General features: G+C 34.3%; 3 protein-coding genes, 2 non-coding genes and 2 pseudogenes across 7 annotated transcripts; 4 read left to right on the top strand and 3 right to left on the bottom strand.

The window, feature by feature from the left end:
* Nucleotides 1-11,661: 11,661 nt before the first annotated feature.
* TRNAV-CAC (transfer RNA valine (anticodon CAC)) lies at nt 11,662-11,735 on the top strand. Its single transcript has one exon. It is a non-coding gene; the product is annotated as a tRNA-Val (tRNA).
* A 1,007-nt stretch (nt 11,736-12,742) lies between these two features.
* Nucleotides 12,743-35,033, bottom strand: LOC140791727 (DNA replication complex GINS protein PSF3-like). Of its 3 annotated transcripts, none has more exons than XM_073142366.1 (7): nt 34,658-35,033; nt 31,842-31,988; nt 31,684-31,755; nt 31,515-31,615; nt 30,252-30,344; nt 13,397-13,536; nt 12,743-13,306 (listed from the first exon to the last, which is right to left on the bottom strand). In XM_073142366.1, exons 2-7 carry the CDS (start codon nt 31,884-31,886, stop codon nt 13,176-13,178), a joined length of 582 nt encoding a protein of 193 aa, XP_072998467.1. In that variant the 5' UTR covers nt 31,887-31,988; nt 34,658-35,033; the 3' UTR covers nt 12,743-13,175. The 3 variants fall into 3 exon arrangements, with proteins under 3 accessions (XP_072998467.1, XP_072998466.1, XP_072998468.1); XM_073142365.1 differs by having other exon boundaries at nt 31,842-31,952; XM_073142367.1 differs by having other exon boundaries at nt 31,842-31,941; nt 34,658-35,002.
* Nucleotides 20,018-21,878, bottom strand: LOC140792090 (uncharacterized; annotated as a pseudogene).
* On the top strand, nt 25,368-27,379 carry LOC140792089 (uncharacterized; annotated as a pseudogene).
* LOC140793118 (U4 spliceosomal RNA) lies at nt 34,469-34,631 on the bottom strand. The gene has a single exon (XR_012109884.1). It is a non-coding gene; the product is annotated as a U4 spliceosomal RNA (small nuclear RNA).
* A 1,370-nt stretch (nt 35,034-36,403) lies between the features above and the next one.
* Nucleotides 36,404-39,451, top strand: LOC140792830 (sugar transport protein MST4-like). Its single transcript, XM_073144049.1, has 4 exons — nt 36,404-36,542; nt 37,653-37,972; nt 38,179-38,805; nt 38,942-39,451. The coding sequence occupies exons 1-4, from the start codon at nt 36,404-36,406 to the stop codon at nt 39,449-39,451; spliced, it is 1,596 nt and encodes a 531-aa protein (XP_073000150.1).
* A 16,372-nt stretch (nt 39,452-55,823) lies between these two features.
* Nucleotides 55,824-61,890, top strand: LOC140792284 (peptidyl-prolyl cis-trans isomerase FKBP15-1). Its single transcript, XM_073143175.1, has 6 exons — nt 55,824-55,949; nt 56,036-56,085; nt 58,466-58,528; nt 61,027-61,117; nt 61,271-61,375; nt 61,596-61,890. The coding sequence occupies exons 1-6, from the start codon at nt 55,898-55,900 to the stop codon at nt 61,688-61,690; spliced, it is 456 nt and encodes a 151-aa protein (XP_072999276.1). The 5' UTR covers nt 55,824-55,897; the 3' UTR covers nt 61,691-61,890.
* Nucleotides 61,891-70,425: the final 8,535 nt, after the last annotated feature.

Below are 70,425 nucleotides of genomic sequence, written 5' to 3'. Positions count from 1 at the left end.
AAGTTAAAATCCTAACAAACCAACAACTAAATTAAAACCCTAACAAACCAACAAATAAATTAAAACCCTAACATATTAATAATTTTCGCCGCGGTGCGGTTGAACGCGCCTGATCGCATTCGAACGCGCAAATATTGTTCTCTGTCGTTGTGAATGTGTGCAGGCATTCGAATGCGGATCCCTGGCGTTCATACGCCCCCTTGGCAAAAGGCCTTATTCTCTCAAGCAAATATAAACTAGATAAATAGGCTCATCCCAATGAACTTAATGACATAAGTGGATCCAATTTGACCGAGTCATATCATTCCACCACGTTTTCGACCACCTTGTCCTCAAGGTGTCCATGGTGGTTTCCAAGCCTTATATAGTTGCTTCATTGATTGTGTATCTTTTTCGGTTTGTCCATGCTCTTCCTGCAATTGGTCCTCCATGTCGCCCTCTAGATCATCCTTGATCAGCTCCTCTATGAGCATAATGGCATAGGCCCTTCTAGCGCCGATCTTCAATGTCCGCTGGTAGGAGGCATCGATTTATCAACCTCGGCTAGTCCTTAGGGTCTGGCCCAGTTCGTGGTGGGGCTAGCCCACTTGGATTTGGCCGAGTCTGTCCTGAATGTGGCACACCCGAGGCTGGAGGTCTCGGGTTGCTCAATGGTGTTTGCTCCATGGTTGTCAACTCCAATGTGGTCCACTTTGGTTGGTGTATTGCCTTCAACTCTCATATCTTTTCCTCCATCATTTGTGCCATTGAGAAGGCCTCTAGCAAGGTGGTAGGACGAGTAGCTTTAACTTTTGCTTGGATATCATGACGAAGCCCGAAGATGAAAGTGCTTTTGAGAGTTGAGTTCGACTACCCGTAGACTCGATTGCTAATTCTTTTAAGCTCCTCTTAATAGGCTCTTATAGAGGTCATTTGGGTTAGCTTCATCAAGATGGCTTAGAAGTCCTCATAGTCGGAGGGTCCAAAACACACACAAAGAGTGTCGGCGAACTCCTTCCAAGTGGCAAAAGGACGCGCGATGTGCTGCTTGAAACCATCTCACTGCCACGTCTTCAAGGTGGAATGAGGCCGGAAGCACCTTTGGGTGATCAGGTGTCCCTTGATATGTGAAGAATTGCTCCACCCTATAAATCCAATCCAACGGGTCACCACCGCTGAATTTAGGAAAATCAACTCGAACGGTACGGGGTTGTAACATTTGATCGCGTCCGTTCTCGCATCCTCGGTGAAGCGGCTCTTGCTGGTGGACTCTTGGTTGATGTGGGGGGCTCCTCCCACTCATCCCAAGGCTCCTCCTTTGGATGTGGGGCTATAGGTGCCCTCGAATGCAAGGGTGGTAAGTCGGTGCGGCACCTGTGCGATTCATTGCGCTGTTGCCATGGAGCCTCCAAGATCGGTCCTCGTTGGTTCCCCTCTTTGGGTAAGGGGCTATCTTCGTGTCTTTGATGACGCTCAGGGGTACGTGTTGGAGGATAATGGTTCCTGTCAGCAAGGGTGGCATTGATTTCCAACAACATTTGCGCCATGAGCTCTAGGGTTTGCGCCATGAGCTCTATTGTCAATCGCTGCCACTCCAAGCCTTGATCGCTTGTTTGTTTTTCCGCCTTTGATCTTGTGGTAGCCATGATGGTCTGAGGAATGTTGGCTCTAATACCAGTTATTATGAACCGGCCTGATCTGATCCGAAATAGCTTTGGACTTGATTAGGCTCATAACTTTCGAAGAGATTTGCGAGCAATCTAACTGATGGATCTTCCTAAATTTTGTATAGTTGTCGCTCTTGGGAAGAGCTTTCTAACAAATTTAAGATCACAGGATTTGGACGCTTAGATCTCGAGATATCGACCAAATAGTGGTCGAAGGTCAAGTAAGCCCTAGCTTGTTCGCCCTCCAATGGCTAGATAAGTGCTAAGTTATCTCCTTGGTGTGAAAAAGGAGAAGTTGTTGTAGAAAAGGAGAATTAGGAGTTAGAGGAAGCCGACCAAAGACTTGGGCGGTGGAAGAAGAGGTGGGAGAGGGCGCCAATAGCTAGAGATAGTTGAGAAGGAGATAAAGGCTAAAGCCAATTTTAATTATCAAAGATCATACACAATTAGAGTTTCCTCCACATATTTATAGAAGCTCACTGTAGGGACCCAAACAACTAAGTTAAAACTCTAACAAACCAACAACTAAATTAAAACCCTAACAAACCAATAATTTTTGCCGCGGTGCGTTCGAACGCACCCAATCACATTCAAATGCGCAAATACTATTGTCTATCATTGCGAACGTGTGTAGGCGTTCGAACGATCTCATTCAAACACGGGTCCCTAGCGTTCGAACGCGCTCTTGGCAAAAGGTCGTTGTGATTAAGTACCGGGTGTTGACTATGCATAGTGATCTAGTATGATGATATACAAAGATAATATTGATGACTGAGATATTAAGAAATGCATATGATTTCATTTTCACCTGATTATCAAGTGGTCAATATACATCATATATGGTTGCATTTGATATCATATTATGGTCATAATTGGCATGCATCATGTGTCATATTTGAGAGAGAGATAATGATAATATGACATGGAGATGTATTTATTCATTGTCGAGGATTATATATTTTTATCAATTATGACATATTATTTACCTTTCATTTATGTATTATTAAGGACACATTTATATATTCATTCATGACATGATGCTCTTTCTGATTCATATTATCTAGTACATGATTTACTCTCTGTTTGACATCACTGATTTGGGGTAAGGTCTATTCACTGAGCCTTTTGCTCATGAATCTCCTTATTTCTTTTCTAACTCTCTCAGATATGTGGTACGTGATAGCGACTTGAGATATTCCGAGAAGATATTTTAGATTGATGAGGTGCGCTATACGTGCAAGACGGTATAAATAATTGTTTATATAGAAATTGAGTTGTACCAGTATTTGATATTTATACTTTTGTATTAGACGATGATTTGTATAATATAGGTCGAATCATAGTGTACTCTTGTATTAGTTGTTTTAGTTGTATCTTGATAATTTGTCGTGGCCTGTGTAGGTACTACTAGATTATATAGTGGTCTAGTGTATATTATTGTGGACTTAGATATTCATATGTTAACAGGTTTATTTGGTTAATAGTATGATTTATTTGGTGATGGATTATGTGATCATAGATACGTTAGCAGGTTTTATTTGATGATGTCATGATTATATATGCACAAGAGTGTATCTGTGCGTGACGGGCCCCACCCGACCTATCGCGTGCGTCGCACGTGCCGTGTGGGCGCATAGGCGTGCACGTGTCCGTGCCAGGCGAGGGCATTACATGATTAGTCTAAACCCAAACTTGTTTAAAAAGCAAGTTATCGTATAGGGTTAGCGGGTTGGGTTACCTATATCCTCAACAATATATATATATATATATATATATATATATATATATATATACAACCATACTATAATTTCCTCAAATAGATCAACATAATGCATGCTGACTATGAACATGCTATGATAATTTTAAATACAACCACATATGATACATGACGACTACTCGATAATCATGTATATCAACATATGATAGAATCAATGCATTTCTTAATATTTTAATTATTAATGTCGACTCTGAATGACACATCATACTAGACCACTATGCATAGCTAATACCCGATATTTGATTTCATAATCCTATATGAAAGCTTAGAGCATACCCTGTCATATGCTAAGGTATCTCAGTCATAATCAAACATAGTCATATGTTAAAGATATATCAACATTCATCCAAATTGAGTACCCAGTAGCTGATAGAAATCTCATAAGGATAACTCACTGCATATTAGCTAGCAAATAGTATGTATTAGATTGTCTATGCGCATCAAACTTTACTGACCTCGGACATCGCTATGAGATATTGTATATTAGCGACCATAGCCATCTCATCAAGCACCCCTAAGTTTGGCACCTACTCAAGTATCCTCATTCTTTTACTATCAACTTCCTACTAATATGACTTCATAAATTTCTTATAGATGATATTAATCATATATATATAATATGCATACTCATACTATATATCAAATCGATAAATAAAATATGAATAATATATCCATCTCTAATCATTTCTATATCATATGCATACTCATGTCCTAAATTAATCTGATAAAAGTATGCTCATCTTTAATCATCTTTATATAGGATCAGCATGCTGAAAGTCAAAGCAGACTATATATATATATGTGTGTGTAGATAATATCCTAATTTGGAAAGTTATCTATGAGGTAAAACTACTTACATTCATGATCAGAAGGCACAAGATACATATTTCTCCCATCTATCAATAAAATGTCAACTCATTGCTATCATGGTGCACTCATCTCAAATAAAGGGCTTAGGATTTGAAACTATTTAAACAATTCGAAGTTAGTTTTCTTATCCAATTAGAACTCATTTGTATCGATCAAATAAAACTTTATATAAGTTATTGATATAATTAAGTGCAAATATTTATAATTACTATTAATAGTTATACTAATTGCACATAGCTAATAATCGCATGAGTGAGTATATATTATTTAAATAATTAAATGTTCAAATAAACTAATGTACCTTAAATAAAGAAAATAAAATACATAACTAAAAGAAACAAAAAAGATGGGAAATTCCCTTACTCACCTACCATTAGACATGATCAAATGGCCCAGCCCGCCCGTGCCCGGCCCGACCCGGCCCGGCCCGGTTTGGACCGGGCTAAGCCCGGCCCGGACCCGGTTTAGGCCCAGCCCGGCCCGAGCCCGAACTACCCATGGGAAGCACGGGCCAACTCTTTGCCCGCCCGACCCGGCCCGAAAGCCCACCCGTTTGGCCCGCAACTAAGCCCACCCGTCTGCTACAGTACTTTGCCCTTCTGCTACAGTAATTTACCGCTGCTACAGTAAAAATATTTTGATATTATACCATTTTGCATTATTTTAAGCACACATTTAAACAATTTTAATTTATTTTAATTTTTTTAAAATGGAGGAATATAAATATATATTTTTTAAAATAAGCTAATAGTTAAAAAATTCTAAAAATAGCTAAAATATGGGTTGGGCCAAGTGATTGGTGGGTCAGGTCGGCTCGGCCCGACCGGTTAGCCCGATCTCTCACGGGCCAACGGGCGGTAACGGGCTAGACTATTCTAGCCCGGCCCGAGTGATTGGTGGGTCGGGCCATGGACAAATACTTAAGCCCGGTTGGCCCGAAGAGCCCGGCCCGAACCCGGCCCGGCTCGCCCGATGATCATGTCTACCTACCATTTGGCGGCCAACAAATTACTAATATCTTATTTGTATCTATAACCCTCTTTGATTAATATTTGTCTAGATGCTCGTTAAATATAATTATTTATTGACATGAGGCAGGCCACAATGGGCCATTGCGTCGTGCCTTGAATTTTTTTTAGGGCTGGGTTGTTTAATTTTAAATTATATAAGATATATGGATATTTGTTCGAATACTATTCTTTAACCCATATCTATATAAACTATTCGGATAGACGTATGGGTTTAGATTTCAAGACCGATAGAAAAATCTCAACTCGTATTAGGCAAAACTCTGATACATAATTAGGCCAAGTCGGATTTTATCCTACCAGTTTCCACTCTTAGGTCTCCTTGAATGTTGGGTGTTATAAGAAAATTCCTCACCAAGAAAATTATTTTAGGAGCAATCTCCCAAATTAGGTATTCATATAAAATTGATTGCACTAGTCTTATATAAGACTATGAACTATCGTCATTTTTACATACACCCTTTTATTTATTTTTAATTGCACTTTCACCCCTCAATTGCCTAAAATAATTATCTAAATATCAAATAAGCATATTTCCCTCGACTTATCTATTCTTTTTCTGTCTAAAAAAAAATTAAAACAATTCTCATAATACCTAAAATTGGTTATGTGACAACTATATAGGATTTTTTATGGCAAAATAATTGGGACAACTATGTGAGATTTTAGATAGTTAAGGAGGTCAAACTATAAAACCAAAATTAAATGAGATGGTTTATTTGAAAATGAATAATAATTTAGGAAGTCTTGTTGTAAGTAACCCTAATTGAAACTATAACACCCGCCACCAAAGACATGCCCCTCACGTGGGTTCTACCCACGTGATTACCATGTGACCTGCTGGTCAATGTTTCAATACAATATATAAGCGAAAAGTCCACATTTTCACAAAGATTACGGACAAGAAGCCCATAACACCAAAGCCACAATAAGCCCAAAATACTGATGCACCTTGCTGGAATCTTTTCTTATTGCATTAGTTGTCCATTTTTAAAAAAATAAAGTTTCTATAGGTCGCATTCGAACTCAGGAGGGGGCGCATTCGAATGCCCTTGCGAACGCCTGCATTAGTTCGCATCGATAGAGAACACAAAATGTGCGTCCAAATGTGGTCAGCCACGTTCAAACTCCCGCGTGTGAATGCCTGCATCAGTTCACATCCATAGAGAACTTATTTTGTGCATTCAAACGTGGGTACATATCCATAACAAAATAAAACAAAGCCCACGTAGGAGCTACAAGCTATGTAGCTTAATTTATATGAGTAAACTAAGAATAAGAATTAGAATTAGAATAAGAAGACTTAGGCCAGTCTTCGTTAGATCCGCCACACCCCAACCAAAGGGTGAGCCTCTATAATTACGTGGCGAAAACCCTAATTTGATGTTTATCTAATAATTAGATCGGCCTTGTTGCCCTTATCTCTCTCATTCTTGCTCTAGCCATTGGCGCCCTCTCCCACATCCTTTCTTCCACTGCCCAAGTCCTTGGTCAGCTCTCCTAATTCCTAATCCCCATCTTCTATAGTAACTTCTCCCTCTTCACTCCAAAAGAGTTCTCCTAGCACATATCTAGCCATTAAAGGGCTAACAAGCTAAGGTTCATCCGACCTTCAGCTACTGTTTGGTCGATATCTCAAGATCTAGCCATCCAAATTTGAGATCTTAGATTCATTGGAAAGCTCTCTTCAAAGGCAATAACATATCCAAATTTTAGTAAGATCCAACAGCTAGATCCTCTGAAATTCTCTTTAATAGTCACGTCCTCAAATATATCCAAAATTATTACGGATCAGATCAAGCTGGTTAATAACAATAATTATCATAATGAGGAATTAAATTGCTATAAATATAAAATAAACTAAACATCTTTGAGTAAGTTTTTTAAGATTACGACAAAAGTAAAAAGAGGAAACCATATTTTAATATCAAATTAAGGGTTGTGTAAGTATTTTATTTTATATTTAAAATTAATAAAATATTTATTATTTTATTAGTTGATACTATGTTAAAGTTAATTCGAATGGTTTCTAATGCATTAAAAGAAAATATAGCGGTCGAATTGTAAATATCCACATGACATGATAAATGAAAATAAAAGCAAAATTTTTAATCTTTTCTCTCAAAATTGCAGCTTGTTTAGTCCCACCCAAATTAATTTACATATAGTGAAAATTCATTTCTCACTTTTATAGTGTATTAGTCAAGCCCTATTTTGAATTTCTTTTTTCACAATTTCCTTATGCACCACTTTGAAGGTTATAGTCTATGCTTAGTCTATCTATTTAGGCTTAGCCTAGTCAGGTCAGTGGATATGATTAGCGAGTTACATTATTATTTCATTCCTCCTTTCTCTCCCTCTCTCTCTCTCTAGAGACCTTGGCACCAACAAATGGCCCAATCGAGTCCTCTTTGAGATGTACCACCGAGAAGGCTTACCACCCACACTACCTCCACCACCCTCCTACATCCTCATGTTCTTCAAACTACAATACCCGAGTTAGGTAGCTATCCTCCACATTCCCCACTTTTGCCCACTTTTGAACCAAGGGTTGCTAGTTTGGTGGTCGAAGAATGATTACGCCTTGGTGACCGACTTACAGATCTGCAAGACCCTTCCTTGTAGGAGTTATGAGCAATTGCCAGCGACACGGCAATTGCTCATAACTCCTGCTAACCCTACAATAGCACTGCGAGTGATCCTTACGGTCGTGAGAATCACATTCAATAATCTAGATAGAAATGCACACCATAGGCAAACAAAATGAGTAGATTTTTTGAAGTTCAGTGGTGGAGATCCATTGTGCTAGATTTTTTATTGGCAATTCGTGTATAAAAAAATATTTTGATGTATTTAGGATACTTTGTAATAACATGACTATCAAATACTTCAATTTTTACGTATCATACACTTTGCAAGAGTTGAAATGAGTAACAAATCTTTTGAATGATTGGAAGGGTACTCAAACAATTTCATGATGTTTCAGGCAGTATGAAGATTGATGTTACAATCTGACCATATGGGTTAAGTCAAGTTAAGTCGAGTGGAGTCAAGTTAGTTAGTTAACTTTATCTTATTATTTTGAATTTCAAATATATTGGATTATCCACATGTGGATCATATCCGCTAGATCTCTACTCCTATAAATAGGAATAGTCATGTGTTGATTAGGGGAATCATAGAATGAAGATTAAGTTAAGTTATTTTATTATCTCATCTTTATCTTTACCATAACCATTAGATTATCCTTATCTTTCTATGAGTAGATCATAGCTATAGAAATATTCCAACATTCCAAACCTTAGCCATCTTCCTCCACTAGAAGGCACCCTACCTTACAGCCGTCCACTACCACCCTTGGATGTCTGTCACACTTCGACGACCGCCGCAACGTCAGTTATCTACTATTTTATCCTATTTGACCTTGCTCCATTATTGTATTAATATATTTTCGTCCAAACGTTGGATTCTCGTGAAACAAGAACCATTGGAACTTTAACTCATGAGGCTACCACCACATAAAATATCATAATTTTCTTACGTACAGATCGATTAAAATCTGATTCATAACATTTAGATAAATACGAGAAAAAAAAAACCCTCAAGCATTTAAATGGACACTCTACTAATGCTCGAGCTAGGAAGGTTGAATTTTGGTTTGATTTAAATTAGTTTTTTTTTCTCTATAAACCGACAACCCTAGTTTGAGGGTTAATACTAATATAAGATATTTGGAGCCCTAGAAAGTTTTCCTTGGAACATTCTTGGCTATCAAAAGATTTTAAAAACAAAATTCATCGGAGATTTTTTTATTTTATCTATTGTTGCTACTATATTCTTTGTTAGAGCTAGTTATTATTTCGAGGGCCACTAAGATAGGTTGTCTAATCTCAAGGGTCATTAAAATTGGTTCATCAACCATGAGAAATAATTCATTATGGGTTCTAGTGAGCAAGAAAACTTCAGATAAAGTTGTGAAATTCAGCGGAAGGTTAGTAAGTGATTCTTATATTTGTACATTATTATTGATTGATTTGATTCTAATGAAAGGATCTATGGTTTTTATCTATGGCTTTTATAGGTTTTTCACATAAAAACCTTTATGTATTTACATTTCTTTTAAATATTGGTTATTTATATATATATGTATCTCTATGGTAAATTGTTATATCCTAGATTAAAGTTAGCGTTAAATTTTCACATTGGATTAAATTTATTGTGTTGAATAGTTCTATGATCTTCTCCTTCGTTACCCAAGCTATAGAGAAAGCGTTAGCTAGTGGCTATGGCCTATAGCCTTGACTTCAGCCTAAATGTCCTCGTGTAGTCTGTTGATGATGGTACTTCTCAAAGCGAACTCCGGCCATCTAAGAGCACAATTAGAGATTCGGTCGAATTCTTTTTGATATGCACGGGCGGTGGAGAAGTGAGAAAGCTTTGAGATATTACTTCAAAATCTTCATAACCTAAAGGCCTATGATCAAATACCATGGCAACTTTCAGACTTGCGGGAACTACCATAGTCACTCGAGGCTTGTCCTCCATTTATGACACTTGCTACCAGTAGTGGACCCATCTAATTGCAGCGTAGGCTATCAATAGGGGGCACCCAATTTAATTCGTCCTCCATCCAATGGCACATTTACTTCTATTGTAATAAGAAGTTTGTCCTCGAATACGAATGTATCAAAGTAATCACTTTTATGTTAACAGAGGACTTGGAGATCATCGAGGACATAGAAGATAATACAATAGAATTGAAATAGGAGTTCTTAGCCAAAATCTCAATCCATTCTTATTTGGGGGTCATCGGCTCCGCACTATGCGTGTCAATTGTCTCCTAATGCGCCAACCAATTTACATTCTTATTGACCGCAGGAGTACTAGCATTCAAAAATCCTTTATTTATGTGTATATTTTTCTAAAATTTATATTTATATGTATATTCCTCAAAACACTTAGTTTTTGCATCAATATTTCTTACAATCTTTAATTTTTGCATGAAGATCTCTAAAATGCAACTAACTGTTAAAATGTCATCAACTTAACTATAAACTGTAAAAGGATTAAAAATTTTATTTCTTATTTAGATAAATTCCTTTTAGCTAAAGAATATCTATGTCTTTTCATCTATTAAATGAATAAATTTTAACTTATAATTATTAGGAGGTGACCTAAAGATTAGCCATATAAACACAATGCATTTTTAAGGGTTTACATGCAAATATAAAATTTCCAAGACAAATAAGAAACTTTGGAGGGGTATTCATGTCAAAACTATTTTTCAATATTTTCTTCATAAGTATTTTTAAAATTAGAGAAATTGCAATTTACCCTTTGTAATTATGCCTAATTTTAGGATACCCCATATTCTTTTAACTTAAGAATTAAACCCCCTGAGATCATAACCAAAGTGTAATTGTTACTCTATCGTTAATGAAAGCTAAAATGACCAAATTACCCTTATATTTTAAGTCATGGGTCAAGAAAATTTTCCCCTTCCATTTAATTTTTTGCCCCTCTCTTTTGCTCATCTCTATCATCCTCTCACAGGCTAGGTGGGGGTGATTCCAATTTAGAGAAATCAGGTGGAAGTTTTTTTTTCCTCTCTCTTTTCTCAATATTCATCATTCAATGTTATGGCTTGGTAAGGTGCTATCGATCTTGATCCTAATCTCATTCAAACTCCCTAAAGAAAGAAATCAAGTACACATTATTATTATTATTAGCCTTATAATTTTATTAGTTTACTATCTAATTTTGATGATAACAAACAAATTAATTAATTAAATTATTTTAATTAATCAAACAAGTTAAAATAATAATTATCAACTAATAAGCTTTTCTCTTTAACATAAAAATTGAATTAATTATGATCATGTGTAATTCTTTGGAGCATAAATTTTAATTGTTATATGATATTGATGTAATTCATTTTTATTTTGAAAGAATGCTCATTTATCTACATCTTTGTTATAATATATAATTACCAATTCTTAGGTTTTGATTTTCAAACTTATATCACAATTCAAAGACTAGAAAATTATATTGTTTTGGTGGGATAGCTACCTCCCGGTATAATAGAAAAAGTAATGGTTAGTGCTTAAGTTGAAAGAATATGGAAACATGGTGAAATTAGGCCTAACTACATGATGATAAATTATAATTTCTCCTTTAAATGCTCAAATAATAAAGAGGTTTATGTTGTATAAGTTTATTCGAATTCAATCATAGCACAATCGTTTTAATTGGGACACTATTAAATTAGAATTATTAGAAAGAATAATTTTAAGGATAGAGAAAATAATTTAATAATAATTTATTTATTTATATTTCAACAGTCTGGGTGGTGTAGTTGGTTATCACGCTAGTCTCACACACTAGAGGTCCCCGGTTCGAACCCGGGCTCAGACAATTTAAATTTAATGTTTTATTTTTCCTGAAACTTTTTATCTCTATTATAGAAACAATAGATAAAGACGCATGATATTAAGTTAATCTATTTAATAATCCATTACGATCCTTTAAGGCTGAGATATATAATTTATGTTAGTTATCATTTGAATATTATCAAAAATCTCTGCTTCGTTTCATACGTTATCTTCAAGGGGTGACCTTTATAGCTCTACATGAGACAGTTTGCAACTGGTTTAATTCATTTTTAGCATGAAGTTTATCCACTGCTTTATTCATTTTAGCATGGATGAAATAGAAATAGTTCTAATTTATCAATCGAAAGGTGTACAAGAATTAATACTGTTTTGGAGAACTAGAAAGATATGATGAATTTGTTCATGAGGTTACAAGATGGTCCTTTCATCCTGAAGGATAGAAATATTGCTCATGAGTAATCTATCCAAGTTCTTGTATCAAGAATAAAAAAGAAGAACAAAATCTATAAAGTGGAGCAATCTGAAGTTTTTAAGAAAAAGATATAGATAAAAAAACACAAAATGTTTTTGAAGTTTCATTATATTTCGGAGTTTGATTCGGAAGTACTGAAATGAGCAGAAATATCAGATTTAATTAAGTTTCCTGTCATTAATTAGCAATTAAGAGAGAATGTTACTAAATTTATTACGACTAATTAGAGTTATTAGTATTACCGTAATTTGAAATAAACTGAGCCTTTTTGCTCAAGTGACTAATTTTTCATGCGATGCTAGGAGAAATAAATGCTATGCTAATGCAACACAATGCTGATATCACCGAGAATGGGAAAGAAAGCATCCTGCTGATTTCAAATCTATAGTCGTCCATTCAATTTGAATTTATGGTTGCGATTAGGCCTCACATTTTACAAAACTCCAGGCATAAACAACCTCCATTCACTGTAGTAGCTTCTTTATCAGATCTCATCAGCTCAGATCATCAGAGATGCAAAGATCATTTTCCCCATTCCTGGAGCACGCATAGGAAAAAAAACAAGAGAAACTGCAACACATTATTTTCTTCATGGCTACAAAACTCGATACATTGTTCCATTGGCAACATTCTTCTCAATATTTCAGCAATCATTAATATGTTAACAATTATGCTATTTCTCAGCCTGTAATGTATGGAGCGTTACAAGACATTGTACATGACCTTGGCAGATACTGTAGTTTGTTATTGCCTTGTCGGCGTAATAGTGTGATGTACTAAGTGGATAACTGAGAGCCTAACTAGACAACTATAGTAACAGAATGAAAAAAATAAAGAGACCAACCGAGTAAGATCAACATTAACATTAGCTTTTTCTTTGCTTTGCTTCAAATCTATGTTGCGACCAGAAAAGCATATCGCATTCCTGTTATGATGGCAGCAACTCTTGAAGCAATCACCATGAAATCTCCTTTTTTAAGAAGTGTTTACTTAGGGACTTGATGGACAAATGGGTATGCCCGTCTTCCTCTTCCTCCCTAGAATGGATGCCCTTTCTAATCTTGAACCACCCTCGCGCCATTTCTTAAATGCTTGCATTGAAGACCTAGCAGCATCGAATACTTCAAAGAGAAAAAACAAATAGCATATATCATTGTCATGAAGCAGCTGTAAAATAAAGGTGGAACAGAAGTTTATCAAGAAAGTCTCACACTGAGATTCCTCTTTTGTAAGGCGTGCCACAAATTTGGGAACTGTTGCCACAGGAGCACTATGGGACTTGCTTAGTATCTCCTTGTACCTACTCGAGAATGCATCACGAAGAAAATCTCGAATTGTTTTGTCGCCAACCCTACCGATCGTCAGAATGTTGAGAGATTAGAACTGAAAGCCTGCTACTCATTAATGATCTCCAATTAAAAAATTGTAAACCTCAAAATGCACGTCTGAGCACTTTGATCTAAGCAACAACCGCACAGAGGAAAACAAGTTGGAGTAGCAATCATAAATATCTGTGAAGAATATGAATAAAGAATATGGATACACAATAGACATATATATTCAAAGGGAAATCTGCAAAAACATGCTACATTTTAGCAATTTTATGGCTCAAACCCTATATTGTCACTATTTGCAAATCACTCCCTATGTTTTCTCAAAAAAATGCTCAAACTAAACGCAACAATTACCTACTCCAACAGAAATTAGCTACCTCTCGAATTAAACTGATTGAAGTACGAAAAAATTCCTAGTCTTTTGCCTGAAGGAAATCTTCACCCATGTCTCCCAGCTCATATTGCCACCAAGCCCACCAGTTGCTGCCGCATTGAACCAATGCTCTATCATCCATGAGTGTGCATTCAGTCTCCCTAAACCCCACTTCTCTCCTTCCCAATCACGAAAACCCAAATCTTTGCACAATCAACATAATCCTTGTCTCACCCTTCACAATCCAAGAAGTCAAGAGAACTATGTATAAATAGTCATGGATTGCAATATCGGTCAATCCCGAGACATACGTTGGACTAAATGTTGTTTGGATTAAACATATTTTCATGAATTGATCAAGTTTATTTCTCTTCCCCATTCTCAACCTAGGCTCCCCCCCCCCCCCCCCGCGTCAGACCTCTCCTACTCCTTAGGCACCGACCACCCTTTCCCCCCTCTTCCTTCACCCTTTATCATGTGCAAACCTTACCTGAAAGCCCCACGTCCAAGCCTCCATCTCCACTATCATCACCATGTCGAATGCTACCACCGTTGCCTCCATCTTTATCCACGATCTCTCCTCTTCATTCCACCACCCCTCACTCACCCTAGAACACTAAACACCTTAGCCACCCTCCATAACCTCACCACATTATGGACTCCATTAGAGACCTGCAACTCCACTTTTAGCCCTCTAATTCGATATCACCTCCACTCTCCTCCAACACTACCACCAAAACTTTGCCAATATTTGACCTAGCTATGATTCAAATCTGAAAAGGGCGTGAATATTAAAATTGTAGATCAAAATGTTATGGAATGAACCCATCTGATTTTATAATTTTCCAGCATCAAACGAATATTTTCCTCTGACTACGCAAACCGCCTTCCTGCACCCAATCTTGACTTAGTAGCTGAGATTAGGTCATAAGAACAGTAGTACCCTCATGTACGGTTTCTAGGGTAACCCAATCATCTTTAGCAACTTCATATGTAGATGTTCTTTGGAATTCATTTGATAAAACATAACTGAAAATAACATTTATGACCTTACTATTCCAACTAACTTTCTTATAGTCTAATTTCTCCCAAGACTTAACAAGTTTATCAACAAGCTCATTGTCTATAAGTGCATAGGTACACTCCAACCGTTTACTACGACAAACCAAATGCATTCATCTATTGACTTCATGAAGGCTCTCATCTTAACCTTACAGTAGCCATAATTCGCTCCATCAAGAATTAGAGACCTGATCAAGGATTGCCTATCTCTATGGAAATCCATGCCTAGTAGATCTATCTCTAAATTAAAAGTCTACTCTGATACTAATTAAAAAACTAAATATGTATATATATCTAAACCCTAGGCATGATTCCCAACCATTTGCTTAAATAACAACACGAAATAATAATCAACGAATAAAGCGAGGATGAAAATGTTGCGGTTCTTGATTTAGGTACATAGTGGACATGATTAAACCGTTTCAAATTGTATCAATTTTTGTTTATGTTTTACGAAAATAAGATGATTTATGACGGGTGCATTCGAATGCAAATGGATGGCATTCGAACGCAGCGTTTCGAACGCCTAATTTGCATTCACACATCTAGAGAATGATTTTTGACCATTCGAATGCTTGATTTCGCATTCACACATTCAAAACCCTATTTTGGAGCGTTCGAACGCGATCGGAGGATGTTCGAATGCGCAACGGATAAGTTGAGTCATAATAAAATTTATTTAGGATTTTTGGCTAGCCTCAATATATGTGGAAAAGTAACCAACTTGGAATAATTGATTATTAGAACTTGTTTTGCATCTAGACTTGAACCAACTTCTCCTTCCTCCCCTCGGTATCCAACCCAAGATCTAGACTTGAAAAATGATATTTCTTCAAAAACTTCTTCTCAAAGCAATGACCCACGTCCTCTAGGGTTAGGGCATCCTAACCCTTAAATGCCTTACGAAAATAAAGTTAAATTCAAGTCAAATTAGATCTCACAGAATCCCAGATTTCACAAAATTTCATAACCATGTTCGAACGCAAGTCGATCGCGTTCAAATAACCTAACTTGAACTCCAAGTGTGTTCGAACGGTCGAAAACCTGCTTCTATATCTTCAAATGACTTCGAACATTTTCCAAGGCACATTTGAATGGCCAAAAACATGCTTCTATATCTTCGAACGATCCACAAGATGCATTCGAACGCATTTCAAACGCTTCGACTTATTTGCTTTAAATTTAGAAAATCTTTACCATATATTATCAAAACTTATAAATATGTTCATATACATATATAAAACCATTTAAAATATTTTATACACATTTGCCAACACTAAAAACCTAATACAGCTTTTAAATTGGTTAGGATTTTCAGTGCTTATATGGGTCTCAAAAGTAACAAGATGCCTTTCAATTCCTTTATATTCTAAAAAGGAAAGGAAAAAATAATATGCTTCTATATCCAATAAACCCAATAAACATCTGAATATTATTGCACCTGATACGAATCCAAAATGGAGACTATTATATTCTTTTTTATTTACCAGCCGATTATTAGCATGCATAAAGCCTTTAGGAGAATAATAACTATGGCAATTCAGAATTATAATAGACTGTCTTTTCATTGAGTATCTTAAACAAAACCATGCAACAAAAGCAAGTCATATACTACCATTTTAGTTTCACTTTTTTCATCTTTTAGTCTCATCACAAGAAATATAAACAACATTGTTCCTCATAATCCTAATTTCTTTCAGATTGCATCAGACACAGCTCCAAGCCTCCAAATAACTACACTTCATCCTCCAACTCTTGTACGTCATACATTACTAGTGCATCTTGCTATGATCCCCAACTTGGTGATATAAGAATGACATTAGAAGTCAAATCACCTTGTTGAGATTTCTTTTGAGGTATTAATAGCTACAAAATCAAGAAAGTATTAGTTTATTTCAAGGTTCTGAAACTTGTTATCGGAATTGGAATCTGCTGCTAGAGAAAAAAGGTACGTATTGACTACATCAATCGTATTGACCGCCCATATCTAGGGCTGTCCAATTTTATAAAAATCGGTCAATGCGGCCGCCCCACAAACAGCCCAGGTGGCCTAGGCTTGGCGGCCAGGCTACTTAGGCCTTCTTAGCGAGTCACGAAATAGCGTGGCAGACTGCCAAAGCGCGTAGCGGGCTAAGTGGCCTGCTAAATTTTTTTGCGAGCCAATGGCAATGGATCTGATTCAATATCAGGTTAGATCTTCAGGCTAACTTGTTAATCGTTTAAAAAAACTAACCCTATCATTCTCTATCCTCACTCTCGATCTCTTCGAGCCCTAAAAATCGCCTCCCTCCCTCAACCTCCATCAGCCTCCTCATCTCTAGTTTTCTCCATCTCTCCGAGGCTTCGAGCAACAGTGAGAAATTGATGCTGGCAAGCAAGCAGCCGAGCACAGTCTTCCATTTCACCGAGCATAGCCTTTCCTTTCACAGCTCTGAGCGGCAACTGAGATATTTTTTTTCTCTTTCCCTTGCACTCTCAATGGTCGCCGAGGGTGAAAGGCTGCCAAGGCTTCTTTTTTCCTTCTTCCCTTTCTCCTCTTTCTCCTTTTCACCGCCGGCTTTCTTCGCTTTCTATTTTCTTCACTGCTACAGTAATTAACACAGAAAAAGGGGTTGATTAAGTAACTAAAGAAACAAGGAACGCATTGCTTCTCTGCTTCTTTAGCTTTCTTTAATTTTTTCACAATTTCACTAATTCACTGTCTCATGATTCCTTACTCCTTTGTGATAGACTGATAGTTGATTAATGAATAATGATTATTAAGCTAATTAATTTGCTAAATGCTAATTGTAGATAAGAAAGCTGACAGCGTTAGTTTTTTAATTAGTAACTAGAAAACTAACACTATCAAACACTGACTATCATTGTAATTACTAATTACTATAATTAGTAATTTAAATGTAGATTTCTTTGAATTCTTTCAAAGTTGGACACTCTAACTATCACCGTTAGCTAATTGCTTAATTTGTTATACTAGAGGAATCAATTACTAATTAGAAAGCTAGAGATAATAATTATTTTATATTGTCTTGAAATTTTTTGAATCTTGATTCAAAAAAAGATACTTCTTCTGCCCTTAGTAATTTATTTTTGACTATTAATCTGATATGCTAGTTAGTTTGTAACTTTGTTAATCCGATATGTTAGACTGCTAGTTAGTGTATTAATCTCATATGCTAGTTAGTTTGTGAATTAATCAATTATTCAATTACTTATTATTTTGCTATTTAATTTGTGAATTACCCAATGGCCTCAATTTTATATACAAAGTAAAAGTAATCAGAAATGGCAATTAATTTCTCTCAAAAAGCATTTGTGGCTAGGTCTACATCATCTAAATATTTTGTGCCTGTTGGCTCTAATAATCTAGGGTGAAAATATGGATACATTTCTAATAAAAATAACGCCAACACAATGAAATATTAATTTTGTGAGAAGGTCACTAAGGGAGGAAGTAGTAGATTTAAAAAACATATTGCAGCCATTAGAGGTCATGTTGCACCTTGTCCAAAAGCTAGTGATGAGGCAAAAAAAAATTATCAAGGATCATCTACAAGAGAATCAAAAGAAAAAGAAAGAGAAATCAAGAGAGGCAGCAGAATTAGAGGTAGAAGTAAACATATGTAGAGAGAATGAAAATTTAGATATTTCAGATAGTGACAGGAAAAGACCAAGTACATATGAACATAAAATATTCCTTTGCAAAAAAAGAAAGAGATAAAGTGAACTACTTAGCTCATTGAGTTTATAAATGTTGGCATCTTTCTTAATGCTATCAATGATAAAGCATTTCATATATTAATGGAAGCAAATAGTCAATATAGCCCAGGGTATAAGCTAGCATCTATCCATGAATTGTGTGAGCCACTTTTAAAGAAGCAAGTGGCTAAAACAAATGATGATTTAGAGAATCATAGGATTGCATGGAAAAAAATGGTTGCTCAATTTTGACTAATGCTTGGACAGATCGAAAAGGAAGAAGCATTATGAATTTATGAGCGAGTTATGAGTTGGGAGTTAGTTTTCTACGTTATATTGATTGCTCTAAAGACTCGCATACAAGTGAATACATCTATAATATTATTATTGATGGTATCAAAAAAGTGGGAGAGGAGAATGTTCTCGAAATTATGACTGATAATACTACTGCTAATTTAGCAAATGTACAGTTACTAAAAAATAAATATCCCCACAAATGAAGCACGGCCACGGACACAGGACAGAGACACAACACGATACGGACACGGCGACACGGCAAATTTTGAAAATATAGGACACGGACACGGCAAAATAAATAAATAAAAAAATAAAAATATATATATTATTGATACATCTAAAGTAAAAGTTTGCAATCTAATAGTGTTAAATACACATACATCAAGCTATAAGAACTAAGAAGTATCATTCAAAAAACTAAGAAGTATACATCAAGCTGTAAGAACTAATTTAAAGATAAGAACAAAATTGAAAGATAATCAAAAGTGTACAAAATTCTAAAAAAGTATCAGATTATTATTACAAGCTCCAAAAGTGCAAAACATCTCCAACTGTCCAAGTAACTGAGTTCCACATAGCAACATAAGGTAGATCATTCATCTTCAACTGCCTCATTGCCTTCATTAGCAAACATTATAGTCTCCAAATCCGGTTCATCAAATTAAGAGATCAGCAAACTCCAACATTCCTACACCATTAAAGGAATCATAAAAATATCCTCCGACATCCCACATTTTGGTCTCCTCTCTCAAATAATCTAGAGACCTCCTTAATAGAAGGCAAAGATTAGTATGCACATATACTAAATCTTTAGCTCTTTGTGGAGTTATCTTGTTCCATTTCAATGAATGGATGAAAGAATAGGTGCTCCAGTTCCTCTCACAACCTGAAGAAGAGCAAGGTTGCCCAAGTAACCTAAGTGCTAAATTCTGAAGAATAAGAGCAGAAGCACCATGAGCAACCCACTACATGTTTGGATCAAACTCATTTCTATTTGCTATCGAATCATACTCAGCAAAACTTTTAATTGATGTACAGAAACTAGTATACTCTTGGTATGCTATTTTTCATTCTTCTGCATTTGGAAATAACCTTTTTAAGCATTTATTTCTCATATTAGAAATTTCCAAATCCTTATGCGGTGGTACACGATTTGGATCCTCTTGAATCCATGATAAGCTATAATACATATTAACATAATCATCTAATTAGTAAACAATAGCAATAAAAGAACAATAAAAATTGTAATCATAAAAAAGAGGACTATAGAAATTAAAATAACCTTGGATTCAAAGAATGTGCCAAACAATGTAATGGTGTATTGCTTTTGTCCCATCCATCCACTAGGATCTTGTGCACCATTGAATAAAAAATAGATTCCTCACCTTCTTTCTTGTGTTCATGCATAAATATGATTGTTTTCACCTTTTCAATCATTGTAACCCACATTTCATATATCAAATGTAAGCATGGTTTATCTATGTCTGCAACCTGTAGCATACTGTATATAGGCTCTGTGATAGCAAGTATATATTCAATTTTATCCCACCAAATATCATTGAGGACTTTATCTTTGACAAATTGTGCTTTGCCAATATCATCTTCCCTATAAGAACTCTATTTATCACTTATTATCATTGATTGAAGACCTTTTTTGATCTTTCTAAATCTTTTCAACATTATAATCACCGAAGCAAAGTGAGTCTCCACAATAGCAATCAATTTTAAGTTAACAAATTCATTAAAAATAGCCAACCTCATTGAATGTTGCATGATGAAATTTTTTATGCACATTACATCCCCTGCAATTACTGAAATCCAACTACACTCATCAAACACAATCTCATTTGTCTCAGTGTTTTTTGCTGCACATACGTTCTTCAAAGCTAAGTTGAGAGTGTGAACTACACATGGAGTCCAAAAAATGTGAGAAAATCTTGTTTCAACAAGCATCCTTGCTGCCTTACAAACAGGTGCATTATCCGTAACCACTCGAACTATATTATGAGGTCCAACTTCTTCAATGATTTTAATGATCAAATTAGAGATAAAAAATTTGTCTTTATATTCTCCTTCACAATTCACGGCTCTCAAGAACATAGGCCCACTCTCAGTCACCGCTAAAAAATTTATAAGTGATTTCCTCTGTGCATCAGTCCAACCATCACATAAAATACTTAACCCTTTCTCCCCCCATGTGCTTCTAATAGGGTTTAGCAACATCTTAATATTTGCTCTCTTTTGTTGGAGTAGTGTAGTTCTCAACATATTATAGCCAAGAGGCACAAATCCAGAAATATTATTATTTACTGTAAATTGAAAGGCTCTAACATAGTGAGGGTTTCTTGCCAGATGAAAAGGCAACCCAACTGAATAAAACATTCTTGCAATCTCACAATATAATTGATTGTGAACACCAAAATTAAATAACTTCTCAATAGGTGTCATTCATGTTACTCTTTTTTTTCTTGATGTTCCTCCCATATCAAAACCTAAACTTCCAACTGAGCTACTAGAAGATACCGCTTGTCCAAATTTTAGCAAAGGAATTTGTTTAGACATCGAATTTTTAATTCTCAACTCGGCCATATCAACAACCCTTTTCATTTCCATAACATGTTCACTACTCACTTTTGGACAACATCTAATTCCATGCCCACTAATTTTCAGCAAATGAGCCTTTACTCTATAATATGATTCCTTGTAGACTTGTTGACAATAATTACATCTAAAGTTATGATTTTCTCCACCTTCTCCCAATTTCTCCATCTTAGTAACATATCTCTAGAAATGAGCATTATCATCCACATAAGATACTGTATTTTGACTAGAATCAGCACTATTTTCAGTATTCATTTTTCTTCAAACGCAATAAAACTACATTAATAAAGAGATATGTATTAGTAGATTAACAATTTAACAGATAGAGAAGCTTTAACACTATTTAACAATTTAATAACAGAGATTAAAATACTAACATAAATTAAAATAATTTAATAGAGAGAGAGTGAGACAGCGAGAGAATGAGAGAGAGACAGCGACAGAGAGAGACAGAGAGAGAATAAGAGAAAGGGAGGGAGGAAGAGACAGAGACATAGACAGAGAGAGAGACAGAGGGAGGGAGAGAGGAAGAGATAGAAACAAAGACAGAGAGAGATAATGAGAGAGAGGGAGGGAGTTAGGAAGAGACAGACAGAGAGAAAGACAGAGAGAATGAGAGAAAGGGAGGGAGGGAGGAAGAGACAGAGAATGAGAAAGGGAGGGAGAGAGGAAGGGAGGAACATAGAGAGAGAGACAGACAGGGAGAGAGAAGAACATGCATCCTAACCATGCTTAGCTCGTCACGCTCGCTCAACAGCCCGTCGCGCCTTGAATAGTCCCTCGGCAGCTGCTCGAGGGTTTTAGGGCTTCAATCAGACGATTCGTCGCTCAACAGTGAAGGTGAGAACGACGATTTGGGTTTTAGATTTTATTATCAGGTTTGGATCCGAGTTAACAACATTTGACCAAACCTTACCCGACCCGTTAAACATTATCTAAAATACCGCCTGTGTCCCCACCCATGTCCCAACAGTGTTCGATATTTATTTTTTTTGGAAACTCCAGACACGTGTCCGACACGTGTTGGACACGGACACCTCCTGGGAGAGGTGTTCGTGCTTCATTGATCCCCACATATACTGAATATCTTATGCCACCTATTGTATATATTTAATATTGGAGAGGATATCTAAGGAACGAATGATTAAAGGAGCAATTGAACATAGGAGATAAATCACGGTATTCATTTATGGATGTCATAAGACATTAAGTAATGATGCGTCAATTCACACAATAAAAAGGAGATCATGAGACCTAGAATTACAAGATTTGCTACTTCTTTTCTTACATTACAAAGTCTTTTAGAGAAGAAAGAAAAATTAAGACTTATGTTTACTTCTGATGAATATTTAACATAAAAATGATCAAAAACTGCTTAGGGAAAGATAGCTTACTCTACTATTCTCAATAATCAATTTTAGAGGTAAGTGTCATTAGCAGTTAAAATTTTCACTCTTGGTTAAGTTACTTCGAGTTGTTGATAATAAAATAAGGCCACTAATAGAATTTATATATGGTGGGTTGAAGGATGTTAAAAAGGAAATTAAGAATATTTTCAGTAATAATGAGACTTCTTGCAAGTTGTTCCTCAATGCAATTGATCACTGCATAAATGGAAAGCTTAATATGCATGTCTATGCTACTGCATATTATTTAAATCCATACTACTTTTATAGAGATTGTCATAAAATGAAGAGTGATGTAAACGTAATGAATGGTGTTCTTAATTGTATTGATAACTTCTACCAAAATATGTCCATTCAAGTGCACATTATAAATGTGGAGATGAGAGCATATAAAGATGCTACTAAAAATTTTGGCAGACCACTAACAAGATTAGCAAGAAAAGTTAATAACGATGAAATCAACCCAGATATATTTAATAGTTTAACATTTGTAATCAATGTATTGAAAAGCGGAAAAGGCGGCCGCCAGGGCGGCGCACCAGCCGCCCCGCCACTCGTCCTGGCGCTGGTAGAAGGTGGTCTGCCGCATTGGCGGGCCGCCTAAATGCTAAAAAAAGCTAGCAGGCCGCACGGGCTGATAAGGCGGGCTAGCGCTTTGGCCCGCCAAACCCGCCTTCTTGGGTTTGGCGATAGTGGATCGGATTATCCACTATCCACTAAAAAAACTAACCAAACCATTAACCATTAATATTTCCTCTCTCTCTCACTAAAATCCCTAAATCCCTAATCTCTCTCTCGCTGCGCCCTCTCTCTCTCTCGCTACGCCCTCTCTCAGTGTGCCCTCTCTCTTTCGCTGCGCTCTCTCTCTCTCACTGCGCCCTTTCTCTCTCGCTGCGCCCTCTCTCTCACTGCGCCCGCTCTAGCTGCGCCTGCAATCGCTGCAGAGGTATGGGCCCCTCTCTCACTCTCTCTCTCTCTCTCTCTCTCTCTCTCTCTCTCTCTCTCTCTCTCTCTCTCTCACTCCTCTCTCACATTTTCACTGTCTCACACCGAAGTAGTTAAATTTTTTTTTAATTTTCAATTCTGTCTAAAGTAGTTAAATCTTAACACTGTTAGTTACTTAGTAATTATATGATAATAATGATAATATGTTCGTTAATTAGTTAATGATGGTTAATTACTTCATTCAGAAATTAATTTAGTAATTATCTGATAATATGTTTTTCAGTTTTTCTCTGTTTCAGTGTTTCTTATTACTTAATTCCTCTAGTTAATTTAGAAATTAATTGAAGTAGTTATCTGGTATTCTGCTAATTTGTTGAATACTTGAAATGTTAATTAGTAATCTGTTAATAATTGTTAATTACTTAATTCATAAATTAATTTAGCTATCTGATAAGTGATAATATGTTTTTCAGTTTTTCTCTATTTCTTATTACTTAGTTCCTCATTTCTTAATTCTGTCTCTAATTCTATTAATTAATGGTCATAAGTGATAATCTATCTCTAATTCTGTTAATTAAGATTTAAGATTGTTAATTATTTGATTCAGAAACTAATTCAGTAATTGTCTGATAATATGTTTTCTCTGTTTCTTATTTCTTAACTCCTCTAATTAATTCAGAAATTAAGATTTAATAGTGAGTTAATTTTTAGTGTTAATCTGTTTCTAACCTTTCTCTTGAATTAGTAAATTACTGGATTAAGTTATTAAGTATTAACTAGAGAGTAAATTAGTAATCAATAATTAGTAAATAACTAAATATCTTACTATCTATTTTACTAGAGGAGGTAAAGTAGTAATTAATTACTATTTTTAAGTCTGAAATATGAATTATGAATTATCAATCATATTTGTTTTTTGCCCAATTTCATTACAGAATACAGGTAGTCAAATATGACCACTAATTCCTCTCAAACACCGTCTGTGGTTGGGTCAACTTCATCTGAATTTTTTGTGCCTATTGGCTCCAATGATCCAGGGTGGCAATATGGATACCTTCCAAATAAAATCGATGCCAACACGGTAAAATGTAGATTTTGTGGGAAGATTACTAAGGGAGGAATTAATAGATTTAAGAAGCATATTGCTCATGTTAGAGGTGATCTTGCGCCTTGTCCAAAAGCTACAGGATGAGGCAAAAAAATTATTAAAGAGCATATAGAGGGGAACAAAAGGAGAAGAGAGGATAAATCAAAAAAGGAAGCAGAATTGAGAACAGAAGTAAATATATTTGGAGAAAAGAAAGATCCAGAAATTTTAGAAGTTGGAAGTAAAAGGCCAAGAAGTAGAGATCCTTTAGACAAATACACATCTATTGATCCAAAAGTTTCAATTAGAGAGCGGGGGAAGATGGTACAGACAAATATAAAAGATACTTTTGCAAAAGAATAAAGAGATAGAGTGCTAATGTACTTAGCTCATTGGGTTTATAAGTGTGGCATTCCCTTTAATGCTGTTACTGATAAATCATTTCATGTTTTGATCGAAGCAGTTGGTCAGTATGGTCCGGGGTGGTTCAAGCCGGCAACTATGCATGAGTTACGTGAGTCACGTTTGAAGAAGCAAGTGACTAAAACAAATGATGATTTAGAGAACCATAGAGCTGCATGGAAGAAAAATGGCTGCTCCATTTTAACTGATGCTTGGACAGATCGAAAAGGAAGAAGCATTATGAATTTATGTGTCAATTGTGAGCTGGGGATTAGTTTTCTACGTTCAGTTGATTGTTCTAAAGATTCACATACAGGTGAATACATTCACAATATTGTTGTTGAGGGTATCAAGGAAGTGGGAGAGGAAAATGTACTTCAAGTTGTGACTGATAATGCTGTTGCTAATTTAGCAGTTGCACGGTTGCTAAAGCAAAATTATTCTCGTATATATTGGACATCTTGTGCTACCCACTGTATAGATTTGATGTTAGAGATGATATCAAAGGAATGAAGGATTAAGGGTTCAATTGAACGTGGAAAGGAAATCACTGTGTTCATTTATGGACATCACAAAACATTAAGTTTGATGCGTCAGTTTACACAAAAAAGGGAGATCATGAGACCCGAGGTTACAAGATTTGCCACTTCATTTCTCACATTACAGAGTATTTTGGAGAAGAAAGAAAAATTAAGACTTATGTTTACTTCCGATGAATTTTTAAGTTGCAAATGGTCAAAAACTACTAAAGGAAAGAGGGTTTATTCTACTATCCTCAATAACCAATTTTGGAGGCAAGTGTCATTAGCAATTAAAGTATTCACTCCTTTGGTGAAGTTGCTACGAGTTATTGATGGTGAAAAAATGCCACCAATGGGATTCATATATGGTGGATTGAAAGATGTCAAGAAAGAAATAAAGAATATTTTCAATAATAATGAGACATCTTCCAAGCCCTTTTTAGATGCAATTGATCACTACACAAATAGAAAGCTTGATACACATCTCCACGCTACTGCATATTACTTAAATCCATACTATTTTTATAGAGATTTGGATGAGATGGAGACTGACTTTAATGTAATGGATGGTGTTTTTAGTTGTATTGAGAACTTTTATCCAGATCAAACCATTCAAGTTCACATTTCAAATGTGGAGATAAAAGCATATAAGGATGCCACTGGGATATTTGGGAGACCACTAGCAAGATTGACAAAAGAAGTTATTAATGATGAATTCAACCCAGGTAATAATTATTAATTAGCATATGTTGTAAAAGTGTAAAATATGTCTTTTACAATTTTATTCTTTGTATGTTACTAAGTTACTTTTTAATTTTTATGGTTATAGCTCATTGGTGGAGTGTATATGGAGCCGGTGCCCCCTACTTGAAATGTATGGCGGTTAAGATTCTTAATTTAACATGTAGCTCCTCAGGATGTGAAAGAAATTAGAGCTCCTTTGAATGGGTAATATATCATTAATCATTGTATTGACTAAGCTAAATTGATGAATTTTATTATCAAATTGATTTAGTCTTTGATTTGATGATTTCAAATTCATTCAAAGAAGAGAAATAGATTGGAAGTGAAAGGCTAAATGATCTTGTTTATGTACAATTTAATGCAAGAATGAAGGATCGAAAGATAGCAAAAGAGAAAGATCCAGTCGTTTCAAAAGAAAGAAATAATGCAAGGGAATGGTTGGATAATAATCATGTAGAGCAAGAGGTCTTTCTGGGTGAAGGGTTAACTTGGGAGAAAGTGACAGAAGCATCAAGGGTCAAAGAATATTTAAGATCAAGAAGGAGCACTAGATCTACTCAAGCTACTACTAGTAGCACTCCTTCCACTTCTCTAGATGAGCAATTAATTGAGTCGGATGAAGAAACAGATGATGAGGATGATGTTGAGCTAGAATTTGATGATGATTCCGATGATAATCTTTTAGTAGATGAAGTTCCTCTCATAGATTGTGAAAAAGATTAGAAGATGGCCTTTATATTATAATTGTGAACTTGTTATGAATTTGATAATTTTGAATTTTTGATTATATGTTATTTGTTATGGACCTTATGATTTTGATATGTTTTATCATATTATTTATTATGACTTATGATTGTGAACTTGTTGCTAGGAACTTATGGTTGTGATAATTTTGAATCTTTGATGATGTATTTATGTTATTATAGTTGTGAATTATAGTTATGTTATTGTGATTGTGAATTGTGATTATGTTATTATGGTTGTGAATTGTGATTATATTATTTAGTATTTTATTTTAGAACTTGTTGCTATTTATGTATTTATGTTATTATGGTTGTGAATTATGATTATGTATATTATATATGTTTATTTATTTATTTATAATTTTTTTATATTAAAAATGCTAGACCACCTGCCATCCGTGGCCGCCTTTCAAAACATTGTTTGTAATCAAGCATGTCTTTTAGTCTTATCATTTATGTCTGTTAATACATTACTAAGTTACTTTCTAATTTATCCGATTATTAGTTCATTGGTGAAGTGTGTATGGAGGTGACACCTTTTACCTAAACAACATAACAATTAAGATTTTTAATTTGACATGTAACTCGTCTAGATTTGGAAGAAATTAGAGCTCATTTGAATGGGTAATGTATTATTGTATTGATTAAGTTGTCGATTCTAAATTATAATCGACTCATATTAATTTGGTCTTTGATATTAGATTCATTCAAAGAAGAGAAATAGATTAGAAGTGAAAAGATTTAATGATCTAATTTATGTACAATTTAATACAAGAGAAAAAGATCGAAAGATAACAAAAAAAAAGATCCTATGGCTTCAAAAGAGAGAAATAATGCAATTGATTAGTCAAATAATGATCCTCAAGAATAAGAGGTCTTCCCAGGTGAAGGGTTAGCTTGAGAGATGGTGACAAAAGCATCAGGTGTGAAAGAATTTTTATTATTAAGAGCGCTAGAGTTGCTCAAGCTACTACTAGTAGCACTCCATCCAATTCTCTAGATGAGCAATTGATCCAGTCAAATAAGAAAACAAAAGACGGTGATTATGTTGAGCTAAAGCTTGATAATGATTCAGATGATAATTTGTTGGCAAATGAAGCTCCACTCGAAGATTGTAAAGAACACTAGAAATCTAATTTTGAATGTGAACTTATTATAAATATGATTCTTGTGATGATTGTGAACATGTTAGATATTTGGATACGATAATTGTGAACTTATTGTGAATTTGATAATTTTGAATCTTTGATCATATTATTTGTTTTAGATATTTGGTTGTGAATTTTGTGAACTTTTTATGAATTTGATGATTTTTAATCTTTGATCATGTTATTTGTTTCAGATATTCAGTTGTGATGTTTATGAACTCTTTACAATTGTAAATTGTGAATTGTGATTATGTTATTTGATACTGTAGCACAGTGCATCGTTACAAATTCTATATATACTATATTAGCATTAAAAATTATAAATATATTATATATAAATTTTTTTTAATATAAAAATGCTAGGCTGCCTTGTCACCCCCCTTCTGCCTTAGCACTAGCTAGTGAGGTGACTGCCCGTTATCTGCAGCTGCCTTTCAAATTACTAGGGCTGTCAAAAAAGCTCACTGGCTCACGAGGCTCGTAAGCTTAACTCATTTAGAGCTCTAAATGAGTCGAGCCGAGCTGAATTAGCTCAAAATATATATTATTATATTAAGTCTACTTATTTATCTAAGGTTATCTAGCACAATTGGTAAGAATACTTTTATTCTCACCCATGACTCGTGTTCAATTCATAGATGGTAAATTTTTCTATGTAGTGTATTAAATTTTTTAAATGAAGTTATAACTTTAGACCTATATCGAAAGTGAAAAAAATTAAAATGGCCTTTACATATCATCTCTTAAACATTAAAATGTGTTCTCTCCAAAAATAATATTTAACATTTTAGAAACGAGCCACTCGAGTCGGGCCAACTCAATATTAGTATGAGGGGAGCCGAACTGAGCCTCTATTAATTAGCTCGTCTTGATCTCGAGCTCGAGCCGAGCTAGAGTAATATCCATTTTGAGCCGAGCCGAGCTCAACTCAGTTCGCTCGAACTCGACTCGTGTACACCCTACCCACCATAATCAGATTATTTTTTAATTACATAAAATTCTAAATATTATTTAAAAATGCAAAAAAAATTCTAACAATTTAGAAATAATAGTAGAAAAATAAGAAAACAAAAATTAGTCACATATGAAGCTTAAAAAATTTAAAAAAAAAAAAAAGCTCACTCAAAATCATAATGAATTCCGACCTAAATTTAGTAAATTTTTATGCTCATAAATTACTGCTACAAAAGCAAGATGAAGAGATATCTCTCTTTTTACAATTGTTTTGCAGCAATAAAAAAATCAGAGCTAAAGAGTGTACAGAGAGACGAAAAATGGAAAAAAAACACCCACCTAAATTCACTAGAGTGCAGAATAGCTAAAGGGAGCTCACAGGATCAACCACCAAATGAGATTAGTGAAGTGTGAGAGGTGAGAGAAGAAATCCAACCCTGGCCAATTCTAGAGCAAAAAACTAGTTTAGGGACAGGATCGAGATCAGCCAATTTTGCAAACCATGATTTTATTTATTTTAGCATAGAAAAAATCCTAGATATTGAAAATGGCACTTATTCTACATATTCTGTATAAAATCATCAGAAAAGTGTAATAGCAAAGTTGGCTTCATAGTTGTATCTTTATCACACATCTCATGTAATACTTGAATAATCACGCATCTTAAATCTTGATAACTGAACCTATAATACAAAATAATATCATCAAAAGCAAACACAATATATGGCAGCTTAAAGGATAAAGACTTACAGAGGAACAATTTTGCAACCTAACTCATAAAAGTAGGGGCAGCGAGTCCTAAGATCCACGCATGCTGCATCAGCCTTGATTTCCTTTCTAGTCCTGTAGCATTGTTGTAGACAATTTGCTAATGTCATAATCAGTAACATTTTGATTTTCTTTGTTATGTTCAACTTATCATCAAGTAATTTACTTCTCCATCAAAGCAAGAAAATCTAGCAAAGTTGAATGATTCAGTAATGCAAAGTATTAGTTACAAACTGGATAAAGTAACTCAAAATTTCAACCATCCCAGAACTAGGGGTATTATATGTCTTGTATGATTCAAGGGATATCCTATCTTATAGCATATGCCACTTTTGAAATTATCATGGAGGAAGCACTTACCTGGATACCTACAGATTTATAGATATCAATGAGCAATAATGGTCATGCCAATCGGCACACCTCTGCCGACCGGCACTTGTTGTGCCAATGAGGGCATGACTTTGCTTTGCATCGACACGAGTTTTTTATTGTTATTTTTTATGTTTTTACACTTCAAAAACTAATTTTGGATGTACAAGCTAGATTAACTTCATATCAGTTGATTTAAACCCAAAATTTTATATTTGCAAATTTTTAGCTAAAATTTCAATATAATTAAATTTCCTCTAATTTTTGAAAATCCGAAATTGATACGTCAAATTCATTCAAATTTGGTCAAATTTGATATAGGAATTGTTAGATTAATTACCTTCAACTAGATTTTAGTGTCAACTTTGAATTATTATCAAAAAATGAATGTCTTCTTCAATCATATTAGGTATTCAATCATCTTTCTATGTACCTGTTGTTATATTTTTAATAAAATAGATTATTTACAACATTATCTATGGATAAAAGACTAATGTAGAATTTAATACATATATTCAACCCAAAAGCTAGGGATTATCGTGCCAAAAACACTATAAACATCTTTAAATACCTTAAAGAATTTATTAAAAATATGTCAATGGTACGCAGGGGCGTACCGAAGCCATGCCGACCGACACACCCTCTGCCAACTAGGATCGGCATGATCATCATTGTTAAGTTGTATATAATGCAAACTTCTAACAATTAAGTAGGTCATATCATTGTAGAAATTAATCTACTTCTACTTCCTAACCCATAACCAACTCTCTTCTTATCTCTTTTCAAATGAATGGATAGCAATATATTTCCAGAATATACACAACGAAATCAAGTTGTCGAATACAAAATAGCAGTGTATAAGGAAACTGAACATACTTTTGGCTGAAGCAGGCAGGAGAATTAATTGATAATACTTGTCTCAGGAACAACTCATGAGAAAGCCAAAATGGTAAGTCCACCTTAGCACCCTTTTCAACCTAGATGAGGAGGACAGATTATTAGAACTAGACAGCAAAGAGCTATTTGCACATGATCAGAAACTTACACTGTTTGTCTCAGAACCAGGATCTAGCAGGCCAACTCCATGAGCTCCCACTTGAAAAACAACTGAAATAGGCTGCCAAACATAACATCAATGTCAACAGAAAATCGGTCAATAACCTTGCCACTGAGATGTATGCACACATTATTAAGTGTTCTGACCTCCTCTTCCATGAGAATGTCATCCATGTCATAATATCTAGCCATTGCTTTTGGCAGAACTGAAAAACAGCAGTTGCTCCTTCTCTAGTTTGAAAAGTGTCTGCGACAACTCTTAACAGCAAATAACAGTACTTTTAAAACATCAAACTGCCGAAAATGAGAGTTGTTAGGTCTTTAACAGAAAAAGAAACTGCACTTGAAGGGCCCTAAGCTTCAAATGTGTACTGGATGTATGGATGCAGTTTCTTTTAACATAATAGATTAATATAAAATCACACTAAGAAAAACAAAAATAAAATTGATTGGAATTGAAGTTTATGCTCCTTTTGTGCTATGGATAAACTACTTTAACATCCCCAATATGATAGAAATAGTAGGCCATAATGAGGAAGACTGGACTCCTAGTTCTAGAATATCAGCAAAGTAGTTATAAACATGCATGCTAAATTAGTTGCAATTGGACTTAAGATTACATCTCTATCCTGATTAAACCTAACTCAATTTTTGCTGCTTGTCCTAGTGTGTTTACAACTTTGTTGAAATGTTCTTTGCTTCACTATGTATGTTAATGATGTGTAATCATTTTGGATAAATAAAGTTATATTGTTGTGGTGGCTTTCACTTCTCTCACAGGAATACGTTTATTATGTTTTCATTTCCATAGACAATCTTGGAGTCATATATAATAAGATGGGTATAGTATTCCAGGTAAGGAAGATGCATGAAGGACATACGATCTACGAACAGCTCTTCAAAGCATGAGACAACAATTAGCAGAAATGGAAAACGTATAAAGCGGCTTAGTAATAAGAAGATTCTTTTAGCTGCTATGCGGCACAATGGGCAAAGAAATTTTGTGATCACCATCACAAGAATAGAAAAGAGAAAATATGAAAGAATAAGTAAAATAGAACTAACAACAAAATTTCATCAAAAATAATATGTTCTCCATCAACTTGTTACGGACCAAATTTGGATATATCTGGACGTAAGAAAGTTATAAAAATTAGTATGATAGTAACCTCAAAAGTTAGAATTCTAATGGTTTTGATTTCAGCTAAATAGGAGGTCGAGATGAAAAGATATAAATAAATTAATAGAGGAATGTCAAAACGGGATAGATTGGTAAATATTCGATATCATGGCAGTCGTCGGAGGGTGGTGGACAGCCGAGGTTGGTGGTGGACGGCCGTATAGTAAGGTGGCTCGTGGTAGAGGATGGTGACTAAGGTTTGAGTGCTTAGAAGAGTTCTATGATTACGATTAACTCTTATGAAGATAAAGACTTATACACTTCGAACTACGATTACGATAAATGCGGTAATAAGAAAATAACTAAACTCAATTAATTCTCAATGCTTTGATACTTGGATGATTGGATAATTAACAAAAAAAGCCCAACCCCTCTATATATAGAAGTCGAGTACAATAAACCTTACTCGGACTAGCCCTAAAGACTTATACACTTCGAATTAAAACATACCTTAGACTAGTCCTAAAAATTTATACGAATCAAACTAGAATTTGCCTTAGAGACTTGCATGACTTAATTGGACTTACCTTAGTGACTTATATGACTTAACTAGACTTACTTTAAAGACTTGCATAAGCATGTATTAATTAAAAGACAAATAAACTCAATCCATCAAGCCTAATATCCCTATGATGTAATCTGATATGACCCAATTCATATTACAAACCACTTCTCCTTACAAAGAGGACAATCCTAAAACAAATAAATTATGAGGATTGTGTTAAGACAATTCACTATTTTTTGAAGCTCGATCTCCCGCCTGGTAAACCATATATCCAAGAGAAACTATGAACCAGAATAGAAGAGCTTGCCCCACCCATGAGTAAATATTTCATAGTACCCTCATTAGACCGTACATCTCTCTTGGTATATCCAGATTATAGGTAAGAACATAAATCAAAACATTCTGGAGCTACAAAGATAGTTATTAAATCGTTAGCACCACGTAAATCTCATATTTGGTACAAAAATACTAGACAAAATTAAAAATAAAATTGGATTAGTTATCCGTAGACCCACCATAATCTCATGTTTGGTAAGAAAATACTAGGCAGAATTAGGAGTCCGAATTGGATGTCATATCACCGATAAAAGAGGATATATCATCCGACCCCAGGGTGTGCTATATTGCAATTGTATAAGAAAAAATAAATTTAGACATTTAGATACATAAGTAACAAACTAACAATCTTAATTACTTAATTATTTTTATTTTTTAAATTTTATTAGTATTTTATATTGTATATTTATTTAAAGTATTGCTATATTAAAAATCCTTACATTTTTAATCTATTGTCAACCAATATAACATATGGTAAAAAATTCTAATTTCTCCTACTGTATATTGACATCAATTCTAACGTATTTCTCCTATTGGCTATTGCAGATCGACATCAAAGCATTGAAGCATTTTATGCAAAGCCTATACTTACATGAATCAAAGCATTGTATACTAATAGTATAACGTGATCCGCAGAGAAAAACACTGCGGCATTACAAAGAGCCATTCCAGAGCGAGACTATTATTAACAGTCTAAATTTTAGTTGTAAAATTAGAAAAAACTGAAAATTAAGATTAAATTAAGAATTTGCAGGCTTTTCCCGTGGGTTAGCGGGAGCGGAGCCCTTCCAGAAATTCTCAGAGGCGCTGAGCTGAACCCAGGCCTAAGAGTGGATTTGAAAATAACCATCAACCAGCAATTGACGCGCCTCGGTTAAAACTCACTAGCTGCGTCATTCGCCCTAAGCGCAAAGAGGGGAAGAGAGAGCAGTGGAGCCTCACCTTGGTGTCTTTCTCAGTTACGTTGTGAAGGCAGAGCGAAAGAGAGAGCGGAAGTGGAGCAGTGCTCGCCGGAGTCGCCCGTCGCGTGAGGGAGAAGTGGTGCCGTCGTCGTCGTCGGAGGTGGCTATAGTTTTCTCCTCCTCGTCTCACTCGTCGCTTAGTGTCGCCGTCGCGTGAGGGAGGGAGAGAGGAACGTCTAGGGTATTCTCATCGGGTGTCGGAAGGCGGCCATTCCTGCAGCTGCTCGGGAGACAGACGGCGGCGCTGCCGTCGAGCCGCTCTGGGGAGATCAATGGAGGGAGATCAATGGAGGGAGAAAAGAGGGATAGAGAGGGGAGGAGTTCCGCCGTTACGGTGTCGGACTCTTATTCTATTTAAAGAATAAAAAAGACTTTTGGATTGGGCTTAATGGGCTTGGGTCTTAAAACGAAATAAGTTGAACGAAATTTCCCGCCAAACTTTTCAAAAGAGAGAGGGAGCTCGCGGTCTTATGCGGAATCTTTATGTACTACTCTAAGCTAATATTATGTATTTTAACATCCATTCAATTAAAGGTTTTTTTTTTTTTATAAAATAAAATAACACAGTTTTATTATACCATTTAATTTTACTGTAATTTGCTAGTGGGATGTTTGTATAAAATTTGGATATCTTCACATATACAGCATCTACAATTACATCGACTTTAATTATGCTGCTCCAGATGTGAGAGCACTTGCATGCATTATTGGGGAATATCAAAGAATTTGTAGCATCTTACTTATAAATGTTATATATAATATTGAATATTTCTATTCATTTCAGAATTTATCCCATAAATCGTTAGTATCATGCAAACTTTTTAGTGCAACTATGTATTTTTGCACCTTTTTTACTGTATATAATTATCTATAAAATAAAATAAACACTTGTAATATCTACCCCTTTTCTAGGCAAGAGCATTTTTGATACTTAACGAAGAATTAGGGCAACCAATAAACATCTTTATAATACAAACTAGGGATATAACTTTAGGTAGCAAAAATGGCTAGCTAATCAGCGGCTTGATTAGCCTCGCAAAAATATAAATGCTAAACAAAAATTATTCGTAAAGAATAATGCATAATGCATGCACTCACAAATTCATTGATAAGATTCACCTATATCCAATCAATTATAGGAATAATTCTATTTAGACCCGTTCAACTACCACTGTTGTTTTTTTATATTTTCTAAAAATTATTATTACTTATATACATCTTCTAAATAAAGAAAAAAATATTCATATATATTTTTGAATCAAGAAAAAAGTGTAACTATACGAACCAGGAAACCCAAAAAATTAAAATTTTAGTTGGGAGTATATGTGATAAAGAAAAGAAAAGTTCAAAAAATGTACGTTAAAAACTATGATAATTTAAGAGGTCTACGTGAAATTATCTTTAATTATAAACACGAGCCTATAATTTTTATTGTCTTAAATTGGCAAATTAGTTATTGGTCCGAAATATACGCTAGTCAACGGATAGCATTTCTTTACTATCTTTATCCAGTTCCATTATCGCCACTAACACTTCCTATCTAGATTGCCTATAATTTTTATTGGTAATAATTAACACTCCCAGCTCTTTCTCTCTCAATCCCCTTCATGAGAAGCACTTCTTTTTATCCTCCTCCCTCGTCTCTCATAAACTTCCAGATAGCCTCTGTAGCCATTTTTATCTGATTGAAAGCAATCCAAGTGATCTCAGAATTCGACAGAGATCGATGCCGAGCCTCATGATGTCCATGTCCAGCGACGCATGTCCTTCACAATTTGAAGGAAAAGTGACTGTTTATGTTGCCATCTGTGCGATAATTGCAGCCAGTGGAGGTCTCATGTTTGGTTATGATGTTGGTATTTCAGGTAGGGGAGATGATGAATTGTGATGTTATTATCTAAGTTTTCGATGATTTGATTTGATATAGAGACAGAGAAAGCCTCCATCTGTTTGCCTTTTTAATTATGTTCAATATGAAAAATTCTAGTATTTGAATTAATATTGCCTGTCTTATTTTCATCTAGACTATGTTTCATATCTATAGTGTTTAAAAATATGATATATATGATTTGTAACCTAACAATGTTAGGTGGACAAAATGCATACTCTATTCTCTCTCTTTTCCCGAAGTGCAGTATATAAGAATTGCATAAAAGAGTGTATGTTAGGGAATGATATATATTAGGGATTTATATTTAATTGCTAATGATTTTTTAAAATTTTATAATAACCACTTACATTAGGCAAAAAAACTATTTTGACCTTATATAAATTGCTTAATATGATTCTAAATCTATATAATATTACTGGTATCATAGGACAAGAAAAGAAAACCTTATCTTTTTGTAAGGAAAAAAATTAGTGATAAATATTTTAAGCTTTAGATTCCAAGAAAGGAGTTTTAGTAGTTTACATGCATTTGTTCATCTTAACAACCGGTCATTAAGAATATTCAATAAATATTCCGTCAAAAGCTAAGTATAATGGTAATTCTGAAAATGTTAAAAGATTTCAATGATAATTATGATATTTCAAAGAATGAAGTGAGCGGAATTTTTACATAAAACCCTATATTATTGGTCTATTATATATATCTTACTATTCTAAATTTTAGATTAATTTGTTATCTTATCTTAGGTAGTTTGATAGAGAAACATAAGTGCAATGAGGAGAATTAACAAATAATAATAATAATAATCTAGAGCTTCATGCACAATAATGATCGAAAGTCATTATTTCATAGTTCACATCATTTCTACTTTTGCGTGACATCTCTCCAATTTGTATCAATGCCTCTTGTTATCTAACATATGTACCAAAGCATGTGGGAAATATTACAAGATATAATATACATTATTAGTTTGTTATCTAATAGTTTAATTTCACTGGACAAAATCATCCTAATTAAGCTGAGACTTATTCTTCATTGCATGCATGCCTGTTCTAACATCGTATCAATTTTAATACAAATGCAGGAGGGGTGACATCAATGGATGATTTCCTACTAAAATTCTTCCCTCTAGTCTACGAAAGAAAGCGCGAGGTCAAGGAAGACAACTACTGCAAATATGACAACCAAGGCCTTCAGCTCTTCACCTCATCCTTGTACCTTGCAGCCATTGTCTCAAGTCTATGTGCTTCAAAGATTTGTATGAGCTACGGCCGGAAGTTGACGATGCAATCCGCCTCGGCGTTCTTCTTCGTCGGCGTTGTGTTCAATGCCACGGCTCAGAATCTCGCCATGCTGATCACTGGAAGGATACTTCTTGGTGTGGGAGTTGGATTCGCCAACCAGGTCTGCCATTTTCATGCACACTCCCATATTGTATTCTGCCTTATTTGTTGTATGGCAATTCAATCTTTATTATGCATTTATTTTCCGTGTTTAGAAGATAGAATAAGCTACCGTAATAATGTGTTAGATAAAATCGTTTGAGAGAAAAAGTAGTTAATTGAAGGTGAAACTTAATATTTAGTTGTATATTTGTATATTGGATGCAGGCTGTTCCGTTGTTCTTGTCAGAGATAGCGCCTGTTCACATCCGCGGCGGTCTCAACATCCTCTTCCAGCTCGATGTGACGATCGGAATCCTGATTGCCGGCGTCACCAACTTCTACGCAGCGCACATCCATCCCTGGGGATGGAGACTATCCCTCGGCCTTGCGGGCATCCCGGCAGCCCTCCTTTGTTTAGGGTCGTTGTTGATCACCGAGACGCCGACGAGCCTCATCGAGCGCGACAAACTAAGCGAAGGCCTAGCAGTGCTCAAGAAGATCCGAGGCACGAACAACGTCGACGAAGAGTACCAAGAGATCCTGCGTGCCAGTGAAACGGCGCGGCGAGCGAAGCAACCGTTCCGAAAGCTCATGCTGAGATCCAGCCGTCCGCCGCTCGTCATTGCGGTGGCGTTGCAATTCTTCCAACAGTTAACTGGGATTAATGCGATCATGTTCTACGCGCCAGTGCTCTTCCAGACGGTCGGATTTAAGAGCGATGCTTCGTTGTTATCTTCGATCATTATGGGGAGTGTTAACGTGTTATCTACAGTTATTTCACTGGTGTTAGTTGATAGAGTGGGGAGGAAGCTGCTGCTTCTTGAAGCTTGCTTGCAGATGTTCATTTCACTGGTAAGACTGCTATTGATAGAGCTACTTTTAATTCTATAATAATAAAATTACCCTCGCATGCATGCATATATTCAAATGTAATTTGTTTTGATTATTAGACAATGTCTTACTACAAATTAATTATCAAATGTTATAGTTTGCAATTGGAGCAATCCTAGTTGCAATTTCGCACGCCGGCAAGAACCTCGATCAAGATGCGGCGACCGGAGTAGTGATTCTCGTATGCATGTTCGTATCAAGCTTTGCATGGTCTTGGGGGCCCCTCGGCTGGCTAATTCCCAGCGAGACATTCCCTCTGGAGACGAGGACGTCGGGCTACGCCTTTGCGGTGAGCTCCAACATGCTCTTCACCTTCATCATAGCTCAAGCTTTCCTCTCCATGATGTGCCGCATGCGCGCTGGGATCTTCTTCTTCTTCGCCGCATGGATCATCGTCATGGGGGTGTTCATCGCCCTGCTCTTACCGGAGACAAAGAACGTGCCCATCGACGAGATGAGGGAGAGGGTGTGGGAGCAACATTGGTACTGGAAGAGGTACGTTGATGAGGATGAGGATGAGGATAAGGATGAGGAGCAGTCGGAGAGGGTTGAGAGTGGACCGGATATTATGCCCACACAATCGCGTATTTCCTATGCACAACTATAGATGCATGTTTTGCTGGATGCATGCAATTTTGTTCATAGGTTCATTTCAGATAGCTCTTCATTCGGGCAGGTACTATATATATGTTCTCAGTGTGGTTAGTCTGTTCTTAGTTGCACAAATGTTGCATATATTGTATACTAGCAATCACACCATTACTTTTGGAGGAAAAAACTAATGGTTGCAAATGATGGTAAGGTGAGTATAAATGCTTAAGTTGAATGCTCAAAAGGTTAACTTGTAGTCAGGGGAGATAAAATATATTTTTTCATATATTCCATTTTGAATATGTTCTATTTCATATATTCCATTTTTTTCTTCACACCCTGTCTTCGATCCCTCCTTTTTATTTATAATTTTTATTTAACACCTTGGATTAACTTGATCTGTACCAATAAAATAATATTATATTATAATATACTGAATAATTTATAAAATGATCGGGTTAGTTCATCTTTTTCGACAAATCTGCTATCAGAGCCAAGATAGATAAAAGAGGTGGATAGGGAAAAAGAAGAAGAAGAGGCGGAGGAGGAGGAGGAGGAGGAGGAGGGAACGGGGAGATGGTAGAGGGGTTGAGAGAAGGAGAGGGGGTAGTGATGATTATTTAATAATTTAGTCAACATTAATTAGTCAAAATAATATCAGGTGTTAAATAAAAATTGTAAGAAAAAAAAGAGATTGCGTTATAAAATTCTCAAAGATGAGTGTAAATCACAAAATAGATAAAACAAAATAAAATATATGGTATGATTTGTAAAATTATATTGATATTAAAACAACATCTTCACTATTGTATACCTAAAAAAATTATATAAAGTCAAGAAGAAATATAAAAGTTATTAATTAATTTATCTTGCTCCATTCTTTATGATCTTTTCTTCCATTCTTAGTTGAAAGCATTTGTCATAGTTAGAAATTTATATAATTTAATTTAATAGCAATTTTGCTAAACGGAGAAAAAGAAAGCAGACATCATATCAACACAAATATTATACAATTTTGTAAATTAGATAAAAATAAATAATAAGTTAGAAAAATTGAAAGATATCTTTGTCTAACTTTTAAGTAGAGTAAAATATAACACATTAAATTAAGTACTCAATTAGGCTTCCTCATGAGAACTCCTAGTTAAACTGGTAATACTAATTTAATTATATCTTTACTCTTTGTAAGAAGTTTTATAATTGGTAATATTTGTGTTCTAAATAAAATTAGTATGTAAACTTATATAGTTCTTATGCATAGACAATAACGCAAGTTGAGAGAATTTTGGTAAAATAATAAAAAGTGTAGAAATTGGATTCTAACCACTAAGAATCTCTTTTGTTGTACTTTTAGTGATTTTAACTAATTGTTAGCATAAGTTATACCGATATTGATATAACTTATAGAGTAGCTATAGAGTGACATTCACAAAAGTGTCATTAAAAATTATTGATTAGATCAAATTTTGTTTAGTGGCATTCATTCTAATATCGATAAAATAATAGTGACATTTTATTAAATATTGTTGTTTTCTTGAGAGGAAATGTCACTAAAATTTTTGTTTAGATTAAATTTAGCTTAGCAACATTCAAACAAATGCCAATATGTGTGTTGCTTTTGTGTGCTTTAGTAGCATTTGCAAAAAAATCCCACTAATTTTATTTGGCATTTAATTTTATAATTTTTAAAATTTTTGTAGCATTATAATTGTGCTAAAATTAGATATGTTGTTATATACTACAATAAAATGTAGCACCACTTTCTATTACCAAAAATATTTAATATATGTATAACAAAGATAACTATAAATAACAACTTTGCAAATATAATATAATCTTTTTCCAAAAAAGATACAAATATCTATAGAGTATATGTATGTCCATGTTTCAAAATCATGTACTTAGACATGATATGATATCTACAACAATTTGATACGATTCAAATTTCACCGATGTCATCTCGAGCATGGATACACTTTAGGGGTGTTTTTGTCTCTTGTTTTAGTGTTTAATTCTTAAAAAAATAAGTTTTCTGTATCTCGCGTTCGAACGCGGGTGGAGTGTGTTCGAACATGCTTGTGAACGCCTGCATCACGTTCGCACATTTAGAGAGTGAATTGTGCGTTCGAACGCATTTGTGAACGTCTGCATCGCGTTCGCAAATCCAGAGAAATAGGAAATAAGTGTGTTCGCAAATCCAAAGTGAGTTAATTTTGAATTGTTAGTTAGCCTCTAAAGATGTGGATGACAACCATGGAGTCATAATTAATGAATTGAGTATTTTGCCTCATCTCCTTCATTTTTTTTGCTCCCGTTTTCTCGATCCCCGGCGACGCCGCTTCTAACCTCCCTCGACCGGCCAATCACCCTAGTCCCTTAGGGGCAGCCCTTCTCCTCCCTTTTCTTCCAATCTATCCATCACTTGCCCTAATCCTTCCATCATCCATAACCCTTCCACCACCACTTACTCACCGGTGCCACCCCATTAATGTTGGTCCTCCACCATCCACCATCATCTAGGATCTCGTGTTTTTATCCACGGATCCTAAGCTAGACTACCCAACGTTTGTCCACTAATTAGAGTTATCTCGAGATCTCGACATCCGATTCGCCTGAAACTTAATTTATTGGAAAGCTCTTTTTTGGGGCTACAACATATCAAATATTTCATGTCGATCTGATGGCGGAATCTTTCGGGATCTATTTTCAAAGTTCTATGTCAGATCCTGTCCAAATCTGAAAATCGAATTAGATCGAGCCTTGGCCAAAGGAGGAGATCGTATCACCATTCAAGAGTGATCATCTACCAAAACAAAATATTTTTAAAACATTAATTCTAAAGTTCTTAATATAAAAGATGAAACAATCAATACATTCAAAAGTTAAGGTATTGCTAATATTTTCCACCTTCAACATGGTTTGACTTAAAAATTTGAAATAAAATTAATAGATTAACTAAATAAAATAATGTAATAACCTACTATACCTAATGTAGTAAATTTACTAAGTAAGAAGGCCAAAGTATTATTTTTATAACAACGTTCCCAATTGACCTTATATTGCTATAAGATCTTACTCGTTTGTTGGTGATAGCCACTTTAATATAAACTTTCCAATATTCTTGGTCTAATCTCTCCGGTCCAACTAATGTTGATGGATCTTTTATAAAGTACTTCATATGTGAGATGTTAATAATATCTTCTAATTGATATTAAAATAAAATAAGAATATTTATAAATTTACCTTATTTAATGCTTTATTATATTTTCTTTCCTTCTTAGTGAGAATATTTGTTATAGTTAGAAATTTACATAATTTAGTTGAACAACAATCTTACTATGTGAAGAAAATAAAAACACATAAGTATCATTGTAGATATATCATAAAACACATAAATTAGACATACAATAAATAAAAGATTATTGAAAGATTCCAGCTACAAAATACTTTTAATCAAGTAGAATAGAGTAACCTTAATCAAGTAGAATAGAGCATAGCTAGACCCTAATGATGATTATTCTTCTATGCTTGATGTGTTATGCATAATTGAAATTATGAAAATGCTACCAATACGAAAGCATCTTAGAAGTGTCATACTAAAAATAAACATAAACTATAAAAGTGGTAATAGTGTAATATATGCTTACCACTAAATGCGGCTCTTAGCTCTTAATTTGTTGAATGGCTCTCAATGAGTATTTTTTAAAATGCAGCCACCATTTCCTTCAACCCAGCAAGCTCAGTATTCATAGTGGCTTGCTCCTAAAATATGACATCTAATTTTTCTTTTAGTGCATGATTTTCTTTGTGTTTTTGTTATATCATGTAAAACAATTCTTATGTATATCATTGGAGAAGGTTTTAATTTCTATATATTATAAGGAGAGTGACATAAAACCTAAACCACAAACTTGACTAGATTTTTTTCTTGAAAACTTGGGAATATTTATCTCCCATTGTTTGATGTTATTGTTTTCATTATCTAAGTGTTGTGCTTAAAGCTCATCAAATTAATTTTGTACAAAATATAAATAGGGTAACAAAATATCAATAGATTTATCAGATATGAGAAAATAAAACACCCTTTTAAAATTCACAATTTTGTGAGCAGATTCTTCATCGATAAGCAAACTATCTTTGTAGATGTGTTAGTTTGAAGACCTTTGCAAGATTATGATCAATCTTAGTTGTACGTCTTTGTAAACCAATTAAAATAAGTTGTCATTAACATACAGTAAAAAAATAAATTTGTTAAAAAATATAATATTATTTAATCAAATATCTTCTCCTCATGAACTCAAGCAAAGATCTTTATACCTAATATATTTCTCATAACTTGAAGTATTTGACTAACTTGTTTTCTTCTCACTACAAGCTTATGAGTAAAGATAAATAAGCAAAATAAATTATTCAAATTCTAACTACAAACTCAATCTCTAGTTATGCTTTACCTATCTATAAGAGCTACTCTGATATTCAACAATTTGCCTCTATTACTCTGCATTTACTATTGCATCCAAATCAGTGAATCATGCTTCATCCATTTCATGCATATCGTAATACTTATGTTTCAATTGATTTTCTTTCCAAGAAACTTTTCTATCCGATCTAGATCTTTCATTTTAACATTAAATCTTATCTAAAATATCATTATTACATGCTTAAAGAAAAAGTTTTAATTGATGTATTATCATAGTTATTATAATTATTTGTCTCTAGTATAAATCTTTAATCTTTATAGTGAAGTGATGCATAACCTTCAATTCACACAAAAATAATTAAAAAGCTAACAAATTTTGCACCATCAACATATTGTCCATATTCATTCAAAGGCATATATTGCGGATTTTCATTAATCCAAAAGTTTACACATAATATTGGTCCAAATGTTTTCTTATGGTTCTTGCCTCTTATACAAGCATAAAAATAAAATTAAAAGATCATTGATTGAAAAAAAAGATGCATATGTTTAATGAATGAATTGCAATCTTTCTTACCAATATTTGTTATCATGCTATGGAGGTAGTGGAGGAGGCTCAAATTAGTTTGAGCTAGTTCTGAGTGGAGTGCCAAGTCCATTAATGACATAACTTTTTTGTGATCATGATGTGCCTGAGTTAACATAGATTATTAGTGTGTAGATAAAGGAGTTGATTGAGGAGAAAAAATGTGGATATATCAGATTGTAGATGTAGACATATTTTATTAAGATGAGATTGCATTAAATGAGATATCAATGAATAAGTCACTCTTGACTTAGTGGGGAGTCTACAATGTTGCCATACATGAAATTATAAAGCAAATATCTTTTAATACTTATTGTTGATAATTATTTAAACTTCTACGTAAAATTCAAATTTATTAGAAAAATAAGATAATATTAAAAAAGTCTACAAAATTTTAATATATTTAAATATGCCATCGATGAATTTACTACATCATTAAGGAATGCAAAGAAGCAACATCTCTATTCACATTAGAAAATAATTATCTTTTAATTAGAATAAATAATAAAAAGAAAGAAAACTAAAACATCTGATTTATGAATAAGTCTCTCTTCCCCAATCTCACTTCACCGATCTTTCTTCTCCGATTTACCTCGGTGTTCTTGAAGAGAAATATGAATGTTCTAGTTATTGAGCTCTCTTCCTTGCTCTTTCTTCCCCATGTATGTTTCTACTCTCTGAATTAAGGCAAGATATTCTCTCTTTACATAGTAGTACCTTTGTTTAAGTCTTGTATAATCACTTTTCATATGTTTTTATCTATATTCCCTTGAGTACTAAGACTGTGCATATCATATATTTCTAGAAATATTACAAACAAGTTATTAAGTATATTACCTATTTGCAATTTATTAAGCTTGTTATTTACTATATTTCGTTAAATTCTTGTTATCAGATTTATTAGCCCTATTAATATTTAGCATGATACGTATAATTTATTATAAATATATTTTATTAGGGAAAATTATAGTAAAGATCAAATTACATTATGAGGGCATATAGAAAGTAAATGAGAGAACTCTATATAGAGAATATAGTGGAAGAAGTCAACATATATTTAGCATAGACTGAGTTTATGTGAATTTTACTTAACTCTATCACTATATATTAGTCAAAGCTAATATGGAAGGGCATGAGATCAACTCACCTACATTGCATCGGTCTTTTATCACTTTGAATAATGATAACAATCTTATAAAAATATGTAATGATTGTTTGTTATTAGTGTATATTGATATGTATGTTGATATAAGAGAAGATTATTATAATAATGAGTATGATGATCGATATGAATGAGCACAAACTTCTTACAATCAAAATGACAATCCACCAGCGAAGACAGATGTACATAATAAGTTTGGTGATGATATGAAATTTTTGGATAGTGTCTCATGCTCAGAACCTTCCAATGATATATAGCATAACAATGATAATGATGAGAGTGACAATGATGATAGCTTATCTTCAGATGATGAAGGAGATTTTAGAGAGCAAGCATGTGAGTAGCAAAACGAGGATTCCTCGATGGTTGTTGGTGTAACATATGACAATGCCAACAAATTCAAAGATACACTAAGAGACTTTGCAATTGCTTACTATTTTGAGACTATATATATATAGAATGAGCTTGACAAAGTTAATATTAGATGTGCACAACAAGGGTCTCCATAGAGATTACATGCTTTTACTATATTAGGTGGCAGAATAATGCAAGTGAAATAAATAAATAAAACACATATCTATGAGACAAGTAATATTTGCGGTAACAAGATGGCGAAAGCCAATTGGATAGCTGAAAAAATTATTAATCGAATTCTACTTTAGCATAGTTTAGGAATCAATGTGCTAAAATGAAAGATAAATGATGCATATCATGTGGAGTTGAATTATGGTAAATTATGGAAGGAAAGATAGATTGCTTTGAAAAAAAATATTTGACAATGTGGAGAAATCATTTCTAAGTGTGATAACATTTGATGTTGATGATATAGGAAATGGATTCCAAAGGTTCTTTGTATGTTTCAATGCTTGCATTGATGATTTCAAAAAAGGGTGTATGCCTTACTTAGGATTAGATAGATGCCATTTGAAGAGTTAATACACCAATAGTTTAGGATGGTAATTTTGAAAATTTTCCTATGACATATGAAGTGATTGATGTGGAAAGTGGTTATAATCGAAAGTGGTTCCTAAAATGTTTGAAAGACGTATCGGGCATATCAACAATTTGGTGAGATGAAAGCCTTGAAAGATCTATCCAAACATAAGAGATAGATTAGAGCACAAAATGAGAATGTAAATAGCTATGTAAATTTTTTTTCTAATTTTTTTTTATGTAGATAGCTCTACTTAATGTAATGTTATTTCTATTTTCTTATTGTAGCATTGGACAAGCTGCAAATTCGAAAAAGTTATGAAGGTCTACTATTTCATGAATTGCGGATCAAAATATTTTAATAGATCAATCTTGGAAGATCGTAGCTGCCCATATATTGATCTTATTCATAATATTAGGCAAAAAATGATGCAAATGATAGAAAGAAGGTGGAGACACGTTGACATGTGGCAAGGTGTTCATACCTCCATTGATCTCAAAGTATATCATTTGGGTAAACAAAGAAGCAGGAGTGAGAAGAAAAATTATTAGGTCTGATAATAAAGAGACAGAGGATCAGGGAAAAGAAGAGCGATATATTGTCAAATTGGGCACTCGAGAATGTTTATGTAGGCGTTGACAATTATATGGGTTTTCTTGTGTTCATGCGGCTACTGTTATTTTTGTCTTTCAAGGAATATAGTGGACTACATTGATGAATACTATACGTTTGAAAAATATAAAGCAACGTATGATGGTCAAATTTCACCTTTACTAGATAAAAATATGTGGCAATCTTCTATAGACAACTTGTTAGGTCATCCTTTATCATTCAAGGAGTAGGCCAACTAAAAAGAGAATTAGAGGACCAAACGAGGAATAATTTAAATGTGAGCTTTTTAGGCCTTTCAAAATATGCAAGAGATGTGAAGGGCGAGGGCATAATCAAAGAAGCTGCAAAGAGCTTATTAATATCTTAAATCTTTTGAAGAAACTTCTAACATGACTACTTTATCAAGGGAAATATCAATTAGTAGAAGAAGTGGTCGTGGTAGATGTATTTCTAATAAAAGGGGCCACAGAAGAGGATGTGAGAGAGTTGCTGGTAGGGATCGTGGGAGAGAGGTGAACGGCAATTCATGCATTTGTAAGGAGCACTCAGTAGCTAAGATATATTTAATTTGGTTGTAATGATTAATTTTGCTTCAATCTACTTGTTGCTTGATTATTTTAGATATTTTTGCATTTTAATTTCTTCCTTTTTTTTGATAGAGTAATGGATGCAGCAATAGTAGCAGCAGAGGTACAACAATAGTAGCATTAGAGGTGCGGTAATAGTAACAGCAGAGCTGCAACAACAACAGTAGTAGGGGTGGCAATCGGGTCGGGTTAAGCAGGTTTGGGTCGAGTCAGATTCAGGTCGGGTCAAATTCATCCTCACCCTCATACGATCTGATTATTAAATGAGTTGTATTTGGTAGATAGGAACATAACTCGTTTATTAAACGGGTAACATGACATAACTCATATAGCCCGTTTATTAAATGGGTCATGTTAGTATGAAAAAATAACCCATTTATTAAACAGGTCGTGTTAACACGACCTGTTAACACAACACGAATAACCAAACATGAATAAAATTTACTATAAAAAATCAATGTTTATAATTTTACCTTATATAAATAGTTCATTATATAAACAAAATAAATTTTTTTTTCAACTCAAAATTTATACAATACAAAAATAAAAATTATATAGCATTCAACTATAAATTCAATTCAAACCAAATCCACACACCAATTCTGTAACACCCCAAAATAAAAAAAAAATCTCTCTCTCACTGACGCACGTGCCGTGCGTCAGCCTGCCACCCTGCCCCCTCCCTTTTCCTCTTCTTCTTCCCTTCCTTTGCCGTGCACGCCACCTTCCCCATCTCCCTCATCTTTTCTTTCCCTCACCGCAACCCTCCCACCTTCAGCCTCTCACCTTCCCCTCCATTTGCTACCTCTCTCTCTCTCTCTCGTGGTTGCCGATAGCCGCCGGAGCCGCCGAGCTCGCCGACCATCCCCCATCCGGTAAGCTCTCCTCCCCTTTTCCTTCCCCTCCTCGGCCTCGTGCTGTGCTGGACCCATGCCGCTGCCGTCCTCGCGCTGCGCCGCCGGCCTCGTGCCACGCCGCCGCAGCCTCGTGGCCTCGTGGGCGCTTCTCTCCGCCTCACCCTCCTTCCATCGGGAGTGGAAGGAGATGGGGTGGAGGGGTGGGGGTTTAACCCCCACCCATTTCCCCCCTTAGTGGGCTGCAGTGGTCTGCAGCCCACTAATCTGTTGGGGTGGGCTGCAGACCGCAGCCCACCAGCCCGGTCTGGGTGGGCTGCGGGCCGCAGCCCACCTAGACTTGGGTGGGCTGCAGGCTGCAGCCCATTAGCCCATTGTGGAGTGGGCTGCAGTCTGTAGCCCACTATTCCAACCTTGGTGGGCTGTGGCTGGGCCCCCAGCCCACCAAGGCCCTATTGCTTTGTGGATTGGGTTTGGGCCTACCCATTGCCTCTAGCCTAGCCCATTTGGAGCCATTTGGACCCTATAACCCTGTTTATCATTTTTACCTGATTTGATTAGCCGGATCCTTAATTTTGGGATAACATTAGATTCCTAGGATACCCTTGACTCGTACCAAACATAAATGTGCTAATAAGATAATTAATTCTATTAGTTCGCTAATGGCATACTTACGTGAATTAATAGGATTTACACAGGAGGATTTTGGGCTTCCGAAGGAGCCGACTAGCTGACGAGTTTTACCATACCGTGGAGACCCCAGGCGAGTAGAGTTATACAAATCTAGAATAACATAATTACAGTCATTATACCTGTCATGATACTATAGGAAATGTCGGTATTAATGCATGCAGTTGGTACTCCCTATTATATATTTTGCATATGTAGTTATTTATAACCTGTTCATCATAGTATTATGAGAATGTTAATGTGACATCAACATTAGTATGATAATGCTTTACATGTGTCCGGTATGGTATACCATTGCATAGATGTATGATTGCTGTGAACATAGAATGTAATGATCATGATGACTATAACAGGCTTTATGCACTCATAAACACTGCACCACTTCCACCTATCATTAGTAGTCGAATTCTGACTAGGCAGTACCCCTACTCACTCAGCCCAGGGTTAAGGGTAGAGTGTATCTTATATGACTATACTATTAGCGGCCTACGCCTGAGGTTGGGAAGCCTGTGTGGCATTCAGGTAGTTATACTGCATAGTTAGGACTAGATTATAATGATAGAAGAACATGATTGTGAGGCGGGGATATAACTCTAGCGGTACCCGACGACGCAGGGTTAGGGCGTCTGTTGATGAGCCGAGGGCTCCCGATTCTCCCGCCGAGGGCGGTGATGATTTAGAGAGAGTGAGATATGGGCTTACGACCGGTAGATGTGTATATATCCCCTCTCGATGTATGAGATGATGGATGATTGTTTCTTAAGAGTATTTACCTTGTGTGGTGAATAGCTCGGTGAGCGATGATGAGTATGATTATTGCTTTGGTAGACATGAGATGACTAAACTGCTATTTTATTGCTATGCATAACATGTAAAACATATGATTGAGATGTGTACGAATAAGAGATTGCCTCAAGCTTTATATCTGTGTGAACTTATCATAATACGTTTAGGAACTAGCATGTTCCAGGATATTGATTAGTAATCTTTATCAATTGCATTGCCTTAGTAAATTGTGGTAAGTCATTTCAATAAGCATATCGTTATCGTTAGCAAATATGGGCATACATTGGATATATACATGCGATGTCATTATTTTAGATTGTATGGATCCTACTCGCTGGGCTGTAAGCTCACCCCTCGTGGCGGTATTATTTCAGAGCTAGGGGACGCAGGTGCGGGTAGCGAGGAGTAGCCGCTTTTCTTTTCGTATATTAGTTGTATTAAGCCCCTGCGAGGGTGTGATGATGACGTTGTATTTTTGGACTTTAGCATAGTATTTTGGATGTATATTTGGAAGACTTGTTGTGGCCTGTGGAACTTGTATCCAGACTCCTTTAGTTGAGTTATCTATGGTGAAAGTGTGTTGTTGTGTGCCTTGTGAAATCCTTGTACTGATAGGTCATGTGATGCACCGCGTGGGAGGATTTACCCACGCGGTTTACACGTGTATTTGGAGGTTTGGGCGTTTCAAATTCGACCACGGACAATCAACATTAAATAAATAAGTCTAAATATTAGTTTTAGTTCTAAGTTTCAACTTTCAAATCTAATAATCCCACGACAACTACAATAATTAAGTTCACAATTCAATCACCAACATCAAACATCCAATATTAAGTTCATAATACATCAACGAACTAGAAATAATTTAAGCAAAGTTCATAATACATTTCAAACTACATTGAGCCATCTGTTTTATTGTCCAAAGATCACAGCCCTATCAAAAACAAAAGAGAATATAAATAAAAAATATTAATTTATAATGCTACTAGCAAAATGAAATAATTAAAGTATTTCTTGTAAAGCTCCATCGAGGTGCAGAGCCTTCAAATGTCTTCTAGACCTGAAATAGAAGAGGTCGAAGTAACAATTAACGACTAACAATTCAATAATTTATAAATCCTACAAATAACTTATCAAATTAATTCAACAAAAGCAAGTCAGTGTAATGCTTTTCCCTTTTCCAGGACACATAGTTGAGGAAGAAAAGTGATTGAGTGATCATTGAGTCTTATAATGTATTTCCTGTAAATGCTCCATCTTTCTCTTTAACTTCTTTTTTCCAATCAAATAGGAACAAAATTAAAAATCAGGTCATGGAATTTTGCATAAAGTTGGAGACCAAGGGGGGCGAGATGTTCTATCTTCGTAAATTTAGCTAGCAAGCACATAAAGAACTCCACACCTCAAACTTTCTTACTTGATTACCTCCCCTTATCCTTTGTGACAAACTACTTTGGTTATGACATGCTAATCCCTGAACAAATTTCCGCATTAGCTGTCAATGTGTTTCAAACGGGCGAAAGCATACGCCAACAATTGAACCCACTTTTGCTCAACAGAAGAAGAATGGATAAAAAGATTAGCGCTGGAATAATTTTTTTTAAGATCACTGAAAAAACGCAAGATAAATAAACAATAACTCATGCTATCAATATCTAGTCTGATGTCCCAATGCTGATCATATGCTGTCATACGGTTCTCTATGATCTAACAGTTTATATATATATACGAGCCTAATCGAGCCAAGCCTAAGTGAGCCAGTGCTGACTTGACTCAGTAATTTGATAGCTCTACATTTAACAATTCTTATTTTAACAAATTCAAGCGAAGTCAGAATTGCCCTCAACCATGAGAACTAGTTTCAAGGTAACCAACACCTTACTAGATAATGACTCTCCTATGAAGAGCAAGTACCATAAGAATTAAACTCACAACTAATTTTTTTTTATAATCAAAGTTAATTTTATAAAACAATAAAACTATATTTGAAATAATTTGGAGTATATAGAACAATAAAATTATATTTTGACCTACAACACCGGAGTATTTGAAATAAATTAATACGTATTTATTTATCTTAAGTAGCGGATTATTTGATGAACAATCCATAGATATTATTTTATAAAATGTGTAAATGTTTGTATTATAAAAAATGCATAAATATATCCATAAAATTCACAAAATTTACCTTAGTCAATAAAATATATAGATTTTTGATACGGTGGGCATACTTCAAATATAATTGGAGATTTTCATTCTCAACAAAAATAACAAAAGAATCAACTTGTTTTAACAAAAAAACATATATTAAATAGTAATATCATATTCATCTAGATGTACTTTTATTAGTTTATAAAATTTCACCTTCACTTTTAAGTGAAATTATTTTCAAAGTTTTAAAGAGGAGTACTTCCACATTCATAATAAAATAATATTTTATTCTCATCTTTACTATAACATCCCTTTATAGAAAAGGAATGTAGCATAATGTTATAAAAGTAATTTTTTAAGTTGCGTTTTCTATTGGAGAGGTGAACGAGAAAATAAGAGTTTATTAAAGAACAATGTAAATAAGGAAGAAAAGCTCTTTGTTGTTTCAAAAAGATGACTAATTAAGTAGGAGTTGTTATGTTATTGTAGGGAGAAGACATAGATAAAAATTAAGAATAATTTTTTTTTCACCCCTTAAATTATAACCCATTTTTACAATGAACCCATAAACCTTTTTTGGTACACACTGACCTCCTAAAATATCGAAAATATCTTACTTGACCCATTTTGTTAGAGTTCCATTACATTTTAGTCCGTAAATTGTCAGAGTTACATGACAACAATATGACTAAAATACTCTTATATGCATGTCCACAACTAATGTTTCAAACAAAATTTAAAATAATCCATTCGCAGGATGATCCTGAGATTTTGACCTCGGAAGTATCAAATCTAATAGCTTAAGAATAAAGTCACTTGGAGACCTGAATGGAAAGTTATGGTTAAAATAGCGGAGCAAGGGTAGAACGAGCAAAACAGTAAATATCCAACGTTGCGACAGTTATCGAAGGGTGGCAGACGGCCAAAGGTTTTGGTGGACGAACCTAAAGTAGGGTGGCTACTGGTGAAGGAATGTGGCTAGAGTTTGTGAGATCGAAATGCTTCTACGGCTATGATCTACTCCTAGAAAGATAAAGATAATATGATGACTACGATAAAGGATAAAGATGAAAATAATAATTTGGCTAAACTTAGATTCATTCAATTATCGAGTTAACGATAATTATCAACACATGTCCACTCCTATTTATAGGAGTAAAAATCCTAGTGGATCAGATCCACTTACGAATTATTCAATTTATTTGAAATTTAAAATAATAAGATAAAACTAACTTGAGTTGACTCGACTCGACTCAACCGACTCAACTAACCTAACACACATGGTCGAATCGTAACAACTTAATATATAGACTTTTATAATAACCAAAATACCCTTAGATAGTCAATTAAAACCCTCTCCCCTTCTCCATACCCTGATCCTTACCATTTTCTCCCAAAGTCTACTGTATCCCACCACTTCTCCAAGTTATAATTTTGAACTTAACAAAATATTGAAATATTGACAAAACTTCTATACAACCAAATTTTACAGTACTTTCATTGAAGAAAATTAAAAATGCATCAATTTTTTTTTAGTAAGAATGGATCCTTCCTTCACTCTGCCATTTCTCATTACCCACCAGCTCTCTGTTCCTCAACTCATCTCGAAGCTCTCATATTTAACTTAAAAAACCACTGTTTTCCTTCTCGACATGCTTAAAGTATCCTCCTCTCTTAGGCACACATGGATACTAGCACTTGAATGGTTGATCTTAATCATCACAGAGAAGGTTGATATCTACAGCTTCAGTGTTGTCATATTGGAAATCATCTATGGAAGAAGAAACCTGGATTAGCTTATTCGAAGAAAATATGAAAGTTGATCAGTTGTTAGATATAGTTGACAGTCACAGCAATGATATGAAATCACATACGAAAAAAGTCATTCAAATGATGAAGCTTACAATGTGATGTTTGGAGAGTGATAGCAAAAGCACTTTAATGTCAATGATGATGAAGGTTTTTGGAAGGTGCATAAAAGACGCCACCTTTTTGCCTCATCGATCTTCCATAGGCTTCCTTACATCTGGCAAGGAAGGTGAGGCTGAGCTCGAAACCCAAAGCTAGCCGGGAGCGGATGGGGCCATCATCGTCATTCCATAGGTCATTGGCATCATCCTACATGAATCGATTGGCCAAGGCCTTGATGTGTTCTCTGGACGACACAAGAGAGAAGTCGGTAAAGGAAGATGGGTGTTGGGAGGGATCAACGCTAGTTACTAGCTTAGCATAATTCTCGGAGCGGAGCGATCTTGGTAAAGGATGGAGTTGGGGGAATCTCGGCACTGATGCCCTTGAAGGCCTCCTCGTTGAGGATAGAGTTGGGGGAGGTGACGAGCAAACGAAGTTAGAAATTCCTCGGCCTCGACCTTCTAGGAAAAAAGCTGCCGTAGACGAGGGCCAAACCTAGGTGAGGCTTCTCAGAGGAGGAAGGAGAAGGGAGAACTCTTGTAGATAGCTTTAGAGAAGGCGAGAGGAAGAGGGAAGCCATGGCTTCGAGTTCTTTGTGGGGAGAGGAATGATAGAATTTTGGAAGAAATAGGGATTGGGGCAACAAAGGAATAAAAAAATTAAAATATTTAATATTAACTAAGCAACTTAACTATTATGTCATTATAAGTGGAGGGGCAATTTGGTTAATTGATTCGGTCAACAATGTTAGGAGAGAGATATTTCTAACTGTTTTTAGTGTGTACACATTTTTTTTTCAAAAGATCATTATGAAAATGTGTAATAATTTAGGGGCTAAAAATAAAATTATCTCTAAATATTATTTACACTCATTTTTTACCGTCTCTCCGTGCTTGGCCCCATCTTTTCTCAAAAGGTAAGCATTTCATTTACAAAAGTACAACACTAGAAAAGACAAAAATAACATTTAATAAAATGCTAAACTTTTTGGCATCTTACCTTTGGGAAAATGTCGAATAGTTTAGTATTTTATCAGCAAAAAATTGTAAAAAAAAATTAAAACAAAAATTTAGAGGCGCCGTCATTTTTTTGGGATTACGAGCACATTTACCCGTGGGAAATAAACACATTTTTTTAACTCATAATTTTTTTTATATTTTCATAATAATATATTTTAAGACTAAAATGAATAACCCAGTATAAAAATACAATGGTCTAAACTTTTTCTTTATATATTTTCTTTTTAATTTGAGGTCCAACTAAGTTTTGATCAAAATTATTATATTCATCCCTTTTTATCTTCGTAACTATATATCATATGTTCAAAATAAAGTTATAATTTGCAAAACTTAGTAGTTCATCATGTTAATAAAACACTGGAAAAAAATAGAATTCTCTTTCCCTAGTAAAGTGCTAAATTTTTCGATGTTCTAAATAAAAACGCTTAAAAATTTAGCATTTTACTTAGAAGATAAAATGCTGAATTCATCTAAAATTGAAATACTAAATTTTACATACAGCTACAGTAAAATAGGTTTTTTTGGTATCAAGTTTGAGGAATGGTCCATTTTGATAAATAAAATTTAGAAGAGAGCTTAAAAAAAATAAAAAAATAATTAGAAGAGCGCTAGTTTGTTAAAAAACTCTAAAACTAAAGGGGGTAATGTGTAATTTACCTGAAACAACCCTTCTACAGCTTATAAAGCATATTTTACATAGTACATCTTGGGATCTTAAGACTTCGCAGATAGAGGAAGAGAGGGAGAAAGATGGCGAGGCTGCTTCTTTCCATCGTCTTCACCACCGCGATACTCCTATCCGGTAAGATTTTACACAGAAGCCATTCGATCTCTCAAAAAATGCCCATTAATCTCTAAATTTCTTTGATCCGATGGGTTCGGCTTCAGTTTCCGCCAAGAAATCCGGTGATGTAGCAGAACTCCAGATCGGCGTTAAGGTAATCGTTATCTGTACCTTCGTTATTCGATTCAATGGATTGTGGGCAAAAGTATTCAATAAAACCTAGATTTTGTGAACATTATTCTTATGAAATATAATGTAGCATTAGGGCAAATGTTGGGTTGTGTAACGACGACCTAAAAGTTGAGTATGAGGTGTGAGCGGATCTGATGTGGGTTTAGTGCCTCAACCGATGTAGAGGTTTTGAAGAGACAAGATTTGGAGATGGGTTTGGCACAACTTTGATAGGGTTTATGTAGATTAGTTCAACATTTGTAAAGAGGCCTAAACCGATGCAGTTTTTTGATTAAGTTGTCACCTCATGGACGACTCTGGATGTGGAGTTGAGTACTCTTTCTTTTTTGAGGAATGAATAATCACTTCGAAATAGAATAATCTGGTAATTAGAAAACTAGAATTTGTATCTAACGGGAGGAAAAAAAAACATTTGGGGTTAAAAAATGGCCTGCGTGGAGCGTGATTCTCTGTATGATCAATTGATCATCTATCTCTGTGCTAAATTTACAATCGGAAGGTCCAAAAGTCAAGGTTCTGAAAGACTGTACGTGGTAGACAAGCAGACAAGGCGCTAGGCAGGCACCCAAAATTCAACTCAGCAGAATAAACAAATAAAAGAATTAGTATATGGTGAAAAAGTAAAAATTAGTACATACAATTAATCTAAAAAATATTAATGCATTCTTATTAAGAACCATAATAAGCAATTATAATCCACTAATTTATCAAGATCTACAATAATTATGAATTTTAATGCAACCTACATACCAAAACATGATTTTACACCTACTTACATTTTATCTAAGGTGAGAGCCTAGTCGTTAAGGTGAAAGTTTTTAAAAACAATGTTAGAAGTCTAACAAAATATTTCGATACATCAGCCGAGTTGGTTACTCTCCAGTTTCACATTTATGATTATCTCTCACCAGGCTGTTAGTTTATCTAGATAGCAGCATGAAATCCTCTTCTCTTTCAGTTACTTCTGAAGTCACCCCCTTTCTTGAAATGCTATTGCGAGGAGTTGCTTTATATCAGGAGAAGAGAACATTGAGCACTAATTACACTGTTTCCATCTTAACGTGCTGAATTTTCTTTGCCGTAGAGCGTCTTGGCATTATATATGCTTTCCATTCCAGCGAAAGTTAACAAACGGATCATTCCTGATTTGATCGTAGTGAATTTGAAGTTTTTTTCTATCTTTGTCTGAGTTGGTGCACTGTGCAACTTTCATCTTGTTGGGGATATTTGAAATGTTCCAATTTTGTATGATATCATATTCATAGGTCCTTATAAGAAGATATCCTGGTGAGTTATAGTAATGCGAAATTTTTAAGATGGATTCCTGAAATTACTTGCATGTTATAATATTCAAAGGGCACATGAAAAGTCAAAGAAATCGGTACTTATATATTATGGGCATGGATTGCTAAACATGTAGGATCTGAACTCTTGAATTTCGTGACTACTGACTAGTAATCAACCCAGTCAAAGAAGCTAAATTTCTTGATGTTGCATTAGTTGAATTTGTGAGTTCATTTTTTATCTCCTGATATCTAGATCAAAACAAGTTCCTACTTCAAACTTACTTTTCTAAATTAGATTTTTCATTATTATCATAAACTTATAATACTGCTGTGTCTTGCAGTTATTGCCTTTAACTAGTTGTGCTACAAGTAATTTTTCTTAACTTTCTACTGAAATTGTCAATAGATGGCACACAATAGCAAGAAAATGTGCATATTAAATGTATTGGGACTCTATGAAAATTTTCCTTTTATGTGCGTACTAAAGAGTCACTACCTGTAACTTTCTTATTGTTAAATTGAGAAAAGCTCTGAGAAGCTAAGTTTTCATCAATGCACCAAATTTTCTTAGGCCTATTAGTTGTCATATACGACCAGGAAGACCTAATTTCTACTTTAAATGATTAAATTGTTTCTCTTAGGCATAAGTTTGCATCATTGCATGTCAATTCCTTTTTCCATGTTAGCATATTCTTCAAACATGATGGTTTTGATGCTCATGTACTCATGTAGTATTTCTGGTATATACCTTTTGGCATGCACAAATTTATTGTGCAAGTTTTGCATTGTAGACTGTAGACATATATGCAGAAATATCAGCAAACAATCTAGTATTTGATATCTTTCTTGCCTTTTTTTTGGCATCACCATGGATAAATTATTATATGTTCAATTTTTGATACCTTTAATGCTAACAAGAAGAAGGTGATGGCACTTATGTTAGCATACATCTTGTAACAAATTACTTACTTTCATTTTATGACAAATGACCCTTTATAAGAAGTTTTTAGTATCATAACCCTTTCTCTTGAAATGACTTAGCTTTCCTGCTTGCAGTACAAGCCAGACTTATGCAACATTCAAGCTCACAAAGGCGATAGAATTAAAGTGCACTATCGTGTAAGTTGTTAACTTGAACTACCCCATTCATTATCTCTGTAGTATAACTAATGTTGCTGATATTTCAAGTTTTCCTTATGTAGGACTCCCATAATGTTATTGTTACATGTTATGCCTGTAATAAGTGAATTTAATATCGATCTTCTAGGATGACTCTTGAATTTGTATTTGTTACAGTTGTCTTTTGTTCAGCTGTTTCACTATGCATTTATCACTCTTTTAGATTAAGCCATTTAGATATTTAAAAGAATCAGTAGCAGTTCTCTTGTTTTCTGCCTGTGTGTATATGAAGCCATATATCAGAAGATATATTAGATGCTTTTCCTAGTTTACTGGAGGCTATGAAAATTTTCCTGACAAAAGAAAAAAAATGTTACTTGAAAAGTTAAAGATATGGCTATTCTCTGTTCGCACCATTGTCATTGGGACAATCAAGTTGTATGGTAATTTTGTAATCGGAAGTCAATGCACAGTTAAGTGAATGTACCGCAGGCCTCATTCTTATTGACCCTGGTCTTGGAGTGACTCATCAAAACATGTCTTTTAGTTTGTTGAGGAAATAAATGATCTGCCAATCTGATTTGTGGAATGGCTGATTACGAGCATTCTAATCAGAGTAGGTAATCGATGAACTAAAACAGATATGCTGATGAAAAAAGAGTAGGGCTTCATGGACTTGTGAATAAGAAATAGGAGATAAGGTATTTTCAGAGAAAGCTTGCGCCGCAGGAGTTCCATGTGTAATGCCTAGATAGAAGAGGTTAATCAAGCTGCCAACAGGCTGATTATATAGGAGGTGATGTAAAAGTATATAAACCATAAAAGAAGAAAAAATAGCTTCCACAGTGACTTATGAGGCCATCAAAAGATCATAACCTGCCAGGCTGGATCTGTTTCAGGTGATTTTTATTAATATTATAAAATTAACAATTATCATGCTTAGGTGCCTAATCCAATTTGGGGCATGATTCATCTCGGAGAGGGGAAAGATAAAAGAAAAAGAGCAGTGCCTAATCCAATTTGGTTTGACATAACTAGAACACTATTTGAAATTGTAGTTAGATAATAGAATTCTAGTTTCCTCTATCTCCCATTCCTCCACTTATCTCTTTACCTTTGTCTTCCCTTCGCTTCTCTTAGAGCTGTTGCGACTTGTGCTACATTATGATTGGCAAGCCTTCTAGACATCCCATTCTTCCAACCATTGAATATATGAACATAATACATGAAAGAGGAATAACTAAAAGTCTATTGAATACATGGAAGAAGAGAATTAAGAGTACAACAAACAAAACATGAAGACTGCCATCCTTTTTGTGGGGCAAGCCTTATTTTAATCATGAGCTAAATCTGAAGCATTTCAGAAGTTTTTAGCGGTGCAAAGAGAAGGGACACTAACTAATGGAGTGTTGCTGCAGTCAGCATGGCCTTCTGTAAAGAAAACTAGCTGAAGATGTACTCTCAGAGGAAGGGAAGTCCCAAATTGACCTGGAAAGAAGTGACAAAAAAGAAGAAGCATAGAAATACTAAATTTAGATTTAGCTAATAGCCAGATAGAATAGAGCTATATTGGAAGAGGACTCATACAGCCAACTCTAGATAGCTGGGATGAGTGACTTCTTGTTGCAGTAGATGGGAACCTATCATTCCTATATAAACTTTATAACTATTGCAGTATTGCTACTACATGAAATCTAACATCCACTCTTTCAATAGTCAAATTATTATAAAATCATTTTTATGTGATAGACAGTACCTGGCCTTGCATGGATCTGATTTTAGTCAGTTCATTCACACATGGAGGTGGGAGAATCTTGTCAGTCACTTCAATACCAGCATAGTAGTATTCCATAAATTGTCGAGGCAAGACTATCTATGTGAACATTTCAACAAATTATCCAGAATTTATGAAGCTTTAGCAGAGGCAATAGTAGGCTTCACTTCCAGATTTCAGTACTAAATTATTTAATGGAAGTTTATGCCTTCTCTCTCTCTCTGTGTGTGTGTGTGTGTGCGCGCGCGCGCGTGCATATATAAACTATGTTAATTGAAAAAAAAATTATGGACTTCACAAAGTAAGATGCTTTAATTGTGAACCCTAAAGAAGAGCATGCTTTTAAATCATATCACAAACAATTGTAAATACTTCAGTTGGTTGAAATTCTAATGTGTCATTTCGAATATGTTTCTTCAATTAATCAGAAGTGTTTCAAATGCAACTTCATTAATAGAGGAAACATACTATAATATTTTATGCTGGCAGCTTTCGATTTTTCCTGTCTTCTAGTGACATCAGTCATGCATTTATGCTTTCGCAAATCAAGCTTGTCATTAATATGCTTTTTGAACTTCACTTTCTAAACCTTACCTATTCAGTAACTCATTTGGTGCTCAACATTTTCATCGTGTATTGCTAATAAATTACTTCAATATTTGACTAGTTAATATCTATTCGGTATTTTATTTATCCCAATTTTCAAGCATGGTGTATGTTGCAGGGCACTCTCACTGATGGAAAAGTATTTGATTCCAGCTTTGAAAGAGGGGATCCAATTGAGTTTGAGCTTGGTAGTGGTCAAGTAATCAAAGGTAATTTTATTCAATTCACTTTATTTTATTGTCTGGCAATCTCTGAAGGATATATGGACAAAAGATTTTATCATGATAAAGGGTTAGAAACCATGCCTTTCAGATAAAAGGCTTTCTAAGTCTAGATGAGACTGACATCGCATTGCTCTTTAGGATGGGACCAAGGTCTTCTGGGTATGTGCGTGGGTGAAAAGAGGAAGTTAAAGATACCTGCAAAACTGGGTTATGGGGCTCAAGGATCTCCACCCACTATTCCTGGTATGGTTTGCGATAATTTTGTCTGCCTGCAGTACCTTTCCCAAAACATTATACATGTTCATCATGCTATAGTACTTCGTTAGACTTGTATCACTTGTAGTACAACGGTGACAACAAAACAACCAAGTCATTAATCCCAGCTATTTAAAGTAGGCTCTGCAAATTTCTCCTCATTCATCTTTATGTGATATCACTACTAATGTGATGTTTAAATCAACAGGTGGAGCAACACTAATTTTTGATACTGAGCTTGTTGCTGTCAATGGCAAGACATCAAATGAAGGCAGTTCTGCAGAGGGTGACAGTGAGCTTTAATTTATCAGAAATTAACCTATGATGTCGCCACTTAGTGTAGGAAGCTTCACATCTAGAATACGATATTGCAAGTTTACTTTTTGAATGCTCTAGTACAAAAGATACAGAGATATATTTGTGATGGTCTTGACATTAAACTTGGCAGTACAAGCTTACTTTTGCAACAATAATCAGTGAATTCAGCAATTCTTTTGATCTTATATTGGTGTTTGGTGCTTTAGCAGTGTGTTCTGTATTGTTGGACAGAAATATAGCGTCAAAATTATTCTGCCTGCAGTTAAGCCCCGCAAGATAAAAATTAATTCCTTATGTGAAGAAATGCATCTTTGACTGGTGGTGCAATGCCAGACTCAAATTGTCAACTAACTAATTCATAAAATCCTCAATTTGCTCAATCTTATTTGCAGGGTCTTTTTCGAGGGTTAATATAGAAACATAGTTGCAGTGGCTAAGGCATCAAACATACAAAGCCACGAGGTTAACTTTGCGACTCGTTTATTTAAGTAATTATTGTCTTTTGAATAAGATGGTAGATTATTTATCCTCATGTTGTTTCTTTTTTATATTTGTATTAAAAGTGTATGTTGGACAGAAATAGAGCAAGTTATAACATATGTTTAGAAGATTATAACATAGCTTATAGACAAAGTTCAAGATGTCAAGTTTGTACAAAAGCAAAATTATCAGGTAAAACAAAGAAGATTAAACAACAAAATAATTAAAGTGTGAAAAGGCGCATTAATAGAAAGCTTGGAGTATACTGTTTACACCTATCGAAGTTCGTACATTATAATATCCTGATCTCTATTGCTTCGCCACTTTGGATACTGCTAACTGAGAAGTAAATGTGCATCAACCTAGAAAGAATACCAGAAATGCTTGATCTACAAGTGACCAACAAAAATAAACAAACAATTAGTATTAAATACTAATCTGTTACTAGTAGTACCATTCTGATGCCTTTTTTTTTATCACTACAAAACTATCGTTAGTAGTAGCTCACAAGTTTTGCGCTTCACAAATAGCTATCTCTAATTTTCCTACTATTGTGACTATTGTTGCACTAGGAGGGAGATTCATTGCAAAGATCATTAGATCCAACAATTAATTATATATCATTATGCACGATCCTGATTGCCATGTCTATGTAACATGGGCTGGACTAATAGGATGTGAGCCAGACTTGGGCTTGGTATGGTCGGCTTATGTCTCTTGTAGCTCGAACCAAACCCGACCAGTCAACTGGTCAAAGAATTGGGTTGGATCGGGAGCTCGATCTGCTCCAAATTAAAAATAACAAATTATAATCTAATAGACATTACCATGCTCAATATATATATATATATATATATATATATATATATATATATATATATATATATTATGGTTATAAATATTTTAGGCATAAAATAATTTATATTAATGATGTCAGAATTGGTTGGTTTGGATCATTAGAGTTGTAATCATTCCCAAGCCCGACCTAATTATAGATTGTGGCATACTTTAAACTTGGTTCGATCTAGTGGAATACAAATTCTTGACCCAACCCGCCAAAAAATGAGTTGGGCCGATCGAGCAAGTCATTATAGAGCTTATCAAAGTACCCAAGCCATATGCACTTGACTTAGACTAGGTCAATCGTAGCTCAAGCTCGAAATACAATGGCCAATATGGACAAGCTCCTTAGCTTGCTAAGTCACTTACATTGTTGAGGGTAGAGGTTTAATACGGGCTGACTCGTCTGAGTCAGTTCAAGTGCACCATTAGATGCACGTCAGCGCATCTATACGTACAAGTAACTTTTCTGATTGTGATTGAAGAGTGAATACATGGGTCTATGGGATTTGTGAGAGTCAATTGAGATTGTCAAATATGTACGATCAATATATTAATGCCTATCCAACAGTGTACCCAGACAAATCCATATAAAATCAACTCGTACTAAATATCAATTCACTAACCATATAAAATCAACTCGTACTAAATATCAATTCACTTGTAATTGCAATCAAGGTCCTAACCCAGTCCAACCCGACACAAATCCGGCCCAACCCGATAACAATCACCCTAGATCATGCTGATGAAGCTCTACAAAGAATCTTACTCTTAACATCTACAGCTCAAGCTCATTTGTCCTTGCCCTAAAAGAATATCTTATTATTTCTGCTCTAATTATAGATTGCCACTTGTCTCCACATGTAACTTTGCACAGATGTCGTATTACAAGCTTCTTTTTTAACTCACATACCCCAATTATCAACAATGATACCTCCCTATCATTTCAATCATAGAAAGCCACGTTAACAGAGGCAGATTAGATTGATTAATGTACTATTAAACTATTTAAACATGCAAGGAATCTTCGCTACGCAACAGCTTAGAGCCTTGGAAGCATTACTTTTTTATAATCCCAAATTAATTAGAACAAGAAATAAACTTGATCGAGAGAGGAGAGGGTGGTTGTCAGATCTTGACCAGATGTGGTTTATAATATTGTGTTATATTTAATCTTTTGTACCCTGAGGAATCGCTTAATTCACGGGCAGGAATAAAGTAATTCGTACTTTGGCATTTTAGTAGCTTATCAATGTTCGAAAAGATTGATAATATGTATATATATATATATGAAACTATAGAGAGTAAAAAGTGTCAATAGTTTGTTTAGGTGAAAAATTTATTAGTAATAATACTATTAGATGCCTATTCGTGAAATTAGTCATCTTTTCTCCTATCGATTTATGATAGAGGTCATCAGTTTAAATAATTCTCTGTCAATATCAAAGTTAGAAGAACGAAGGTATCTCTATCTTATCTATATCTAAATTAATGAAATTTTAATATAGATATACATATAAAACATAAGTGCTTTGAAAGATGTATATCGAAATTATAGGGGAGGGTTTGGATTTAGCATTCAATATAAAATTAATTGGCTTTGTTAAGTGGTATATGTTGATCCAAACTGGCTTCCATGTGAAGGAAAGGGGAAGGCAATTCAATGAGTTTATGATGAGGTGAGTGAACTTTGCAGCTGTACGATATCATTATCCAAAAGAAAGTGAATTAGGTAGCTTAGCTGGATAAAGGCAAGCTCTCTTTATTATCCTTCAAACTGAAGAGATCTTTGTCACAGTTGTTGAAAGGTGAACAGAGGACTAAGTTTTTATATGCCTATCATCAGAATAAAAAGTTGTTCTTGAGCTAAATAAGTCTAATTCCTCAATATTCACTAGTTCACAAGTACAATATATTTCTCTCCTTTTTGTTCCCTTTTTTTTTTATAAAAAAAAATACTTAATCGAAATTTCTAGCTCTGCTACTGTTTGTCTGGCTGGCTGATAGAGATTTTGGCGTAAATTAATGGTTTTGAGTGATTGAAATTTTTGTGGCCTTTTTTTATGATTTTATTTGATGTCATCTTCATACTTGTGCAGAGAATTGAAAGCTAGTTTTCATTGAGAAGATAAAAGTTTTTATTGAGATGTTGGGAAAGCAAAATTGCCTACCGGCAAGGAGAGGTATTTTGGCTCCAGAAGAAGATGGATGAAAGGACCAAATCCGGGTTTTAAGCAAGGAGGAGAGAATTTATTGCAATGATTTGACTTTTGGAGATGAGGAGCATCAACTACAAATAATATAATATAATATAATATAATATATCCTCCAAGGACATTAAGTGAAGGTTAAAACATTTTAATTACCTTGATGCATCCAATTCACTTGTATTTTATGTTAAATATATTTTACTCACTGTGATTTAAATGAATATCATGAACCATTTGAATATTTTTTTATATTATTAAGCCGCCTTAAATTTTCTCTCTTTCAACAATAGTAGGGTTATGTTTTGCTATATCTATTTAATAATTTACAAGGCATTGTGACATAAAATTGTCTGCAGGTCAAAGTGATTTTTATTCAAAATATGGAAGGGTAAAATATATTTAACTCTTATTTTTCTCTATAATGATATATAGTGATAGGGTGGTCGATCCTATTAGTATAGACATAATTTCGCCGATGGTCTTCTATTTTGGCAACATAAAAATAAGGATCGAAATATATCACATTCAACCGATAGTGATATCAAGACATTCTATTTTAATTTTAATAGACCCACTAAACTATTACTTTTATTTTTCTTTTCACGTATATCTCCGTATTTTTCTTTTCTTGTATAAACTTTGACCCCTTCAGCTATTAAAAAATTTCCCACCCTCATGACTATACATGTGTAGAGATACGATAATTTAAGAGGTTTATGTGTAATTATTCCTAATTCTCAATAGGTTTCAACCAATATTATTCCATCTTAGATGAAACTTCAAAGATTTCACTTTCTCATTCCATGAGATGCCAGAGGAGTTGAATTTAGAACCAACTCCCATAACTATAAAAATAGTTAGGATAGCCAATGGCAATTACAATGTATTGACTTTGATTAAAGAGTGTAAATATTAAAGTAGGTGGTGTTTGTCTTAGCATGAGTAGCATAAGGGGAGACAATTACGGAGTATATTCTAATAAAGAATAGTGGTGATTGAAGCTTAGGTTATTAAACTAGGATTAGGAGAGAATAAGTGTACTAATCTAGGACTTAGATTGGAAAGCCAATTAGCTTCAACAAATTAATAAATAGATTAGATGAGTTAAAAAACCCAAAATTCATGTGATTGTCAACAGCAATCCCGAGGTCTGCTAATAGAATAAGATACCTTTGGATTTTGGTGCTTATTTAATTATAAAAGTTTCTAGAGTTGCAATTTATATACTTATAAAAATTAAGTGACTTCTAGTCCAAATAAATGCCATGTCAAAAATCTCTTATTTATAGGTATATCTTCTACCTAGAGTTTTATAACTATTACAATTTGTATAATTTAGATTGAAAAAGACAAAAATATCCTTTTTCTAGTTTTCATATAATTCTCTTTTTTTTGTTAAATTATTGAGACTTAACATTATATTTATAGAAGAGTAACGGAGAGAGTATTTGTGCTACAAAAAAAAAAAAAATATATATTTTGAGATGTATACATGCAAATATCAACTTTAGAAGAATACGAACATAAGAGATATTTTTAGGGTATACTTAAAAAAATTATTTTATTTAATATAAATTGCTTTCCTTATGAGCAATTTTAGGTATTCAAATATAGAAGAACATACCAACACATAACTCATTGAATAGTTATATTGCAATCCTCTAATTTGTAACAAAAAAAAAACTATCATCAAGTTAGCAAATCTCATTTGAACAATATTATTATCTCCGAAAGTGATTCTATTTAATGTGGATTAGAAGACATTTACTCGGATTAAATAAATTTGTAATTCACCTATTAAGGTATAGTTCTAAAATTAAATATTTTTTTTCTTCACTTTATACTTCATACTAAAATCACTTTAACTCCCCTAGACTTTGTATTGTATCACTATACCTCCATATAATTTTAATTAAATTGCAAATACAAACACAATCAATACAAACAATAAATGACTCAAATGGCCCTACTTCTTTTGGATAAATATAAATTCAAACAAAAAGTTCACAAATAAAAGTATTAGGAGGTAAAATTATTAATGTTCAAATTTGAAATAAAATTTTCATATTAAAGAGACATTAAAGAATCTAATAATTGCAACTTCATCAAAAAGTGTAGCGAGGGATATTGATAAAAAATAAAATTTAGGGGTAGAGTAATTTTAGTGCAAAGTATATCAGAGTAAAATATATTTAACCCATGTTTGTATTTGAATCTAATTTATTGGAAGCGGTACCTTAGTCAACTCTATTTGACATATATTTTGGTTGCGAGATAAAATAAAAATAGGAAAATTTTATAGAAAAATACTAATCGACTTATACCCGTGCACAGATTTATCATTTGACTCATATATTTAACTTTTATTATCTTAAAAAAAAATCATGAGTTTACATTTAACTTAACATCTATCAACACAAAAATGAAAATATTCTATTATCTCTAAAAATAAATACCTAAATTACTAATGTGAGTTAATTTATGTAGAGACATTATGATCATTATATATAGATAGATATATAGTCAATATTACTCATTAATATGGTAAAATAGTTAGTTAATTTGACTAACAATAAGGTATTTTTGAGGTAAATAGAAGCAAAACACATGATCGAATGATAAAAAAAATCATATGATAGGGTGGTAGTTTTAATAAAAGAAATAATGTAGAGCATTTTTTTTAATGTATATTTATAATAAAGACAGTGATAGAATAAACTTTTGTTGGGTTTGGGTATGCCATCTCATGTGAGGGTGGGAGCCCTCCCATTAAGTAAAAGAAAAATGAAAGAGTAAGTTAAAAAAAAACAGAAATAGAAAATCGTGTTCGGTTTTCATTCTAATCATCAACAAAAATTAGAGAGAATTTTTTTGTTTTTGAAAGAGAAAGACGAACGGTTTCCTTAGAAATCTCGTGAAATCTATTTTAAGGATGGAGGTGGTGATCTTGATCAAGCTATTCTTAAGAGGAAAAAGAATTTTTGTCAAATCTACCATCTTTAATGAGATTGTTTCTATTCTCTTATAAAGTATTAGTCATAGTTATTTTTCTTTAGTTGTTACCCATGTAAATGATTCTTAATATTTATAATCCCTTAATTTTGTCGAATAAGAACTTTGTAAGTCTAATTTTATTGATTATAGTGAAAAATTTGAGGTAAACTTAGATAATTTTTTTTCTCATACTAGAGGGGTTTTCCCACCTAAATTGCTTGTTTTTTTATTTTATTTTATTGTGGTTTGCTTGCTTTTTATTGTGGTTTTCTCATTCTATGTACATAAAGATATAAAAATAAGTATATTAAACTTTTTTGATAGAAGAAAAGTAATTATATTATGTCAAAAGAGAGCCTAAAAATATCTTATGTATCCCAACAAATACTAAGATATTTCTATATAAAAAGATCTAACAAATCAATTGGATGTGGCATTAACTCAAATAGAAGAAAAAGTTCAACTTTTCCTAAGGTTGGCTAACTAGTTAGCATACTGTTTTACTTCCCTATTACAGTGAGAAAAGAAATAAATAGATCTAACTTTTCATATTCCAAGTGGGACACTGTGATATAGATATGCATATATAGAGTATATCATGTTTTTAGCACGCCTCATAATATTGTCTGTGGACAGAAGATAATAGATAGTAGGATGTGTAACTCGTTGTATTGCAATACTAGAAGTTAGAAAATTAAAATGACCTAACGAGATTTGTGCTATTAATATTGAAACGCTCACCTAAAAAAAAATCAAGTGTTCTTCGTGTGAAAAATTTCACGTGACTCTCACATAATTTTTTAGTATAATAATCTCACAAAGTATTTAAGATAGGTCTAAAATACAATAATAATCTAAGTAAATAATTCAAAATTACAACTATCACAAGCCTCAATAAGCCTCTAAGAATACATGTCTATATACAAATTTAAAACATAAAACATAAAAACTCTCGCGGGGCTAAGGTCCAACTAGGAAGAAAAAAAAAGTAATACTAATAAGAAAATAAATTCGCTATTCCTCGATATCTACATCTCTATATTTAATTTCCACCAAAAAGACGGTAAACACATAACCCAGCAAGTATAATCCAATAATAGTCTACGAATAATGTATTGCATGATAAATAGAAATACGTGTCTATAATTATCAACATATCAAGGTAAATGTGCACAATGTAATTTACAATAGACTTTTATTTACTCATAACATAAATAAATACATAATATCATATAACTCAATGTGTCAAAATTCATATAGCAATCATGTCAATGATGTCATAATCCCATAGCAAATATAATAATGATGACTAGTCATTTAGCGGTAATATTGCCTGTACATGTCTAGTGACGGTGCATATAACCGATTGTTTGTGACCATCAGACTAAGGACCCCATTTTTAGGCCCATCATCATCAACATTATCACTGCTATAGTAAATCATTGCATAGAAAAGAACTATTACTTATAGCTGAATCATCGCATAGAGCAAAATTATTGTATGCAGTGGGAAAGAGCTCACAGCTCAATGGATGCCTTGACCTTGCATCATTGGGTACTGCAAGAGCTACAACGTTACCTCCTAAGTATTTTTTTACTATCATCCTAGACTAGTCTTCAAACAAGGCCGTGCAATCACTTGAATGCTCTAGTAGCTAACGACCTTAGGTGTAGACCGCTAATATGATAATACTATATAATATACTCTACCCTTAACCCCGAATTGAGTTAGTGAGAGGCTCACTGTCTAGTTGAGACTAGACTAACAATATTATGTGCATGTGGTGCCATATCTTCTATTGCTTTATTACATTATAATCATTAAGATAACATATGTCATAACTAAACATAGAGTTTATCATAAACAAAATGATAAATAATAAATAATGTATGTAAAAATAATCAATAATGATATAAAGTAATTATCATTATAATAATTATGTTATTCGTAGATTAACATATGATCTAACTCACCTGAAATGTCTTTGGAATCTGACTAACTCTCTTTAACAATTGGGCTCCTCCTGAATCTTGAGATCATTCACGTACAATAATGAGTCTAAGGATTAGATTTGGGGTTTTGATTTGGTCCGCCGAAGCTCTGGTGATCCGTGTCCCTCGTCGAGGTCTTTGGTAACACGAAATAGAAAAGAAAGAGAGAGAGAAAAGAATGGGGGAGAAGAGAGCGACAACAAAA

Source organism: Typha latifolia, chromosome 7, assembly GCF_019914945.1.
Source record: "Typha latifolia isolate L0001 chromosome 7, TyphaL0001v2, whole genome shotgun sequence".
NCBI lineage: Eukaryota > Viridiplantae > Streptophyta > Magnoliopsida > Poales > Typhaceae > Typha > Typha latifolia.
The sequence above is the reverse complement of the archived record's forward strand: the minus strand, read 5'-3'. Positions and strand labels throughout refer to the sequence as shown.

What these genes read in the sequence shown, in the direction of transcription:
- LOC140791727 (XM_073142366.1), bottom strand. Translation starts at nt 31,886, where the DNA reads ATGGCTAGATATTATGACATGGATGACATTCTCATGGAAGAGGAG. An exon ending in CTGGTTCTGAGACAAACAGT is followed by an intron (nt 31,616 to 31,683) that starts GTAAGTTTCTGA and finishes CTCCTCATCTAG; the next exon opens with GTTGAAAAGGGTGCTAAGGT. An exon ending in GGTTGCAAAATTGTTCCTCT is followed by an intron (nt 13,537 to 30,251) that starts GTAAGTCTTTAT and finishes GACGATCGGTAG; the next exon opens with GGTTGGCGACAAAACAATTC.
- LOC140792830 (XM_073144049.1), top strand. Translation starts at nt 36,404, where the DNA reads ATGCCGAGCCTCATGATGTCCATGTCCAGCGACGCATGTCCTTCACAA. An exon ending in TTATGATGTTGGTATTTCAG is followed by an intron (nt 36,543 to 37,652) that starts GTAGGGGAGATG and finishes ATACAAATGCAG; the next exon opens with GAGGGGTGACATCAATGGAT. An exon ending in TGCAGATGTTCATTTCACTG is followed by an intron (nt 38,806 to 38,941) that starts GTAAGACTGCTA and finishes CAAATGTTATAG; the next exon opens with TTTGCAATTGGAGCAATCCT.
- LOC140792284 (XM_073143175.1), top strand. Translation starts at nt 55,898, where the DNA reads ATGGCGAGGCTGCTTCTTTCCATCGTCTTCACCACCGCGATACTCCTA. An exon ending in AACTCCAGATCGGCGTTAAG is followed by an intron (nt 56,086 to 58,465) that starts GTAATCGTTATC and finishes TCCTGCTTGCAG; the next exon opens with TACAAGCCAGACTTATGCAA. An exon ending in ATCTCCACCCACTATTCCTG is followed by an intron (nt 61,376 to 61,595) that starts GTATGGTTTGCG and finishes TTAAATCAACAG; the next exon opens with GTGGAGCAACACTAATTTTT.